Source organism: Quercus suber, unplaced genomic scaffold (assembly GCF_002906115.3).
Source record: "Quercus suber isolate HL8 unplaced genomic scaffold, Cork oak 2.0 scaffold_226, whole genome shotgun sequence".
Lineage (NCBI taxonomy): Eukaryota > Viridiplantae > Streptophyta > Magnoliopsida > Fagales > Fagaceae > Quercus > Quercus suber.
The window spans coordinates 482161-554249 of record NW_027069684.1 but is presented as its reverse complement, the minus strand read 5'-3'; the positions used below and the strand labels follow the sequence as shown (position 1 = coordinate 554249).

General features: G+C 37.0%; 3 protein-coding genes and 1 long non-coding RNA gene across 4 annotated transcripts; 2 read left to right on the top strand and 2 right to left on the bottom strand.

Annotated features, from left to right (window-relative positions):
• Positions 1-5861: 5861 nt before the first annotated feature.
• LOC111983086 (chaperone protein dnaJ 13) lies at positions 5862-26999 on the top strand. The gene is made up of 13 exons (XM_065780143.1): positions 5862-6252; positions 9219-9505; positions 9913-10110; positions 10196-10310; positions 10664-10750; positions 13339-13427; positions 15899-15983; positions 17767-17820; positions 17964-18044; positions 19940-20017; positions 25660-25899; positions 26502-26609; positions 26705-26999. Exons 1-13 carry the CDS (start codon positions 6109-6111, stop codon positions 26759-26761), a joined length of 1623 nt encoding a protein of 540 aa, XP_065636215.1. The 5' UTR covers positions 5862-6108; the 3' UTR covers positions 26762-26999.
• Positions 27000-27601: 602 nt separating this feature from the next.
• Positions 27602-28098, top strand: LOC136070333 (uncharacterized). The gene is made up of 2 exons (XR_010631608.1): positions 27602-27708; positions 27804-28098. It is a non-coding gene; the product is annotated as an uncharacterized LOC136070333 (long non-coding RNA).
• Positions 28099-31125: 3027 nt separating this feature from the next.
• Positions 31126-39436, bottom strand: LOC111983087 (protein arginine N-methyltransferase 1.6). Its single transcript, XM_065780142.1, has 14 exons — positions 39161-39436; positions 38820-39075; positions 38083-38208; positions 37336-37500; positions 37134-37252; positions 36545-36624; positions 35806-36065; positions 35445-35681; positions 35066-35139; positions 33576-33669; positions 33328-33477; positions 33125-33199; positions 31684-31780; positions 31126-31545 (listed from the first exon to the last, which is right to left on the bottom strand). Exons 1-14 carry the CDS (start codon positions 39397-39399, stop codon positions 31388-31390), a joined length of 2130 nt encoding a protein of 709 aa, XP_065636214.1. The 5' UTR covers positions 39400-39436; the 3' UTR covers positions 31126-31387.
• A 503-nt stretch (positions 39437-39939) lies between these two features.
• Positions 39940-44483, bottom strand: LOC112027804 (protein arginine N-methyltransferase 1.6-like). The gene is made up of 9 exons (XM_065780141.1): positions 44026-44483; positions 43685-43940; positions 42948-43073; positions 42201-42365; positions 41999-42117; positions 41824-41903; positions 41039-41298; positions 40678-40914; positions 39940-40372 (listed from the first exon to the last, which is right to left on the bottom strand). The coding sequence occupies exons 1-9, from the start codon at positions 44373-44375 to the stop codon at positions 40295-40297; spliced, it is 1671 nt and encodes a 556-aa protein (XP_065636213.1). The 5' UTR covers positions 44376-44483; the 3' UTR covers positions 39940-40294.
• Positions 44484-72089: the final 27606 nt, after the last annotated feature.

Sequence of the window (72089 nt, the reverse complement as noted above, 5' to 3'; positions counted from 1 at the left end):
AGTTTGAAATTGTGTTAGTAATTATCCTATTTTTTCTAAGTATATATGACATTTTTAAATTTCATGTTTATGATTGTTATGATTATTTCTATATATAGAGAATGGTAGAGAGCGAAGTAAAGAAGTGTATGCAGAAGAAAAAAAAAGGAAAATCAACAAATTGAGAAGACAAAATTTATTTCTGTTGGACACATGGGACTTTGGATATGGAACTTGCTTTACCTGATATTCTTAGAAATGAGTGCAACTTAGGCCACAACGATGATGGGGGTGGAAGATAATTGCATACAATAATATATCATATAAATTATCTTCACAATTTCACATTGATATCGATGTTGATTATGTCCAAAATTGAGTAAAGACATGGAAAAGACTATGGAATTGTTAGTGATATACTTTGCCAAAGTAGATTCATCAGTTGGGACGCAACAAGGAAGATGATTATAAATTATAATGCTTAGCAATAATATGTGAAGGTACGGTGAACAATGGTTTCATTCCTTTTTTAAATTTTTATTTTTTTATGGGACAATGGTTTCATTCTTGATAGTTATTATTTAAATGAACATAATTAATATTTATTTTGTTGTTGTTGTTGGGTGTTTTTTTTTTTTTTTTTTTTTTTTTTTTCCATTTTATATCACCTGTCTTTTGCTCCATGTTTAAATAGTCCAATAAAAAAGCTAGAAATTTTCGTTGAAAGTAATTGCAAACTGGGATGATATAGTATTTGTGTCGTAAAGATATATATGGCAATTGGTGAGGGTGCTGAAACATGTTTAGAAGTTGATAAGATCATCATGACTTTTGTTGAGAAACCAATGTTATTGATTTGGATGGTGGAACCCCAGAAGAATTGAACATATATAGGTGATCATGAAGCGTTAATCTTTCACCAACCTCGTTTAATATTCGAAAGAAAAGAGTTCAAGCATCAACTATACTTCTGTTATTGCTCCAGCAAATAAGTTAGTAGTGAGTAAGTATGTTCTTGCTACTTCTATGAAGTTAAACAACTTAACGCTTATGCTTGGTTTACAGAGAATAAAAAATATTTTCTCATGTTGAACAAAGTTCTGGCTGAGACTCCTAAGAGAAAGGAAAACATGGTGTTGATGTTTATTTCACAAGGGACATAGGATATGTTGGTGTTGCTCTTAAGATAATTAATTTTCCAATTTTAGTTTTATGTAGCCGATGTTTTTAAACCTTTCATAAGGACACGTTAATATCATATTTGGTATTATCAAGAAATAATGTCATCAGAATAAATTTTTTATATTTTCTTTTATTCATATTTGGTATTTTCTTTTTACTCTAACATTTTATTTATTTATTTATTTTCTTCAATCTTAAGCAAAAATAAGTTTCAATCAAATGTTAATTGTATTAATGAACAAAACATTATTCTTGTCACTAAAAGATTCTAATCAGTTTTTACACTATGGAAATTAACTACTTATTTTCTAGAACTATATTTTAATAGATTCAACAAACATATTGCATAGTGAAAGATTTTACAAATTCAAATTATGTCTAAAATTCAAAATTTATAATGAAAAATGCTAAAGTTACAAACAATTTTACAAATTACTAGTATGGTGAGTAATTATTATTATTAAGTAAAAAAGTAATATCAATGGTGGACCCAAATTAAAACCAGTAAAAATGGTCACATCAATAATTTGTAAAATAATATGTGGTTGTAACATTATTCATTTATAATTTAAAATTTTCTACAAGTATTATAAATGATGAGATTTTAAATGATAGAAATGTAAGTTATCATTTGTAAAATTCAATTAATTTAACAAATTTCTCATTCAAAGTTTCAAACACATGGTTAGAGAGGGTAGTGTTTACTCAAAAAAATTTTATTGAATGTGAATTTTGACAAATTCACTATTGGATCACTTTATTATTATTATTATTATTCTCCATGCTTGCAAAATTGAAGATAAGATCAATAGCTATGTTATTAATCAAATGTTTAAATTTATGTTTTTGTAGTATAAAATTATGCATAAAAAATGTGTTTATGGATTGAATGATAAATAACATCCAATTGACATGAAATTTGACACACATGTTAAAAAAAATAAATAATATGCAATCTAACATTTAGATTTTAAATAAAAATGTAATAATGTTAATTTTTTAGTAAAAGTTGTAGGCTTGTAGCTATTAGTTATAATCAAGTTTCTAGTGAAACTTTGTCCCAAATCTAATTACTTTTTTTTGGCATAAATGCACTTTTGGTCCCTATATTTTGACCATATTTGTCATTTTGGTCCCTATATTTTTATTTTACTACCTTTAGTAGTCCCTAAAATGAAAAATGCGTTCTATTTTGACCCTTACCGTTATCTCACTAGTTGAAAATATCCTATGTGGTTGGTGGAGTGCATAGTTAGTGTAGGGATAAAGGTCCTAAATATAGGTATTGGGCTGTGGGCCATGCCCAAGGATGTTAAGTAGCCCAAGGACATGTAGATATTAGCAAAGACGTGCAAATTAATGGGTCGTGGAAGAAGTCTGGTCACAATGAGTAGGAGACGTTGTCCGAGGAGAAATACCTCTTCAGCTAAGCAAAGTAAAGGTCAAAGGTCCGACCATCCATCAAGAACAGGGCAACAGACAATCTTGCTTGGAAGGATAAACATCAAAGAGGGACGAGACAAAAGAGACTTGGGAAATATCTGAGAAGAAAGTTGCTACCACAGCATTTAATGCGCTGTACTAACCCGCTGATTGCATTAATGTGGAAGTGATACCTGAATAGTAACTGTCAACCTTACAACTACCCTCCTTCCCCGACTTCAGGGAGGGGCTGATGGGAAAAGTATTAAGAAGATTAGCAACCTGATCTACACATGGAGGGCTGAGATGAAAGAAGGGGAAGGAATATAAAAGAGAAGAACCCCATTACAAAGGGGAGGATGAGAAAATCTGAGAGCAATCACTGTATACTCAAGAATTGTAATTTGGCATAAGTCTAAGAGAAATATATAAGAACAAACCTTTCTCGGACTTGGCCGAGGAGAACTTTTTTTATTCAAAACTGTTTGCTTTATTCTTTCTAGTAATAACTAATCTACTGTGATCATTGTCCATTTAACTCATTGAAAGTTCAGTTTGAAACCCACTCTGTAACAAATTCATTGTTTTGGACTTTTTGAGCCATTGACCATCAATTTGGGCTTTAGGATCAAATTGTGTCCTTACAGTTGGCATATAGAACACCTACTTGGCCATTAAAATAATAATACATTTTTTTATTTAGCATTTAAATAATGTCACATTAGCATTTTAAGTATTAAAAAAAACCACACTAGAAAAACAATTAAAACAAAATTCTAAACTTATGATTTTTTAAATAAAATAAAATTTCTTTTTCTTTTCATTAATTTTTTTGGAAGAACATGCACCAGAGCATAACTGCTCACGTTCTTCCCAAAATATCATGTTTAGTTGCCCAAAAAATTTAATTTTTCAGTTTTAAAGATTGAGAAAAAATTTTATAATAAATTTCTCAACTTTTCTTAAACATTTTTGGCAACCAAGCACAACATCAGTTGAAAATCGACCGTCATTGTTATTTTCCTATATCTCCCTCTATCTCTAAGCTTAAAACTCTCAATCTCTTAGCTGAAAACTCGAAATTCTTTCTCTCACTCAAATCGGTGTCTTTCTCATAGATTGGTGGGTCTTTCTTATATGGGTGTCTCTCTAATGTCGCAAAAGTTACAAGAAAACAATCGCGTTACTTTCTAAATGGAAAAAGAAGCTAAATACGTTAGCTTTTAAATAAAAACCTCGAATCCACGAAGAGTCCCTTAAATTGACAAGGTGATAGGATTCTAGAATCCACTAGAGAAAAATGGATAAAGTCTGTATTTTTTTTTTTATAAATATGAAAAATGAGTTGCCTTGTAGGTTACAATATGTTTAAATAGTAAAAAGAAAATAGCCCTAGGTGGGTCTCACTCTCTTTCATCTCTATCTCTCAACTTGGTGGTGGAGATAAGTGGTAGAATCGAGAGGCACCCATTTTCATATAAACCTGGATCAAGATTATTAAGGTCCTTCCTTTTCAAAAGGCTAGATTTCCTCCACTATATTTGTTTTGTACTAAGAAAGTGAAAGAATTGGCAAAGTAATTGTTGAAGGTGTTTGTGTTTTGTAATCCTAGATCTTTGGTTTTGGTTTTAGTTTCATCTGGGTTTGGCTTTTCAGTTTCATGTGGGTTTGTTTGTACTAGGAAATTGCAAGAATCAATTGGGTTTGAAGGGATTTGGATCTAATGGCCTTTGTTTGTTTTGAATTTTTCTAGGTTTAAAATAAAGGTTTGTTTTGTGGGTTTGATATTTGTGAAGGGGTTGATTTTTCTAGGTTCATGTGATGTTTTGGGTTTGCTGGAGATTGATTGTTGGGTTTAGGGTTGTGTTATTTGTGTTTTGAATCTTTGAAGGTCTTTGTATTTTGTAGATCTGTACGCTTTGATTTTACATGTTCCATGTTGGGTTTGTTCTTGATTTTTTTAATTTCCTAGGCAACCAAACATATTATTTGAGAAAGAACATGAAGAACATGTTCTTCATGATGACTAGGAAGAATATAATGTAAAGAAATTTTTTTCTTAATAATTTTTTAAAAAATCAGAAGTTTAGAATTTTATGTTTTTATTGCTTTATCTTATGTGGATTTTTTTTATAATGAAAATGTTGATATGGAATTATTTTTAATATTATTATAGAGGCCATGTCAGCCGTTATTGTGCCAGCAGTATAGTATGTTTGTCACATAAAATTTTTTCGTTAATATGATGACGATAGGGACCAAAATGAAACGCATTTTTATTTTGAAGTCTAAAAACCAAAAAATAAAAAAGTTGAGATTAAGGCTGCATTTGAATCGGGTGAAAAGCATTTCTAGAAATGCTTTTCAGTATTTACGGGTGTTTGGTTGCGCATGGAAAATGAATTTTTCGGAAATTAATTTCCGTTGACCAATGGTTAAGGCTGAAAATCAATTCCCCTTCCATTTTCACTTCAAATCCAATTTTCCGGAAAAGAGAAACAGAGCACGAAGAGAGAGAGAGAGAGAGAGAGAGAGAGAGAGAGAGAGGAAGGAAGAAATGGAGAGCCCAGATCGAAGAGAGAGAGCCCAGCTTGCCGGTGCGAGTTCGCCGGCGAACCCATCTTCACGATCACCACGACACACTGATCTTCGAACCAGAGCCGGCGACCCACGAACCCAAAGCCCAAACCGTTCGACCCAGACCCAGGCGTTTGACCCAGACGTTCGATCCATCGCCTTCGACCTTCGACCGACGACCTAGACCTTCGACCCAGACCTTCGACGACCCAGACCTTTGACCCAGATGTCGTCGTTGACCCATCGCCGAGACCCAGACCCAGACCCATCTCAGTTTTGTTTTTTAAAGTTTGATTGTTGTTGTTGTTGTTGTTGTTGCCGGAATCAATTTGTTGTTGTTGTTGTTGCCGGAATCAATTTATTGTTGTTATTGTTGTTGTTGTGTTGTTGTTGTCGCCGGAATCAATTTGTGGTTGTTGTTGTTGTTGTGTTGTTGTTGCCGGAAAATAGCATTTTCCTAATAGAACTAAATACATGAAAATATTTTCCACAATAATTTTCATAATACAACCAAACACTTGAAAATATTTTCATTTTTCAGAAAATAACATTTTCAAAAAATAAGTATTTTTTGAAAAATATTTTACGAAAACCAAACGGACCCTAAAATGAAAATACGGTGAAAATGCAGGACCAAAACTTCATATAAGGTTTTTTTTTATTTTTATTTTTATTTTTATTTTAACTGCATTAATAGATGAGTGCTGAGCGCAACGTACTAAGGGCAACCTGTGCCGCACGCAACAATGCGACAGTCAATGCCCGCACGCTCGGCCAAAACCTCAAACCCCAAACCCCTAAAACCTTAAAACTCTCGCTCTCTCAATCTCTTTTAGAGAACACTCTCTGCCCTCGAATCCAGGTACCGCGAAGTGAAACCAAGGCAAAGTAATCCAGCTTGGCATCCACCGGCAATTCGTACTCGATTTTTGGGACCACAGAGACAAGATGAAGGAAGAAGACGCGGGCCCACCCAATAGAGAACTGTACGCACTGCTCAACATATCACCGGAGGCCTCCGACGAAGAAATCCGGAAAGCCTATCGCCAATGGGCCCAAATATATCACCCCGACAAATACCAAGAACTCCATGTATGTTACAAACTTCAGTTTTGGTTTCTTTTAACTGAGTTGTGCTGAACTAATTTGGAGTGATATTAGTGATTGAAACATGGTACATAGGTGGAAGAAACCAACTGATGTGTTTTTGGTATGTTACGTTGATCATAACCTTAATAGCTTATTTGGAAAAAGGAAAAAGAGAGGTAGAAATCTGAAACAAATTCCATTTGGCCAATCAAATGTAAGAACTATAGACGGAGAGTATACAGTATACTTCATTGAAACATGAAGCTCATATGACAAAAAATAGATACCCCAGGTCCTTATTTTATTGTATGGAAGAAATATTGGTTTTAGCATACCTCCCATGTTATGCGTTTTCAATGAAATTATTACTTATAAAAAAGTATATTGGTTTTATAAAAGATGTCCTTGAGATGATCAAAATTATAGTGCATCTTTGAAATCATGCATATTGGATTGTCCACTATCATCCAAAGACATCCAAAAGAATAGGGACCCAACAAATTGGGATTTCAGTCTCTCCATAGATAGCATCTGCTCCTCAAAGGTCCTCCAATTTCTCTCTCTCCATAGTTGCCACATCAAATATGGAACTATATTCTATGATCTATTTAGAAAAGTGTTAGATCTTTGATGCCAACATTGAAGCAACCCACTCAATTTTAGGCATCACCCATTTTGCTCCAAATACCACACATGCAAAATCCCATAGCTCAATGGCTATTGGAAAATGCAATAGTAAATGATCTACTTTCTCTCTTCTTCTGTTGCACGTATGACAACAATTCAACATAGTCATACCCCCATCTTATGAGATTTTCTATCTTAAGGATTTTCACCCAAGTTGCAGTCAATACAAAGACACCCACGTTTCAGGGGTCCTTCACTCTCCAATTTGCTTTCCACAGGAATTTTGACACAGTCATTCCTCTTAACGTTTCATATTAAGAGTGAACACTGATACTTGAGTTCTCTCAACTAGTAAGCTGATGGCAGCTGTAATATTTTTTGTATGAACTAATTATCAACTTACATCATGTTATCTAATGGCCAAATGGCCTTGTGGCATCTGCTCCCTACCATGGGATTTAGATGGGGGGGGGGGGTGGGGGGGGTTGGATCCCCTTAGTTACACTTAGCCCAAAAAAAAAAATTGCATCATGTTCAAGATCAATTTAGGAGGACCCTGTTTTTAGAATATAAGGTGTATGATAGTTTCCACCAGTTATTTCTTTGCTGAGAACTAGAGAAGTTCATATTATCGCCATAGCCATTGCTGTTACTACTTTCTATTGCATTACATCCTATTGGAAGGCTGCTTTGATTAATAGGCCACCTTTGGTCTCGCTCATTGCAAAAGAAAAAACATTGGTATCTTTAATACTACTCCCTCTTAGTAGCAATTGATGCCTAAAAGGCTAAAACAATAATGGATCAGTTTTAGCCTATTGGTAATTATGTTAAATCCTATTCCCTTCATCCAACAATGAGTGTTTTTTTTAATGTTGTTTGTCCTATATCTAGTAAAGAGTCTTGTAACTCAATTGGCACATCCTGATGTTTCTAGTGGAAACATCCAAGGTTCAAATCCCTCTTCCCTTATTGTTGTAATTATTGAATTATCATTTAAAAAAAAAAAAATTTATTTGATCAATCTTATTTCTCTTGAAATTGCTTCAATGTTTTGTTTACTTTTACACACCTTTTCTTAGGGGGTCTACAGCCATTATGTGGCATAGGGGTTACATCCTGTATGCAAATATATATAATATCTAAAAGTTTAAAGTTTATTTTGTTAAAAAAAAAAAATTTAACATTTTTGAATTTCTACTTTCTGTTTTATCCTCTTTTTTGTTTTTGTTTTTATTTTTTTATTATTTTTTAAAATAAATAATAATAAATAAATATATATATATATATATATAAGTCACCCGAGTATAAAGATTTTATACTTGGAATATGGTCCCGGCATGTTTAATGTGGTTAGTCTAGCAGGAACGTAATGCCCGTATTTTTGAAGACAAGGAATATATATATATATATATAAGTCACCCGAGTATAAAAATTTTATACTTGGAATATGGTCCCGGCATGTTTAATGTGGTTAGTTTAGCAGGAACGTAATGCCCGTATTTTTGAAGACAAGGAGAGAACATTAGATCATCTAAAATCTCTCCTCTTTGGTACTCTGTTTCTTTGGGCTCGTGTGTGGGGGTGTACGAACTGTACTTCTTTATTTGACTTCTTAGTCTCTATTTCCTTTAGTTCTTGATTATATTGTATTTGTTTCTTGTTCAGAGTGTTCACCATCATGAACATGATGTTCAGTTTTTTCAATAAAAGTATTATTACCTATCAATTTTTTTTTATAATCCTTATCCTGAGAATTGCGTTCTTTATGAAATGTTTAAAGCACCAATAACATAAGGGTGAATTGAAATACATACAAAAGCTTGAGTTTGCAAGGCAGTACATGGCTACATGCTCCCCCTAAAATTCACATATTTAGGATAGAAATTCGTTATAGGATGGAGGGAGGATCTTTTGTTTGCCCATCACTTATAATTTCATGTCTTACCCCCCTCTACCTACCATAGACAGTTTTGAATATGTGTGGTCAATCCCCCTTTTCATGGTCTTTTCTGTATATTAGCTTGACATTTCTAATTTCTTAACGAATAACAAATGGACATTTATATGGTCCAAAAAATCAACTATAGAGTTACATGACACTCCCCCAATCAAAGTGCAATATTCAAAAAATAATCTCATAATTCATTTCTTAATATCCAGCTTCATACCTGTGGCTTTGGCATTGCAATGAAGTGTGAGTTTTTGCATGTGTTCAATACAATAATCTTTACCTCATCTATTACGATCGCTTGAATTTGTGGTCATGTTTGATTCTTGTTTTGCGGGATTTTCCCCTTTTTATTTTCATTAAAGATTTATTGACAAAATTTTCATTTCAGATGAAAGACATCGCTACAGAGAACTTTCAACGTATATGTGAAGCTTATGAAATTTTATCAGATGTAAATAAAAGGCAAATATATGACATTTATGGCATGGAAGGGTTGACTTCTGGTTTGGAGCTTGGTCCAAAGCTGAATAAAGTAGAAGAGCTAAAGGAAGAACTTGAAAGGTTACGGAAAAAGAAGGAACAAGAAAAGATCTCAGCACATTTCCGACCTTCTGGTACAATACTGGCAAATATGTCTTTGCCACACCTTCTAAAAGGTGATGGCATCATGCGAGGGTACAGTTCGATCTGAGAAGTTTTATGGCCCTTAGATTTTTTGCTAGTATTAAACTTACGCCCACACAGGCCATCTCTCTCTCTCTCTCTCTCTCTCTCTCTCTCTCACACACACACACACACACACAAACACACAAACTGGTTTTGTCTTCTTCTATTAGAAATTATTTTCTCGCTCACTAGTTATCTGTATATTTGTGAATCTTGATACATCTTGTTATTTATATTTCTTGGCGGTTGCCTGAGAAGCTTTTGATCTCATTCTAATTTTAAACCATTGGTTCTCGATATCCTGCTCATAGGCTTTTAATTTCAGGCATTTTAAGATTTTCATAAAGTTTGCTTATTTTAGTGCTTACCTTACTGTTTCAATTGTACACTCATGTCCTTACGCACCTAAATGTCAGAATGGCTATGACAAGTGAAGTTCAGTCTCAAATATCAAAAAACAATGCAATTGCAATTGGTGGAAATTTGGCAGTAAATGGGAATTCTGGGGGTGGAGCTGCTAGTGCGGTGTTCAGGCATCAAATATCTCCCGCTGCTTCTGTAGAATTTATGGCTGCAGCTGGTTTACGGGCACTAGTTGGGGTGCAAACATCTCGGTAGGGCATGTACTTATGCATGTCATTTGACCTTTTCTACTGGTTTTCTCGTTTCACTCCACCTTTATATTGTTTCTTTGTTCAGTCAGCTGTCGTCACACTCAACTGCAACAATGGCCCTTGCTATTTCTTTGAGAGATGGTTCCTTGAATCTTTCCAATTCCTGGACCCGCCAACTTACAGAAACAGCAAATGGAAATGTATGCTTCCTTTTGTTTCAACTTTGCTCATTTTTCCCTTTTTCACTTCATTCGCCATGATATCATGTTCATTAGGGTCTTTACATCTGTATACAATTTATTTATGAATTACGTGGGAATTTACTGATTTTCTTGTATCATATGGCATACTTTTACGGAGGAAATGGTACAAAGGAAAAGTAAATGATCCTGCAAAAGCTTGACAATTTTTACTATGTAATTAACACAGAGGCCATCTTTAGAGGCTGGAAAAAATAGATGTTTGTGTTTTACATTTATATTGTCTTGATTGTGGTTGTTATTATCTTTTGAAATTTTTTTTATTTTTTTTCGTGTCACTTTCTCTTTTACAGATACAGCTTTCAGTAGGTCCAGAATCATCTATTGCAGTTGGATGGCAAAAGAAAGAAGATAAAATGTCTGCAGCTGGAGAAGTGAAGGTGCATCTATGTTTGTTGTTGTTTGAGCATGTTAAAATTTTCTTCCCAGAAAGCTTATTATACTTTTAAAAAAGGGCCATACCATGGAGACACAAAAAATATTATAACACACCTGTAAATGTAGAAGTTCTTCACACCAGTTTAGAGGTGATGTATACCTTCATCATTCTTATCTTCCATTGACATTTTATGATTCATTGTTAAGCTGAGTCCGTCATAACCCATTTAACTGTCATTTAATTATGTATAGTTGGGTGTCAAGCATGCAAACCTTGTAACATAATACCTGCTCTGGTAGTTAGACTCGTCTCCATTTTGTTCAATTGCAAAGGCTCAACCTTCTATTTGGTTGTAAAAGGAGCCATGTGAAAACATGCTATTTGTTATTTATTTATCAATGATGGATTCTAGCACTGAAGTTCAATTGCATTTCTCTAGTGAGTTCCCAATTCAGAAGATTAATTACAATCTGTAAGCCCAATCCAAAACTATTCAGCTGGGCTCTAACTGGTTCTCCCTAGAGTACTTGTGGGTTCTTGAAAACCAAGAATTTTTCATGTTCTAAATTTAGAAGATAAGACAACTACATAGAGTGCTGATAAAGAACTCTAAAGGCCTTGGAATTTATGTGAAAGTCCGCTATCTGATCTGTTCTTGAAGATAAGGACTGTTTCTTGGTTTAGGTGACAGTGATAATTGTTTTTCTTCTTCCATGTGCAGTGGGGGAGAGGGTGAGACGCATATGGATATAAAATGCGATGCAACAATAACAAGAGAATTTCTGATAGAAGATATAGATAGTCATAGGTTTGTGACAAGCTATAATGGCCATGCATGTGACTGAAGGATCACAGCAGATTTGTGACTGAATTTAATAAAAAATGTGATCAGAATTACAAGAAAATGATAGCAGGTAGAGATGAGGGTGATGACAATAGTAGCTTTTGTTGAATGCCCCTTGAAGGAATTGTGGCCTATTATCTTTTTTTCAATATTTACTTATATAAAACTTAATACACACACACACACACACACACACACACACTTATATATAAAAAAATCTTATGTTCAATATATGACTTTATTTACACTTATCATAAAACATATGGATTTTTAGCAATTTTTAGCCAATTAATGTAAAAAAGAGGCTTAATTATTTTTCCTTTCGAGTACAATAACGTAGGAAAAAAAAAAAAAAAAAAAAAAGCATTAGGAAGAATTGTGGAACTAGGCTTTAGAATTGTTGCAGAAAAGGTTATGGGTTTGCTAGGAATTAAAAGGTGGTTTGATGAGTATTTAATGGCTATTTGGTAGAAGAAAGTATGTGGGTTTGATAGGTAAAGAAAGGGCTTCATTTAGGGTTGTGAGGAATAAGGAAAATAGTGGATTTTATGGTGTTCAAGTGCTGTATGTACAGTGCAACATTACCTCAAGAAGAAGAAGAAGAAGTAGAAGAAGAAGAAGATGAGAGAGAGAAACAAACTCAAAAAGGCCAATGTGCTTCTATGCTCAAAAAGCTAAATAACTTTATTAATCAACTCAAAAATTTGCAAAGTTGAAGTTTTTGTTTTTGAAGACTCTATACGAGTGGACTTCTCTTCTTGGATCTTTCTCAGATGAAGGACTGCTAGATTTTATGGATTCTTTGGACATTAGCTAGTTTTCTTGCCTCTAGCTGATTCTTTTATTTTCTTCTTTTGCACTCTTCCGTTTTCATTTCAGTACATACCCTGTGTATTGGAATTACATTTTTTATTTAATGAATTTTATTTTACCTAATATATATACATGTGTGTGTATGCGTGTGTGTGTGTATATATATATTTATATATATATAAAGAGAGAGAGAGAGAGAGAGACTCTTTCTTGTACTAGTAGCGTTAGATTTCCTAGTTTGGCTAGTAAACCAAAAACCTAATAAAACACTAACTTGGACTCAAAGAAAATAAACTAATTCGTATCTTCTAGAATTCTAGACTCAGCTAAAGTACCAAAATACCATTAATTCATAGGAATGGAAAAAATTATAGATTTGCCTTGACTACAAAATTGACCATAACTAATAAAATAAAAACCCAAATATTTTTTTTAAACCCTAAAAGATTCATAACTTGATCTTTAAAACCACCTGGGTTTTACTTCAGTTCGGCTTCACATGTGGACCCCATAAAATAATTCTTCATAGGCAAATTTGCAAAGTAATAGCAAATCAATCTTCCATGGCTGTGTCATTCAATCAGGAGGGATCCTTTATCCTTCTTATATCTTTATTACATGGACATGGACCAAAGAATCGACTTGAGAAAATATCTACTTGCGACTAGTAAATCTATGGTACAACTGGACCCTCATTCATGGCTAGGCTAGGGAGTGAATGATCTATTTCATACTATCAAACATAATATGATATGTAACCGTACACTGAATATAATATCCTGCTTCTCCTCCCTTATAAGCTCTTCTTCCTTCTCTTTTGTTCAAACCTTTGTTTAGTATTTATTTCCAAAACTGCACAAATTTTTGCAGAGTTTCATTAATTTAGATGCTTACTATCCTTCCTTCCCTTTATTCATTATCAATTCATGCAGTTTGGCACAAGTTCATTTGGGGCATCAGCTCATTTCACTCATCGGTTTTCCTCAAAATCTCATGGCCGTATTGTGGGCAAAGTTGGAAGGTATGTGCTTATGATCACGCAGATTATGCTATATTATTTTCTGTAATGTTGATAAAAGAATCTCTTGTCGATGTTTAGTTTTTCATTTTTGAATTTCTTCCACTTTTATATATCTTGACAGTTTATTCATTTCTGTATTATATAGATGTGGATGCTTTTTTTTTTGGGTTGCATACCTTGGGATTTTTAACTTTGTGTAAATTTCCTTGTATAATCATGATGGAAACTAAGATGCCCGGGTACGGATATGGGAATATGGATACAACATTTTTTTTGAAAAACTTTGGGTACGATACATTGGGGATGAACAGCGTGTTCACGATGATGAACACACCATACTTGAAACGAATACATACAAACCAAAAAGAAATGCTAATAGATTGAAGGAAATCACAAATAGAAATACAATGTGTTAAACCCCAAATACAAGACCAAACAAACGAGATCCCAACTAACAAAGACTTCACCAGATCTAAAGGTCTCTCAATATCTTCAAAAATACTTGTATTACGTTCCTGTCAAATTAACTACATAAGACATTCTAGTACCATATCCAAATGCTTGAAAATTGTTTCCCCAACCAATTCTTCCAAGCAAAGAGTAGAGAGGCTACAGTCTTTGCACCACCCACTAAATCCTAAACAACAAAAAAACTTCACTCCATAAAGCATGTGCAAACTTACAGTGGAGCAAAAGATTTTCCACAATTTCCCCATCACATCTATACAAGCAACACCAATTAACAAGGGGCAGCCCCCTCTTAACAAGATTATTAATAGAAAGAATCCATCCCCATGCCACTGTCCATAAAAAGAGAGACTTCCTTTTGGGTACCTTAATACAGCAGACGATTTTCTAAGGGAAAGAAACAGAAGGAGGCTCTAGTAAAATTTTTCAATAAGAACTCACTTCAAAAACTCTTGTCCGAGTCAAACTGCCTAATCAAGGTATCATCACCCTCAGCCCTAGGCAGCTTGGAATAATGAAGCTCAAAAATAGTATACACACCCTCCAACTCCCAATCATGAAAAGCTTGTTAAAATTGTATATTCCAACTCCTATTTCCCTCTTCTGATGCAGAAGAAATCAAATTGGAAATCCAAGCTTCTCTAGACACAGAACACGCAAACAGATTTGGATAGAGATCCTTATGGGGATAAGCCCACACTAAGGATCATGCCAGAACCAAATACGGTGGCCCTCTCTCACCGCATACACCACATTTCCAAAGAAGCCCCCTGCACCAGCCCTAATTTTCTTCCACATCTCACATCCATGATTTCCTCTAACATCTCTAGTACACCAGCCCCCTCTAGCCTCTCCGTATTTGGATGCTATAACCTGATGCCATAAACAGTTAGCCTCCTTTCTGAAGTGTTGTCCAGTGCTAGAGTTTTGAACCCCACCACCCCCTCCCCTACTATTTACCTAGCAAAAAAGAAAAAAAGAAAAAAAAAAGACTAGTGTCATGTCTTTCCTCTCATATTACATAAAATACTGAGAAATTTTCCCTTGTGATTATGCTATTTATTACGTTTTCATTGTAAGGCTATTGACTTCAATCAAATAGTATTTATATCAAAACACATGGGAAATATCATGCTAAGTAGAAAAATGACAAAGATACTTTTCTAGTGGTGGAAAACACGGCAGTGATGGTTTTTTTTTTTTTTTTTTTTGGTTCTGGATTGACTACGGGATGCTTCAGATAGATCGATGTTTGCTCTGATACTAAAATTGACGTAGGACAAACCAAAACAAAATTGAAACAACAATAAATAAAGAGTTATGACCTATCATGCTAAGTAGAAAAATGACAAAGATACTTTTCTAGTGGTGGAAAACACGGCAGTGATGGTTTTTTTTTTTTTTTTTTTTGGTTCTGGATTGACTACGGGGATGCTTCAGATAGATCGATGTTTGCTCTGATACTAAAATTGACGTAGGACAACCAAAACAAAATTGAAACAACAATAAAATAAAGAGTTATGACCTAGGAGTCAGTACCTAGGCCTTGCTTGGAGTCAGCACCTAGGGTGGACCTGGAGTCAGCACCTAGGGTGGACCTGGAGTCAGCACCTAGGGTGGACCTGGAGTCAGCACCAGACCAAAAGAAACCAAACGGCAATTTTTTCATTCATCAAAATATCAACTATCTCCTCAAAATATTAACTATCTCCTCAAGGAGTACAATAGGTTGCTTATAAAGGATTGCTAAACCCTAGTTCTAGTTGGCTAGAAAACCCTAATTGCCTTATTATAAAAATAACCTTCCAAATTAAAATACTAATAGCCTAATAAACTACTAGGACCTAAAACATAAAAATACAATTGACTTGCAAACATAAATAATACTAAATAATAATTTTCTTGCGTCTCCCGCATCAAACTAACAGTATATTATTAATTTAGATAGTGTCCCATGTGGATTTAATGTCATATGTTTGTGACTTGATACATTATTTTTGCAGCACCACTCTTGAACTTGAAGTTGGTGGTGGGAGGAAAATATCTAATTTCAGTACTGTCCGCATGTTATATTCAATTGGAATTCAGGTAATTGCAGCTATCTAGGCAGAAAATGAATTTATCATTTCTCCATTGATGCCTATCCATTTGTATCTGTTGCTTCTATTTGGTGAAATGGCTGTTATTCAGGAAGCCAGGATGAACTATGCATGTGGTTGCTTGGATGTATTGGGTAATTTCCAGATATATCATGCAACTGATGCTAGTTCATCATAAATTTTCTCAATTAGATGCTTATTTGGATTTTACTAGAAGAAAAAGAAAACGGTGAGGGGTTTTCTGCAAGTACCTAGCTATTTATCTAGAGACTTAATGGCAAACTTTTGTACGTGAATACAACAACATGAAAGCCTTTGTCTTAAAACTATGGGGTTGGCAATAAATAGTGAATAGACTAATCAAAGAAGTTCACTTGTATTCTTCTCCACCATTCTATCCTATTCAAAATTACTTATCAAATTTAAAAAAAAATTATATGAGGACAAGATGCTCTGGAGCATGTGCAAAGATGGTCCTGATGGCCATTTTAGTGTTAATTCTTTCTATGAGATGATGAGAAGTCTTGGTTGCTTGGATTTCCCTCAACAGGTTATTTGATGGGTAAAAATTCTAACTAAAAGTGGCATTTTTTTCATGGTTTGCGACTTGGTGGAAAGTCCTTACTATAGATAAATTTGATGAAAAGGGGTATAATGCTGGAAGAGCAAGACTTAGATATAGTACTTAAGTGCTGTTCTTTAGATTCTCCTCTTAAGATTCTGCCATGTGACTTTTTTCTCATGGGATGACAATGTATTTTTTAATTAAGCAGCTACATGGCAAAATCTTAGAAGGGGAACCTAAGGAACAACACCTAAGGTGTTGTATATAAGTGTTGTCCATGCTGGAAAATTGGAGTGTTTTGTGTAAAAAGTAACAAGAAAACTATGGAACACTTGCTGCTTCATTGTCCAGTGGCTATGGAATTATGGATTCATATTTCTAGCTTTTGGATTAAATTGGATGGTGCCTAAGACTGAAGCATATGTTGCAATGTTGGCAAAGAAGGCCAAATTCTTCCAGAAGTATAGTATGGAATACGGTTCCTGGATGTTTAATGTGGTATATTTGGAGAGAGAGAAATAGGAGAATTTTTGAAGGTCAAGAAGTGTCTTTTCTGGGGATTATTTTATAGGATCCTTATTCTTTTGGATGTCTTTGAATCCAAGTTTATGACTTTATTGAAGCTCTGGTTATGTAATTCTACGAAGAGTTTTAGGGAACACAACCTGTATACTTATTTGATTTGTAGTTGTACATATGTATCTTTGTTAATAATAATAATAATCATATATATATATATATATTCCTATAAAAAAAGTTTGGGTAAGGAGTTTGAACCTGTGGGGTGAAGCCATTCACTAGATATTTCAAAGACCACTGTGGTATGGTTCTTTTACATAATCTTTGTTGAGCAGTTGAGGTTGGGTAAGGAGTTTGATCCTGGAAGGTGACCCATCTGTCCATTGTGCAATTTACCTATTAAAATCTTATGTAATATTGGGGATGTTTTTCAATATTGGTGCTTGGGCCAATGGTCTTTGGACCAAAGGGCATCTTTTTTATTTTTATTTTTTATTCCTTTAATGTTTTTCCTATAGTCTAACAAAGATGAAATATCCTTTTAATTGCCTTTTTTTTTTTTGGAGTTTATAAAAGAACTCCTTTAATTTCATGCATTTATTCGCTCATTCAGTTTTTGGTTTCAGCTGTCAAATGTTTTCTTTGTAAAGCAGGTGTGTTATCTTATTCTCTTTTGTTATGTTTGCAGGGTATATTTTGGAAATTTGAATTGCATCGTGGTGGCCAAAAGTTAATTATTCCTGTAAGAATATTCTCACTCTTTCACTTCAAAATGCACCCATATTCTTCCATTCCTGTAAGAATAGGATGGATAGAGTGAAAAGCTATTAGAACCTTTTTGGCTTATGTCTTTCTAATCTGTTGTTGATGGACTACATCTTGCAGATTCTACTCTCCAGGCATTTGAATCCTGTGTTTGCAACTGGAGCATTCATACTTCCAACATCACTTTACTTTGTACTCAAGGTTATTGCATATTGCAAACCCTTTACTGTTTTCTTTTTTATTCATGCCAAAAGGATAAGTGAAAGGATGTGTTTATTGATTATTCTTGTTAAAATTGAATAAAATTCAGTCCTCGGAACAAATGTAAGAAATTAATATTTGGATTAACCATGCTTTTGTTCCTCCAAACTTGTTGATTTTTCTATCTGGTCCTTATAATTCCAGTTGCAACAATGTTGCCCATCATTTCGTTCTTCTATCCAAATTCAAGCTAAGTAACTTGGACTAAATTGCTGATATGGCAATTGATTACCATGTCACATGGAATGTCAACTAAGAATTCTCAAATTTCTTTCTTTTTGTTTGTGCTTAAGGATAATTTTTTAATAAACAGAAACTCCTCTCTCTCTTCCAAGACCTCTCTCAGCCCCCTCAGCTAAAGCCCCAAGATTGGAAGAACGAGAAGCCCAAAACAAACTCTCCAACTAGCTAAAAAATCAACAAACCTTCTAGGTATCACCCACTGAACCCCAAAAAGTGCAAAGACCATATCCATAATTCCTTGGCAATGGCATAATGTAGCAGCAAATTATCCTGAGTCTCTCCAGCCCCATTCCACATATGACACTAACTCACAAGAATAATATGGTGCTTTCTCAAGTTATCCACTGTCAGAATTTTCCCCAAAGAAGCAACCCAAGTAAAAAGGGCCATTTGAAGTTGGGATTTTACGCTTCAAAATAGTTTTCCAAGGACACGTCTCCACTCCTGTAGGAACTGGTGCTCTGCAATCATTCTCTTTCTTGATAGATTGGCTGTCAGCTTTGTGAAACCAATCATTCTCTTCCTTTCTTGAATTTCTTGATTTACGTAATTTTTGTACTTGATTTGTTTGACCCCTATACACTTCTTGTGTACTAGGGCATCCCTTTCTTGATATCAAAAAATCTTATTACTTATCCAAAAAACAAGTGCTCTGCAATAAGATCTAACCTCAAAACCCTTCTAAATAGACGACCTCTAGCACATCTTATCCTCTTCACCATCTCGGACTGCTATTGAATAAAATAAATCCAACAACAGCTAGAGTGACTCAAATTCCAAAAATGTTGTTATTTAAGTATCCTCCTTAAATAACATCTTATCCTCTTCATCATATCTCAAGACCCACTAAGTGCGTGTATAACTACAAATAAAAAAATGTCACAAAATCTGCTGGCAGAATTGTTTGTGGTGACTATCTGCTGTCTCTTTTTCGTATTCATATGGATCTCTTGGGATTGGTTTATTCTGACTCATTTGGGAGGGTGGGGAACAACATTGGTATACTGTTGAACAGCTGACTCTGTACAAAGTAATAATGGCTTGTAAAGCCTGGATTCATGTGGCATGGTCTCTGGAAGCTGTGCTAACCCTTTGGGTTATGTTTTATCAGTTGGATACTATTAGATGTAAATGTAAATGGGCTGGAATCATGAATGTTCAACTGACCAAAAACTCAATGTTATTTGTCCTAATAATATAGCTTCTAGTCCCAAGGCAGGTAGGCTACAGGTTGCTTTGTTTTTCAAAAAAATGACATTTTTCTTACAACTTCAATGTAGCTGAACTAATTTTTTGCCTTATCTTGCTACTCTCCACTATTTAGCTGCCATTTTAGTGCTGTTTTCAGATTAAAAAATTCTAGCATTTAGGTATCTATTAATGTGATTTACATGGCTTTCCCAATGGCTAGTGATGTTCTTTAGTTGCTCCTTATTCTAAATTCTATCCAGAGTTCCATATTCACCATTAATTGTATTATATGGTGTCACAATTCATAAGTGGGATATGTAAATGTGTGGAGAGATGGAAGTTTTGTATTAATTATTTATCTGCATATTTTTGCTTATTTTGTGTCCTTTGCTTGCATGCAGAAATTTGTTTTTAAACCTTATTACCTTAAAAGGGAAAAACAGAAGGCTTTAGAGAATGTGGAAAAAACTTCTGCCAAGGTATGAGTTACTTTACTATTGTTTGTCTAGATACAACTTCTGATTGATCAGTTTTTCTTGTATGGAAGCTATATATCTACATCCATTCACGTTCACAATATGTGACATGCATGACACCTATAAAAAAAAAACAATATGGGACATGCATGTAGATGCAAACCTTTATAATGCATGGTCTGCCATCTTGCATGTTTGTAGGAGTATATAGATCTCTCTCTGCATAGCATGTAAATAGAACAATGAAAAATGGTCATGGTATTTTATAGATAGCAAAATGTGCGGATGAGACATGCTTGCAGTTGCAAACTTTCATAATTCAAGTCAAGCTGAATCACTACCTGAACAGAACCCAAGTAACTTGCTGGGAGTATAGCTCATTTCCAGCCTTAAACAAAGACAAACTTCTTGACCCATTGCAAACTAGTAGATCGAAGCCTTCGAAACCTTCACCTTAGCTTGATTTCAAATTGACCCTAAATTTTTTTAGTTTGGGCACATTTACTAAGCAGTTAGGTAGGCATATAAGCCATTCAGATTTGGTGCCACAAACTTAGTAAACCTGGATCTGAAGTTATTCTGTACTAGGAGCCGGGTCATTGTGTTCAACCAGTGGGTTATTGACTTATTGGTCGAATCGCAAGGTTAATTACAAATAAAAAATATTTTATATAAAAAAATTGAAATAGATATAAAAATAAGCTTGAGAAGTCATAAAATATATGTGTTAGCTCTTTGGCTGTGAAGTAGTGTCAAACCAAAATACCTAACAATAAAGGAGCTAAATTCAAATGCTAGCGAATGCTTTCCATGCCAATTCCACCAACCAAAAAGAGTACCCGCAACTGATTTTGGCAAGACCCAAGAGATCCCAAAAGATCTAAACACCAAACTCCACAACCGATTAGCCTTACCACAGTGAAGTAACAAATGATCCACTGTCTCCCCATTAAATCGGCACATGATGCACTAGTCAACAAAATCCATCCTTCTACCCCTCAAATTGTCACCTATAAGAATCTTATTCCATACAAGCAGTCCACACAAAGAAGGAAACACGTTGAGGACTTTAACTTTCCAAACGCCTTTCCAAGGAAAAATAATGGGCAATGGGCTTCTCAACTTATTGTAAAATGAACGGATATCAAAATCTTCTCAACTTATTGTAAAATGAACGGATATCAAAATCCCCATTCTTTGTCAACTTCAATTGCATACGATCTCTATTCTCAGAGGGAGGTAGATTTGAGTCCAAGGTATGCAGAAATTCATCCACCCCACCCATTTCCCAATCATTAGGTCTTCGAATAAAATGAACATTCCAGCTTCTCCGATCCTCTATCCCCAACCGTTCAAGGGAAAAGGCCACCGATGCCTCTTTATTGGATGCAATCCCATACACACTCGGAAAAGTCAATTGAAGTGAAGAATCCCCACACCAATGATCTGTCCAAAGCTTAACTCTATCTCCCACCCCCACCTCAAAGCAAATATTTTCTGCTAAAGTCCCAACCCATGTAGATACTTCTCCACAAGCCACACCCATGTACCACTCTACCTAGCTTGGATGACCATCCCCACCCCACCCCCCCGCCGTTCTTCCCCAAACTTTAGAGCTACAACCCTTCTCCAAAACTTTGTCTCCTCAATCCCAAACTGCCATAGCCACTTCCCTAGTAAGGCTTTATTAAAAGTAGTTAATTTCTTTACTCCTAACCCATCATTTTTCAAAGGTGCACACACCTTGTCCCAACCCACCAAATGAGTCTTAGAGTCGCCCCACAAAAAATCCCTTTGCAACCTNAAGCGTTAGCTCTTCCTGAAAAAGATGTGATCCAGTCGCACCTTCCATATGCCTACCTTATTATGACTTCACTCCAGTCACTATACCTGCCTTCAACATCCCCCTCCTTAAGGTTAAAGACTTAGGGTAACAACTTCAGGCGTGGCCATTTCCCATAGAATGACCAAAGGTGTGTACAAGGCCTGGGAACAAATATACCGCTGTATGCTACTAGCGATTCCGGCTTCATGTAGGCGAGTTGTAGCCTACAATCCGAATTGAGAATAGGTTTTTTGGGGTTAGCTCACCCTCACAGGATCTCCTAGCAAATGTAATTCAGCTCATTTAGTAAACAAGTGAGCCCAATGAGCTATGTCCCTCTTTTGTATTTTGTTATTGATTTTTTTTTTAAGCTCAGCTTGTTTGATAGCCTACTCCATATAATTAACCAAGGAGGTTATGTGGATATTACAAGTATGTGCTTAGATTCCTATTTCAATATCTTCTCCCACGTTTTTGACCTTTCTCTATTGTTTCCTTCTGAAGGTCCACATGAACATAGAAAGTATATGTATTTATGTGTGTGTGTGTGTGAAACAAAAATGCTCTGAAAAATGTTTATTTTCTATATTTAAAAGTATAGAACATGTATTAAACGTTTTCCATAGTATACAATTTATACTTCAATTTGACCATACTAAAAATGCTTTAATAATTTAATGGGTAATATAATTGTTTATTGTGCCAATTAGTTCCATGTTTTATTATTTATCATTAAACATCAATATTTTCATCTTTTTATTGTAATTCTGTATTTTTTTCTTTGATCTACTAAGCTTTTCCTATAATTTGGATGATTAGAGCTTAATGTCATGTAATATATAAGTAGTTGAGTAAATATATATTGAAAATTTTAATTTAATGGTATGACTTAATCCGAGCAGTCCTTCCCTCTTTCATGATTCTTTTAACTTAGAAAAAAAATTAAATCATTTTAGTTATTTAAATTATATGAAACAATAGATAATTTACTTGTTATTGGGGTTCAAATGATAACCACTGGTAATGGTATTCTTTGTAGTGTCACATGTTTGTGGTTTGAACCTCACCTCCCTCCACTATCTACCTATCAAAAACAAATTTATTTGTTATTTTTCTCTTCTTTTTTCATTTTAGCTAAGTAAGTGAATGAAGGAATATAATAAACATCTCAAATGGTTGGGCATAAGCACAAGGATACTCGAGTGTGTAGGGTTGAGCCAGTAGTCCTTTTAACACCTATTTTTTCTTCTCATCAGAGTTATTTCTTTTCCTTCATTTACTTTTTGTTATTTTGATAGAAAACATAGCCAAAATTTTGGGAAAAAATATATTAAATATATGATATACCTAATGAGTTGGTTTTTAATAATATCTTATGAAATTATACTTAGGTCTTGACTTTTTCATTTTAATCGTAATATATAAATGATTTTTTTTTTTCTTTTTTACGTTAAAATTTCAAAACGTATTTCAAAACGTTTTTAAAACTTTGAACTGAATTAAACCCATATGTGCGCTTGTCGTATATATCCCAATCTGGCTGTTACTAACTCTATATATATATATATATATTAAACAGTGATATCTTGGTGAGTAGATGATGCAGGTTTCTATATCACGTACTGTATGGCACGATTTTAGGAAGTTGACTTCCAAGCATCTCCTCAATCCTATTTAGAACAGCTTTTTAACCATACACATTGGAGTGCCCAAAAAGAGAGCACAGGACTCCACAAGGAATTGGTAGCTGCATTACCTTCGCCCTCATACCATTCTACATGTATTTAGAAACCTGATTCATCTACTCAGCAAGTGATCGATATTTAGCTTCAGCAAAAAAAAAAAGTGATCAATATTTAATATATTATTCTTGTGATCTTAGAAACAAAGGGGAAAATCAATATTCATTCCCTATTTAAAGAAAGTTTTTTTTTGATAAGTAATAATGATATATATTCAAGAACATTGCCTTATGCAAAAAAACATAAGGCAGAGAGAAAAATACAAAGGGAAAGGAAAGAGAAGAAAGAAGAAAGAAAAGAAAAGATACTAATGACATAGGAGAGAGCCCCACAAAAAATCCCTTTGCAACCTCTCAATTTTATTGGCCATATGCATAGGGATGGTAAAAAGAGATAAATAATAAGTGGGAAGACTAGATAATGTGCTTTTAAGCAACGTTAGTTTTCCGCCTTTAGACAAATACATCTTCTTCCAACCGGCCATTTTACGCTCAAATTTCTCCAAGATAGGATTCCAAATAGTGGGAGACTTATGGGACGCTCCTAATGGCATACCAAGATAGGTCATAGGCAAAGACCCAATCCAGCATCCCAAAATCTCTGCCAAGACAAAGACATTAGGGACCTCTCCAATGGGAACCATCTTACTCTTCAACGCATTAACCTTTAAACCTGTCACTGCCTGGAAACAAAGAAGAAGCATCTGAACATGTAGAATTTGCTCCTCATCTGCATCGCAAAACAGAATAGTATCATCTGCAAACAAAAGATGCGAGTGATATAGTATTATGGATATGTGGGGAAGAACAAAAGTTATATAGACAAGGAAAACTGATTCCCTTTTAAAGTTTAAGAGACCAGCAATATAGTATTATGGATATGTGGGGAAGAACAATTCTGTTATCTAACCATGAAAATTTCCAATACACGAGGAATTTTCAGTACTTTTTTTTAATAAGTAATAAAAATATATTATAAAAAGAAGAAAGGTATCACTTGAGTATACAGGGAGTATACATTAGGAACAAAGTACAAATTGAGAGCGTAAAGTACAAAAGTCCATAAACCCATGAACTGAAAATAAATCGTGAATTGAAGAGAAAGAATGACAGCCTAACACTGCAACCTAGTCCAAAAGAGTCTTGAAAAAGAAAAGTTTGAGATCTGAAACTTTTTTCTCCAAGTCTTCAAAATGCCAGTTATTCCTGTTCCACTTAATGCACCACATCAAACAATGAGAGACAACCATCCAAATAGTACTATTCTAATGTCGCCCAAACTTTCCTTGCCAACAAGCCAATAGCTCCTCCACTGTCTTCGGCCTAACACAGTGATTGCCAAACAAGGTAAACACTAGACCACAAATCAGAAGCAAAAGAGCAATGGATAAGGAGGTGGTCTACTAATTCCCCATTCCTTTTACACACGCAACACCAATTCAAAATCAAAATCACCCATTTCCGAAGATTATCAATAGTCAAAATATTCCCCAAAGTTGCAGTCCAAACCAAAAAAGCAACTCTAGAAGTGACCTTTGGCTTCCAACAGTCTTCCAAGGGACGGACTGATCAATACTCTTTGTCAAAACCTGATGGTAGAAACAAACTGCAAAACCTCTTCCCATAGCAGGTTTCCAACAAATCTTATCGTCCCCAACACCTCTCAAAGACAACGCATAGATTCTATCCATGAAATTGTAGAAGGATTCCAATTCCCAATCTTGAGTGGCTCTTACAAAAATTAAATCCCAGAAAAGAACACCATTTGAGAACTTCATTACATCAGCCACATAGGCCTCCATATTTGATATTTCAACTAATAGCAAATAGTTCTGGATAGCTCAAACTCAAAGTATGTCAGGTAGGAGTTTCAAATGGAAGAAGTCTTTGTGTTTACTAATTAGGTTCTCAATATTTGCAAATGTTAAGACTTTTAAGTTTATATTGTGATTCTTTGGGTTTGAGTGTGTGTGTGTTTTCTGATTTTGGTCGCACAAGGTGAGTTTCACTTATTCTTTTCTTTAGCTGTGTTCTAAAATGTTGAATGATTATACTTATTTTAGCCCTTGTTATGCGTAGGTTCAAGAGGCAAGAGCAGCAGCGGAGAAAGCTCAGAAGTTACTACAAAATGTGGCCAATAGGAAAAGAAATAGGCAATTAGAAACAAACGGATTGATTATTACTAGAGCATTGTATGGAAATCGTACTGCTTTGAGTAGAAATGATGAATCAAGGGAAACACAACATGAATTGACTTCACAAGTCTTGGATGTTACACTTCCTCTAAATTTCCTTGTTAGTGAGTCCGGACAACTCAAGGTATTTCTCCTCCAAGTACTGTTTTTGCTTGTCTAAGTTGTTATGAATCCAATTTTGTATTAGTATATACTGATGTCAAAAGTTGAAATACTCTGATAAGTAAGCATATTTTTGTTGCATGTATCAAGGAGTGAACTTCTGAGCATCTACTTTATTAACAAGCCAAAGGGCATATTGTTATAACCTGTCCAGATCATCCTCTTCTAAGGTTCTTAATCCAAGTTGCATAATTTCAGACTGAACCTTTCCAACTCATTACCCAAATCATAATTTCCATTTGGTCTATGGTATTAACTCTATCATCTCATCCTACTTGTAGGTCCCTTTATGTAGTGAACAGAGAGAATCCTTGACCTCATTTTTAAACCTAAAGTTTAATCCAGTGATTAAAAGTAACTAAAAAATTATGATTTTGATAGCTTCTTAAAACACATTATAAGAAGCTTCTTTACCATATCTTCTTAGGAGTTCCCTAAAGCCAGACATAGACTAAAGTAAATTATGACTGTCTGCCAGTCCATTTTAATCCACTATGCATTTCACTTCATACTCAAAAATCCTTTGGTTTTTATATTTTTCATATCCCATTTCTGTTATTGCAGCTGCATGAGGGTGTGAAGAAGTCAGGCATCATGGGCTTTTGTGATCCATGTCCTGGAGAACCTAAGCAGCTGCATGTGGAGTACACCTACAGAGGCGGGAGATATCAGGTATGAATGACAGTTTCTCTTTTGTTGTAAGCAACTAAAAAAGGTGTTGATGAAGGTTAGGTCTTGTATTTACTAACTTGAAATTTGTGAATCAGGTGGGCGTTGATGATTATGAAGAGCTGCTAATACCCCAGGAATCACATATAATCTAATTTTTTCTTTTTTCTTTTTTCTTTTTCATGGTGAACTAAAAGCACCATTGGTCTATACTTGCAATGGCTCTTCCTATTTGTAATTTTTTGTCGAAGGCAGTTTTTGTTGCCTTTAGGCACGTCTCATGGACACGAGATTTAACTTCGAAGTGATTCCCACTTTTGAAGCAAGCAATGCAAGAATTGGAATTGGAGTTTAAATGTGTACAATTTTGAATCAAGTTTGTTTGTTTGTTTATTTATTTGTTTATTATTTCTCTCGTATTTTATTCACTAAAAGTTTGTATGTTTGTTTGGAGAGAAAAAAACAGAAAAAGAAAAAGAAAAGGCCTTATACACCGGCAAGGCCTAAACAATCTTAGTAGGGAGAACCTGAGACAAGCCTACCATTTAGGCCCCATTCGCAAAAAAGATGGGTTCCTCTGTTGTTATATATACTAGCCCACGTAGGGTCCGTTTGGTTCCCGTAAAATATTTTCCGGAAAATAAGTATTTTTCGGAAATGCTATTTTCCGGAAAAGGAAAATATTTTCAAGTGTTTGGTTATATTATGAAAATTGTTATGCAAAATATTTTTATGTGTTTGGTTCTATTAGGAAAATGCTATTTTCCTACGATTTTTTCCGACAGTAAATTCCGGCAACAACAATATCCGGCAACATCCGGCAACAACAACAACAACGCAAATTCCGGCAACAACAACACAAATTCCGGCGACAACAATAACAACAACAATTTTCATTCCTCAGCTCCCAAACAAATATTAACATCATTCCTCAGTCCACAGCCACAAAAATACAAAACCCAAAGACAAAAAATCATCAACAACAACGATCAAACTTAATGAGGGTGTGAAGAAGTCAGGCATCATGGGCTTTTGTGATCCATGTCCTGGAGAACCTAAGCAGCTGCATGTGGAGTACACCTACAGAGGCGGGAGATATCAGGTATGAATGACAGTTTCTCTTTTGTTGTAAGCAACTAAAAAAGGTGTTGATGAAGGTTAGGTCTTGTATTTACTAACTTGAAATTTGTGAATCAGGTGGGCGTTGATGATTATGAAGAGCTGCTAATACCCCAGGAATCACATATAATCTAATTTTTTCTTTTTTCTTTTTTCTTTTTCATGGTGAACTAAAAGCACCATTGGTCTATACTTGCAATGGCTCTTTCTATTTGTAATTTTTTGTCGAAGGCAGTTTTTGTTGCCTTTAGGCACGTCTCATGGACACGAGATTTAACTTCGAAGTGATTCCCACTTTTGAAGCAAGCAATGCAAGAATTGGAATTGGAGTTTAAATGTGTACAATTTTGAATCAAGTTTGTTTGTTTGTTTATTTATTTGTTTATTATTTCTCTCGTATTTTATTCACTAAAAGTTTGTATGTTTGTTTGGAGAGAAAAAAACAGAAAAAGAAAAAGAAAAGGCCTTATACACCGGCAAGGCCTAAACAATCTTAGTAGGGAGAACCTGAGACAAGCCTACCATTTAGGCCCCATTCGCAAAAAAGATGGGTTCCTCTGTTGTTATATATACTAGCCCACTTAAACACAAACATTACATTAGGATTTTCATTTTGGGTCCCCTTTTTGATTAGTTGTTGCCACGTGAGAGGGTGATCTGATTATCTTAATCCTAGTTCTCCTTCTAAAAGAAGGATGTCAATGCTTTGAGCTAGCTACAAGCCTCTTGGCATTACATTGGGAATTGAGAAAACTAAAGCTTGAAACATCTTCGAATTACTTCGATCACCTGCCAAATTTTCCAATTAACTTGCTTGGAACTATCTGTAATGCTTCTGATCACGTCTTTGCCATCACCTTCAATAATAAATTGGCTGCGTTCCTTGCAACTATGATCGCCACGGCCCACCAGACTGTAGGAGCTTCCGCTGCTGCTATGGAACGTGTATAAAGTGTTCCTTACCCAAGCTTGCAAGCCCTTTGCTACTAGGATCTCATGTTTAACTGCTAGGATCTCTTTAAAATGTTCATTGGGTATCTTGTTTTCATGCTCTTACAATGGTAGAATCTTTTAATAAAGGAATCTTCTTTGAAATAATATCAACTGATCCAGAGGTTTGTAGATAACAATAGCCACATGAAGATCATTGGGAAATGCCTAATCCTCTTATGGGATATGATGACTCTCACTATCATAACCATGATCTGGATGATGATGTTGATGAAGAATGGTTCCAAGGAAGAGATGGATGTGATTAGATATCTTAAGGGTCCTAGAAACGTCTTTAGACGTAACTCTTTATTCTCAACAATCCAATATCTATGTCTTTGTTAGAAGTATATCTAAGGCAATTTACTCATGCAAATAGGCTCCTACTTGCATTGACACTTGTTGACTAGGGCCTCAACTTTTCAGAATCTTATCTTGAGCATTAATACCTTGACAAATCCTTATCTGGTAGAAGACACTTCACAAGTCAGGCTTCTACCTTTTTCGACACTTGTAAATCCATGAATTAGGCCCCTACTTTTTTCAGAATGTATCATGTACGTTGCATGGTCTATAAATAGAGTCCTTGTAAGCTTGAGAAGGCAAGAGAGAGTGAAGGAAGCCTTCATAGCTAGACAAAAGTCCTTTGAGTCTCATATGTTTGATGTCAAGAAGTTGTTAAATCTAATAATATCTTTTGGTTTGTTGTATCTTGTTTTGTGTTCTATTTCTTATGTTCATACTATCTTTTATACTTTCTTAGTAGTCCATGTTATTTACTAGTTTCTATAATTTTCCTATTCGATAATCTTCTTACACTTCTTGTTTCTCTTGTGTGCAATCTTCATTCCACTCACACTAAGTCCTACTATTTTCAACTTATTTACAAAAATAAGAAAAAAAAAAAGAAAAAGAAAAATCATTGAACAATGTTACTTGCAGAAATGGAGCACTTGTCTATGACAATTACCTATTACTTGACAATTATATTAAAACTTCCTTTACACGACTTTTTCCCATTTGCCATGCATTCTGTCAATAAATTAATTATTTGACCCAACACAAGTCAAGCCTAAATTGTTCATAAATATCTCAATTCTTTTAAAACTCCAATACTAATGGCTACAAGACAATTAGCAAAGAATTTGCAAACCACCTAGATTAACAACCATCAAGCTGCAGCTAAAACGAGAAAGCACTACGTCCTGGATTAACCAAAACTAGCATTAACATATGCATCCTTGGTATAGATAGCGGTATAGATAGCAGTATAGATATTTGTTTACTATAAGCTTCTTTACTCCCTTACAAAACTCAATATATATTTACTTTGACATCCAATTTGATCAACTTCAAGATATTCTTCATATCTGATAAGGCCATTTATGAACTCAAAACTTTTCGTTGCAATTATAAATGGTATATAGAAGCAGAAAGAGCAAGCTTACGAAATTACTTTGAAACCCCCACCTTTGAGATCTCTGGCACTCCACTGCATTACATCAATCAGCAGTAAACAGGTTATTCAACCAAACAGCATATGAAAATCTGTAACCAAATTCTTTGAGAGAAAAAGAAATTAAAAAAAAAACAAAAACAAATGATTCCATGAAATTTCTGCAGAACAGACATAAGCCCAACACACAACTCTGTTATATGTAGATAATCTATTTTTGATGGCCAAAGCTATTAAAGAAGGCACTTTTCTTGGAATTGAATTAGGTAATCGGACCAAAATCCATCACCAGCAGGGAGCAAATTTCTTAAATCAAATAGGCTCCCAAGCAGGGGCACTAGAAAACTGCCCCGAATTAGAAAGAAGCCAAGAAACTGAATAATCAACCATCACCCACCATTTTCACCTGAAACATTTTGCTTTGAATGATTACAAGATCTTCTGACCTTGTTGGGTTCCATTTTTAACTGAAACAATTTGCTTTGAATGATTACAATATCTTCTGACATTGTTGGGTTCCATTTCCAACAATCCCTTTGTTCATTTGTTTGATACTAGCCACTTCAGCATGAAATGAACTGGCCACATCATAAATTATCCTATATCCGTACTTTGGATGTAAAGTTTCTTCTGGATGCCAATTATCGTGCCTAAGAAGCACAGAATTACCTTCCCCAATTTAGTGCTTGATAAAAGGCCTTATTTTATCTCTAAGTTCAGGAGTTTTCTCCAACACCAGGAGCAACTACACCCTTATCTTCAGTCCATTAGCTTCTAACTTTACATCGAACTTTCATATGGGGAGTGAAAATATTCAATGAATAAATTTGTGTTGCATTCTGGTTCTTTTTAAATCCTCTCACCAGGACAACAGGTGCTCTATCTAATATGATCCTGAATGATTTACATGAGGTATTGCTCTATAAAACATATGCTATTCTTATCTCACCCAAAGGCGATAAAAATGCTATCATATTTACAACAAAAATTCTGCACCTCCAAATCACAAATCTTAAATAGACCACGCATCAATGAGAAGTACAGAACTCTGAAGATGGGATGTTTTGCAGGCTGTCAGAGCATAATTTCTATAAAAACTTTTAAATACACGGCAACAAAGATTTAACAATTGACCATTTGGTCTATAATTTATTTGTCACTACATAATAACAGAAGAACCGCATATAACAGCTTGAATGCCAAAAAACAGTGGACATTATATGAAGTTGTTTCTGATGATGAGTTCACCATTGGACGGGTCAAAAGATGCTTCAATTACTGTAGAAATATGTTCCACCGTCTTTCTTGATTCATGGATTCCAACTGCAACAGGGTTTGCCAGAAGCTTTACTCCTTGCTTCCAATATCTCTTATCTGAATCAAACATGTAAAATGATAAATATAAGCAAGACCTACTAATTAAAGATTGTTTTGCAAAGAGAAAGTGGGATATGATTGAGTATCAAGTAACCAATTAATTATTAGCCACTTCTACACGGAGTTAAACCATACCTGGCCCTGTAGATAACACAATGGAATTATCTGAATCCATCACCCAATCAATCCATAGTGCAAAGCCATGACAAATTCCAGGCTCAGTGAATTCAACCTAAAATAAACACTTTCAATAATCAATTAAGCAGTATGATATGGTCCTTAGAATGTAATGAAATATTTATCGTGGTTAAGTTTACCATTACCAAGCAATGATTTTCAATAAGAATAACAAAATTGATAATCTGAGTATATTAAATATTTAACCGTTACTATTGTTGGAGCAATGAGGAAGAGTAAATTGATTTAAGTCGAGGAAATGAAACAAGGTAGAGGAAAACCTAAAATAATATTTAGTAAAAAATGACATGTCAATTAAAGGGATAACAAAGAATATGACTTCAAATAAGATAGAATGATGGAACAGAATACATATGCTGTTGGAAAAAACTTTGGGGCCTAAGGCTGGGTTGTTGTATTACTGTTGGACAAGACAAATCACATTTGTTTTGATTGCCACAAAGTGAATTTGTACGTAAAAGAATTTTGTAATGGGAAAAATAGCAAATTCAGTCATTTTTAGTCAATGGATGTTACATTATGAACAAAAGGTTTGTCCATTTGATGCCACACACAACTCAGTAACTGATTCAATCAGTAGGCTATGTCATAATTAGTACTGATAAGGCTGGGTTGTTGTATTACTGTTGGACAAGACAAATCACATTTGTTTTGATTGCCACAAAGTGAATTTGTACGTAAAAGAATTTTGTAATGGGAAAAATAGCAAATTCAGTCATTTTTAGTCAATGGATGTTACATTATGAACAAAAGGTTTGTCCATTTGATGCCACACACAACTCAGTAACTGATTCAATCAGTAGGCTATGTCATAATTAGTACTGAAAAAGTTGTACCCAGCGCACAAACCTTCCACTATGTCATGGTCACTACTTAAACCATTAAAATTCCATGATTAAATTTTTTCATCATTGTTGCTCAAGAGACATTGATGCAATGGTTCACCATGCCTGTTGCCTAATAAGGCTGAGGGTGCCATAATAGAAATTCATATAGATTAATCCATTATTGGTGCTCATATAACAATGAGGCAATGGTTCACCATGTCTGATGCCTTGATGCAGAACAATGAACATGCAATATGTTCCTTCACATGCGCTTTGAAACTTTTTATTTTTTATAATTCGATAGTTGGGGGAGGGGTGATTTGAACCCTAGACGTCTTAATTAAAAACGCCATGAAATGCTAGTTGAGCTACAAGGCTCTTGGCCTGCTTTGCAACTAAATTTAAGAATATAAACCACCATAAAAGATATTGGAAGATCAGGACTAATATTAGCCACCAGATGACCAAATTTTTACAAGAATGTCCAAGTCTAATACCACTTTGTTTTGGGATGAAAATGCCATCTTGTTTACAAGGCACAAGCGGAATACCTGGGCTTTTCCATAACATGGTTTTATTGGTTTTGAAAAATCAAACTCCATGACGGTAAATATCTCACTGAGTTCCTGGAATGTTTTTCAAAGAAGCCTCATTAGCGACAATGATATTATTTTCATCCAGAAAGGAATTTTATCTTCTTTTGTTACAGAGAAGATTTGCTTCATAAAAAATGAATTCTATGAAAATTGATTACCTTAATTTCCCCACACTGCCAGATATAAAAAGGCAAACAGGGACCCTCTTCTGGTGCAGGTAATTCACCGCATGCCCCTAAGGTAGTATTTACAACTGAATGGTCAAAACCTTCAATATTACTCAAGCAACGACGACTCTTCCATAAATCCTGAAAAAAAGTTTTCCAATCACATAATCTACTCAAAACAATCACTATATTGGTTCAAACAAATAAGACGCAATGACACAAGTACAACATTAACTTACAGGGAGAGACATTGCACAAGCCTTCAGTAGTCCTTTACAAGGCATAACCAGTACATCTTTGGAGAGGACAGAATCAAGCAAATACCGTTCCTTCCTTAAACCCAGACCAAAAACACAAGGAAATTAATACATAAAAAAAAAAAAAGAAAAAAGAAAAAGAAAACAAAAGGTGTATAACTCTGTGTGTGTGTGTTTGGACTATCAACAGACCACCTTCATTTAACACTTCCACAGAAAAGGATGGTGATAAACAAACTTTTGGAGAGGCAATGATTTAAACAAATCCGGACAAAACAAATATTAACAAAGGTTGACTAAATATCCTGAACGTCTTAGTGGTGAAATAAATTAGTGGATAGGTGACTTGTTCACATAAATGGATGGATAGATAGCATTAGGATGTGAGACCAACTAAGCAAGGAGCACACTTTTTTAGTAACAGATCAAATTAATGCATGACGTAATGAACCTTTAGAACTTTCATTGCCTCACTAGAAGTATACCTGGTAATATTTTATAAATCCACCTGTACAAAATTATAATATGAGAGAAGTTAACCCATAAAAACTCATGCATTTCAGTTGAATGAATGAATTCTTAATAAGGCAATTAAGCTATTCATGATTTAAGCACAAAACCATACACCAATCTTGCAAACCAAAATTATATTAGGATCTGAAGCTGCAAAGAAAAAGCATATTTTCATATTTACACTCTAACCTTTGAGAGGTACAGTTTATGCCTGAAATAAACTTATATTTTAGATGGCAATTTAAACTAAAATTGAAAGTTTCAACAGATATAACCACAATCATTAGGACCGCACAAGTGGAGGTCAGTATCATTAATACTTTTTGGAGAAAGCATATGTTCATGCTAGTAAATTTTTTTGGCAGCAAATTGTTGATAGCTGCAATCAGTTATTGAAGGGATGATATTACCCAAATAATGAGCATCAGCAGATGACAGATGTACCCCTAATCTTCATTCAAGTACACAACAGTAATGCAATTTCAAACCCACAGGTTTCAACTAGGCATACGTTTGGCACATCTTAAACATGTCAATTGGCTTATCTAATGCTATTATTTGTCAACAGACATGAACTGCCAATCTTAGCTGTGAGAATAGGTTCTTGAGCGTGTGACTTTTTTAATATCTAGCATAAAATGAGTTACATTAATAATGGCCAAGCGGCCAATTACATAAATCCTAGGTTCTTTATGACTAATGCATTGATTGTCAATAAATGAAGATACTAATTCCATTATAGAATATGCTATATAAAAGCAGATGCACACAACACCTTACAAAGTTCAGGGCCAAATAAAGTAGGCATGTTTTGAGATCCGAAGTGTAGTTTATATTCAGAGACTACAAGCTATCTTTACTAGAGTCCAAGTCAAACACTTAATGCCACCAGGATCCACATGCCATAGATATTCATTAAAGCATAAAATACAGCAGGATCAAATAATAATTCAATTTACCAAAATCGCAGATTCTGCCATGGAAGCATGCCCTCATTTCCATAATAGAATGGTTCTCCGATCAATAGATCAACCTACATAAGAGTATAATTACAAATTATTTATATCCAAATTATCATTGGTTAATAGTAATTTGGAGTAATATATTTAATCAAGCCAAAATTTTCAAAGAATAGTGGATAAATGTCACAATGCTCAACCAAAGATATGCTATTAAGTAATATGCAAACACATATAACCACATGGTGGGGGTCCTATAACTTTGGCATCTTAAACCACTCGTTTTATTCTGAACATTAGTTTTAAATAAAGAAAAAAAAAAGGAGTAATATTTCGAAGCATGTCAGAGAGGTATCCTGGCAAACTAGGATGGAATTACCTTTTTCTGATGTGTATCATGCATAGTCAAACATGTTTTCCTCTTTTCAAGAACTTCAACACGATCCATTGAAAAACCGTTTGCATCAGCAACAGCTTGCAAATATTGGGCACCCTTGTCCCTCAGCCCCGGAAACAATGATATTACATGTGATGTTTTTGAAAGATGTGCAACAAGAAGGGTTAAGAAAACACTATCATCCGCAACAATGCATAGTGAATTAACTCTTTCCTGCAACTGTAAAGAATACTCTGATTTAGAAAAGGTAAAAGATGTGGAAAAATAGAACAAGGATGAGAAAAAGTTTGTGTAAATATGTGCACAGGTGTATGCATGCATGTGGGAGAAAGAGAGAGATTACAGCATTTCTTAAGGCTTGAAACATGGATTGTCTCCATTCTCTGTCTCCATAAATTGCTATTCTTTCTGGTGATAGTATGAGCTGTGGATCGCCAGTGTCAAAGCCACTTTTTCTCGGGACATCGGTCTTGAGATTATAAAAGATGCTAGTTTCAGCATGAACAGCGTGTAAATAAACCTCTTCGTCCTTGGAGACAGACATACCTTTTCCTGGAACAAACCAAACACACTGTTTCCAATGGTCACACCAATGCCCAGCACCTGATGAAGCATCAAACCACCTTTATAAGTTACAAGAGCATGAAACTACAAAGTTCTACTGAGGAATTTATCTAGTAACTGAAGCCCTAGGTAAAATTCTTAAGGGTGAACCAGAAAGCAGCATCAGGCATTGAAACAGCACCATTCAACTAAACTTGTATGATTAGCTTTCATTTACCCACAAAAGTTTCTTGACTGTATATCAACAAAAAGGCTAGCTACGTAGCTCACGCCATCAACATATTTCCTCAAAGGCATGGATGATGGATGCAAACAAGGTTTAGGAAAACATTAATTCCAGAAAAGGTAAACACATACGTTCAGTAAGCATTCTTAAACATTCTCTCGGTGTCTCAGTCACTTGAAGATACACTTCTTTACCAAGTGGCCTAACTTCCTACGCACAGTAAGTGTATAATTACAGCAGAAACTAGAATGAAAATGCTTCCAATCACAAGAGAATTGTATATATAACTAACTTGTGTTCATTGCTGAACTTATCCATCCAGGAGCAGTAGAATAAAAGATAGTCCCTTCACAATCAAGCTGAAGTATCCACCTGAATACGCACAAACAGACACACAGAGGCATCAGAACCATCGTAGGAAAGAATACTGCCGCAGCGAACAACTGTTGGAGAACAGATGTGATTACCATGAAACTACAGCATTAACTCTACCGTCATTAGTCGCCTTTATGTGCAGCTCAATTTCTCGATGACTGTCTGGCCGTTTCCAAAAATCAAATTCAAAAATTTTGAAGGGTTCTGACAGCTGGATGAATCTTAATTTAAGTAGAAAATTAAAACACTAGTAATTTCCAAGGAAGTTTGCTGATAAGTAATAAATGACATTACCAGCTTTATTTCTTCTTTTATTGCATCACAATGCATGGCATATTGTTGGGATTTGACATGTAAAATACTATCCAACCCACTTGGAACAAGACATCACAATCAAGCTGAAGTATCCACCTGAATACGCACAAACAGACACACAGAGGCATCAGAACCATCGTAGGAAAGAATACTGCCGCAGCGAACAACTGTTGGAGAACAGATGTGATTACCATGAAACTACAGCATTAACTCTACCGTCATTAGTCGCCTTTATGTGCAGCTCAATTTCTCGATGACTGTCTGGCCGTTTCCAAAAATCAAATTCAAAAATTTTGAAGGGTTCTGACAGCTGGATGAATCTTAATTTAAGTAGAAAATTAAAACACTAGTAATTTCCAAGGAAGTTTGCTGATAAGTAATAAATGACATTACCAGCTTTATTTCTTCTTTTATTGCATCACAATGCATGGCATATTGTTGGGATTTGACATGTAAAATACTATCCAACCCACTTGGAACAAGACAAATGCCATCACCTGCGTCTGCTTCATTATTATGTAAATCATGTAGCTTCCACAAAAATTTGCTTTCAACCAACTGAGTAAGGGTGAGAAGAAGAAAAGAAGAGAGGTGTTTTGGGGTGGGGAGACTGTGTTAGCCTTGAAATGATCAAATGAAATCCATCTCAACCTAGAGAAGTAAAATTAAAAATAAACTTAACAGATACCATAATAATGTACTACTAATTACTGTAACATAATTACAATCTATCCAAAAAAAAAAAAGTGCAACATATTTACAAATGTCTGTGAGGCACCATAAGATCAATAAACACAATTACATACAATGATAAAACCAAAAATAGAATCTTAGAAGAAAGACACAGAAACTTCGGTACGGACAATTTTCAGAGTAAAAGCAAATTGCTTTTACATGTCATAAATTTCGTAGTGGCAGGAAAGCATTTCAGAAAAATTGCCTTCTAATACTATCCTTCAGTATAATATATCCAAAAAACTAGGATCACTCTTAAGAGGACAAATTCAAGACCAGAACATGCATATAATAAGCTGTACATAGCATGTCAACTTTTATTTTAATAGAAAGACAGAAATAACAAAAAGGAGAATAATGTGTCAAAAAAATTTCACAAACGATAAAGTTAGTATTTTTGAACACCTGGCCATAGGTAGTTGCTCGGTATGGCACTGTTTGTGGATTTTCCACCAACAGCATGTCATGTGCATGTTGTAGAGATGGTATTAGCCCTTCGCCCAGTAATTCCGAGTCCAGTATCTCACTAACCTGCAATTACAGATGGCAAGACCCAATAAAACAGGGAACCAACCAAAGAAATTTGTGCTCAAAAGGACAACATTTAGTGAAACCCAATTATTCATCTTATACAATCAACCGTGGCTCCCATATTCACTAACAACCCCCATCTTAAACAAGGGAATTGAAGCTCAGAATGATACATAAAACATAGAGGCTGAAATGGTAAAATACACTTCATGTCTCTAAAGTTTGGTCCATGTTTGAATTTCGTTCCTCAAATACTAGAAGTTTTAAAAGATATCATCTTTGTCCCCGTCTATATGCCCTTAAAAAAATCTGCTTGATATAGCACATTAGAAAGCTGATGTTGCCTAACAACAAATTGCCAGACGATTAAATTGATCAACAATGCTACTAACACGACAAATTTCACAACTTGTCCAGGTGGCAGGCTGTAATTAATGCAACGTAACATGAGATCGCCTGACAATACTTTTATTATGCACTTATCACACTCTACCACCTCAGCAGTTGTGAAATTTGTTGCATAATTAGACTTATTGCGAAACTGATACATTTTAAAATTTTTAAAGCTGCAACTACTGAAAGAAATATATAATCAATGTAATGTCACCCACAAGAATATCTGCACGTGAAGGAATATCAACGCCAACTTGGAGCTCATCAGAGCGCTTGTTGAAAACTTTAATCTTTCTTTCCATGCCATTGAGCCTCGCTACTTTGCGCATCAACTTCACCATTGGCAAGTAAGACTCACACGCCGTTACCATTCCCTCAGTACTACTACTACCACTACTACGACGACATGTCGTTGATGAGTCCCCATTGCACATTGCCCTTGCAGCCATCATTGACAGCAACCCAGTCCCAGCACTGCACACACAGTACACACATTCATATAATTTTTGCGCAGTGAGAGAACGACACGTACTTGATGTGATTTTAAGGTTTTTTTTACCCGATGTCGATGACGTGGCAGGGTTGGGTAACGGTTTTATCGATGGCTTGGCGGAAGGCTTTGTTACGAGGAGAGTCGTTGAGCATGTCTAGATACGACGTCGTAGCCAAAAGGGGTTTCTGGGAATTGTTTGAAATTTGTTCTTCTTGTTCTTGTTCTTCGATGACGATCCATTCTGAGTTGCCGGTGAGAGGGTCGAGTCTGAGCTGGAAGGCGCGTTGAGTTGACTCGGAGCTCATGGCTCGGGTGGCCTTGAAGCGAAGTAGTGGTCGGGGAAGCACAAAACCATACACCAATCTTGCAAACCAAAATTATATTAGGATCTGAAGCTGCAAAGAAAAAGCATATTTTCATATTTACACTCTAACCTTTGAGAGGTACAGTTTATGCCTGAAATAAACTTATATTTTAGATGGCAATTTAAACTAAAATTGAAAGTTTCAACAGATATAACCACAATCATTAGGACCGCACAAGTGGAGGTCAGTATCACTAATACTTTTTGGAGAAAGCATATGTTCATGCTAGTAAATTTTTTTGGCAGCAAATTGTTGATAGCTGCAATCAGTTATTGAAGGGATGATATTACCCAAATAATGAGCATCAGCAGATGACAGATGTACACCTAATCTTCATTCAAGTACACAACAGTAATGCAATTTCAAACCCACAGGTTTCAATTGGGCATACATTTGGCACATCTTAAATATGTCAATTGGCTTATCTAATGCTATTATTTGTCAACAGACATGAACTGCCAATCTTAGCTGTGAGAATAGGTTCTCGAGCGTGTGACTTTTTTAATATCTAGCATAAAATGAGTTACATTAATAATGGCCAAGCGGCCAATTACATAAATCCTAGGTTCTTTATGACTAATGCATCGATTGTCAATAAATGAAGATACTAATTCCATTATAGAATATGCTATATAAAAGCAGATGCACACAACACCTTACAAAGTTCAGGGCCAAATAAAGTAGGCATGTTTTGAGATCCGAAGTGTAGTTTATATTCAGAGACTACAAGCTATCTTTACTAGAGTCCAAGTCAAACACTTAATGCCACCAGGATCCACATGCCATAGATATTCATTAAAGCATAAAATACAGCAGGATCAAATAATAATTCAATTTACCAAAATCGCAGATTCTGCCATGGAAGCATGCCCTCATTTCCATAATAGAATGGTTCTCCGATCAATAGATCAACCTACATAAGAGTATAATTACAAATTGTTTATATCCAAATTATAATTGGTTAATAGTAATTTGGAGTAATATAGTTAATCAAGCCAAAATTTTCAAAGAATAGTGGATAAATGTCACAATGCTCAACCAAAGATATGCTATTAAGTAATATGCAAACACATATAACCACATGGTTGGGGTCCTATAACTTTGGCATCTTAAACCACTCGTTTTGTTCTGAACATAAGTTTTAAATAAAGAAAAAAAAAAGGAGTAATATTTCGAAGCATGTCAGAGAGGTATCCTGGCAAACTAGGATGGAATTACCTTTTTCTGATGTGTATCATGCATAGTCAAACATGTTTTCCTCTTTTCAAGAACTTCAACACGATCCATTGAAAAACCGTTTGCATCAGCAACAGCTTGCAAATATTGGGCACCCTTGTCCCTCAGCCCCGGAAACAATGATATTACATGTGATGTTTTTGAAAGATGTGCAACAAGAAGGGTTAAGAAAACACTATCATCCGCAACAATGCATAGTGAATTAACTCTTTCCTGCAACTGTAAAGAATACTCTGATTTAGAAAAGGTAAAAGATGTGGAAAAATAGAACAAGGATGAGAAAAAGTTTGTGTAAATATGTGCACAGGTGTATGCATGCATGTGGGAGAAAGAGAGAGATTACAGCATTTCTTAAGGCTTGAAACATGGATTGTCTCCATTCTCTGTCTCCATAAATTGCTATTCTTTCTGGTGATAGTATGAGCTGTGGATCGCCAGTGTCAAAGCCACTTTTTCTCGGGACATCGGTCTTGAGATTATAAAAGATGCTAGTTTCAGCATGAACAGCGTGTAAATAAACCTCTTCGTCCTTGGAGACAGACATACCTTTTCCTGGAACAAACCAAACACACTGTTTCCAATGGTCACACCAATGCCCAGCACCTGATGAAGCATCAAACCACCTTTATAAGTTACAAGAGCATGAAACTACAAAGTTCTACTGAGGAATTTATCTAGTAACTGAAGCCCTAGGTAAAATTCTTAAGGGTGAACCAGAAAGCAGCATCAGGCATTGAAACAGCACCATTCAACTAAACTTGTATGATTAGCTTTCATTTACCCACAAAAGTTTCTTGACTGTATATCAACAAAAAGGCTAGCTACGTAGCTCACGCCATCAACATATTTCCTCAAAGGCATGGATGATGGATGCAAACAAGGTTTAGGAAAACATTAATTCCAGAAAAGGTAAACACATACGTTCAGTATTTTGTCCCAAGTATTATATTTCATATTAACCACATTCATAGGGCAAGCATTCTTAAACATTCTCTCGGTCTCTCAGTCACTTGAAGATACACTTCTTTACTAAGTGGCCTAACTTCCAACGCACAGTAAGTGTATAATTACAGCAGAAACTAGAATGAAAATGATTCCAATCACAAGAGAATTGTATATATAACTAACTTGTGTTCATTGCTGAACTTATCCATCTAGGAGCAGTAGAATAAAAGATAGTCCCTTCACAATCAAGCTGAAGTATCCACCTGAATACGCACAAACAGACACACAGAGGCATCAGAACCATCGTAGGAAAGAATACTGCCGCAGCGAACAACTGTTGGAGAACAGATGTGATTACCATGAAACTACAGCATTAACTCTACCGTCATTAGTCGCCTTTATGTGCAGCTCAATTTCTCGATGACTGTCTGGCCGTTTCCAAAAATCAAATTCAAAAATTTTGAAGGGTTCTGACAGCTGGATGAATCTTAATTTAAGTAGAAAATTAAAACACTAGTAATTTCCAAGGAAGTTTGCTGATAAGTAATAAATGACATTACCAGCTTTATTTCTTCTTTTATTGCATCACAATGCATGGCATATTGTTGGGATTTGACATGTAAAATACTATCCAACCCACTTGGAACAAGACAAATGCCATCACCTGCGTCTGCTTCATTATTATGTAAATCATGTAGCTTCCACAAAAATTTGCTTTCAACCAACTGAGTAAGGGTGAGAAGAAGAAAAGAAGAGAGGTGTTTTGGGGTGGGGAGACTGTGTTAGCCTTGAAATGATCAAATGAAATCCATCTCAACCTAGAGAAGTAAAATTAAAAATAAACTTAACAGATACCATAATAATGTACTACTAATTACTGTAACATAATTACAATCTATCCAAAAAAAAAAAAGTGCAACATATTTACAAATGTCTGTGAGGCACCATAAGATCAATAAACACAATTACATACAATGATAAAACCAAAAATAGAATCTTAGAAGAAAGACACAGAAACTTCGGTACGGACAATTTTCAGAGTAAAAGCAAATTGCTTTTACATGTCATAAATTTCGTAGTGGCAGGAAAGCATTTCAGAAAAATTGCCTTCTAATACTATCCTTCAGTATAATATATCCAAAAAACTAGGATCACTCTTAAGAGGACAAATTCAAGACCAGAACATGCATATAATAAGCTGTACATAGCATGTCAACTTTTATTTTAATAGAAAGACAGAAATAACAAAAAGGAGAATAATGTGTCAAAAAAATTTCACAAACGATAAAGTTAGTATTTTTGAACACCTGGCCATAGGTAGTTGCTCGGTATGGCACTGTTTGTGGATTTTCCACCAACAGCATGTCATGTGCATGTTGTAGAGATGGTATTAGCCCTTCGCCCAGTAATTCCGAGTCCAGTATCTCACTAACCTGCAATTACAGATGGCAAGACCCAATAAAACAGGGAACCAACCAAAGAAATTTGTGCTCAAAAGGACAACATTTAGTGAAACCCAATTATTCATCTTATACAATCAACCGTGGCTCCCATATTCACTAACAACCCCCATCTTAAACAAGGGAATTGAAGCTCAGAATGATACATAAAACATAGAGGCTGAAATGGTAAAATACACTTCATGTCTCTAAAGTTTGGTCCATGTTTGAATTTCGTTCCTCAAATACTAGAAGTTTTAAAAGATATCATCTTTGTCCCCGTCTATATGCCCTTAAAAAAATCTGCTTGATATAGCACATTAGAAAGCTGATGTTGCCTAACAACAAATTGCCAGACGATTAAATTGATCAACAATGCTACTAACACGACAAATTTCACAACTTGTCCAGGTGGCAGGCTGTAATTAATGCAACGTAACATGAGATCGCCTGACAATACTTTTATTATGCACTTATCACACTCTACCACCTCAGCAGTTGTGAAATTTGTTGCATAATTAGACTTATTGCGAAACTGATACATTTTAAAATTTTTAAAGCTGCAACTACTGAAAGAAATATATAATCAATGTAATGTCACCCACAAGAATATCTGCACGTGAAGGAATATCAACGCCAACTTGGAGCTCATCAGAGCGCTTGTTGAAAACTTTAATCTTTCTTTCCATGCCATTGAGCCTCGCTACTTTGCGCATCAACTTCACCATTGGCAAGTAAGACTCACACGCCGTTACCATTCCCTCAGTACTACTACTACCACTACTACGACGACATGTCGTTGATGAGTCCCCATTGCACATTGCCCTTGCAGCCATCATTGACAGCAACCCAGTCCCAGCACTGCACACACAGTACACACATTCATATAATTTTTGCGCAGTGAGAGAACGACACGTACTTGATGTGATTTTAAGGTTTTTTTTACCCGATGTCGATGACGTGGCAGGGTTGGGTAACGGTTTTATCGATGGCTTGGCGGAAGGCTTTGTTACGAGGAGAGTCGTTGAGCATGTCTAGATACGACGTCGTAGCCAAAAGGGGTTTCTGGGAATTGTTTGAAATTTGTTCTTCTTGTTCTTGTTCTTCGATGACGATCCATTCTGAGTTGCCGGTGAGAGGGTCGAGTCTGAGCTGGAAGGCGCGTTGAGTTGACTCGGAGCTCATGGCTCGGGTGGCCTTGAAGCGAAGTAGTGGTCGGGGTGTTTGCGTTAGAGTCAGGGTCAAACGGGTTAGCCGGGAGTGAAGAGAGAGTGTTGCTGGGATTAGAGAAGCCATGGAATTGGGTTTAGAGACATGTTGAGCGATTTCGAACGACGGCGTTTCTACTTGAGAGAGTGAAGGGTTTTACAAACTTGTTTTGACCTTGAATATGGCTTATTATTACATATTCACCATATATATATATTTTTTTTAAATACACTATTTGGTCTGAAAGTTTTTCTCTTGAATGCTTTGGGTTAAAATTTCAAATGGAAGTTTTTGATATCATAAGTATATATCCATCTATTTCGTTAGTTTTTATTTATTTATGAATATCTCACAATTCTAAACTTTATAAAGAAAATCAGAATTTATAAAAAAAGAAAGTGATAAATTCGATTTTATACTTTATAGGAAATGTTGAACAAATAAAAAATAAACTTCTTACAAATGTGTAAGTGCAAAATTTCAAGCCTGCAAATTAAAACAATTGAAAAATGATAGATGAGTATTAATAAACCAATGAGAAAAAGTGAGCAAATTCAAGATAATAAGACAACAAAAATGTAGAAAAGAAAAAAAAAAGTTAATAAAAGGATTAAACATGATATATCAATTAAACAAGTAACAAAGAGTATGAATTTTGTTGAATAGTTATATGCTTTACTAGAGGTCATATAGACATACCTTTGGTGGAATAGATCACCAAATTGCCGGATCCTGTTCTTTACTTGCTTTACGAACTCCTTACGAGCTCCTTTGTGGAACACCTCCAAGTTGCAAGAGAGGCTACTAAAGTCTCTCCTCATTTCCACGCTCCAAATTTTAGGGAACAGTAGATGGTGTCCCAAAGAAATAGCTTATTTTGAAAGAGCACTAACAAACTATATGTATGCTCACTCACTATATCTCTTATTTATCTGACTGATGTAGGAGTATTTTTTAAATACTTGTAGAGATTCATCTACTATTAGATATATGTGATCCCTAAAAGATCTCATCTGTTAAGTTTAAATTACTCCATTACTGATATTGATAACTCATACAAATATCAGTTAGTTTAAATTTAAACTTACTTATCAGATAACCTATGTGGACGATCCATGGCCCATGGTTTATGGGTTGGGTTAAAACCAGCCAATTTCTAACATCTCCCACTCGTCCACACTGGGTACTATAGTTAGAACTGGCTCCTTTCAATCACTTGTCCAATCCTCTCTTTATACAGATAAATGGAGTGTGCGACCTGACGAGAAGGTGTAGGGTAGGAGTACTATATTAAGTCACCATCTAAACTAACATATTACATCACTCATAATATCTCGTTTATGCCCCAGATTATTTGATCACACCCAATCAAGTTTCTTTAATCCATCATGAGTTCAAAACTTAGAGCAACACTTAATCCTATACCATATAATATGCTCATGATTATGTTGAAAAACAAATTCCTCATAATTGCCCGGGCTATGAGCCATAAAATAAATGGTGTGTTCTAAATAATCTTCCCCAAACGCTCATGTCAATTCATTCACACTTGACCGCGTTTTCTAGACATGCTCCGTGAGACCGTATATATCATGGCCCTGAGATGACATGCTAATGTAGCGACATCAAACATTCACTTCATGACATAGTTCTAGTTCGAAAAAATGGGCACAGAATGGACCATATATGGTCGACTAGGGCTTACATAGTGATGAAGTAGGGATCTATCCAATCACTCCCTTAATTGGTCGGCTATAGCACATACAGTATAATTTGATGCTACGGTGGAGCTCCCACTCAACTAGGCTTGTCACACTCAAACACCGTACAAATCTTAATTCAATTGCCATAATGGCAACCAACCTGAGTTTCTCAGCACAGTTACACATCAAGTTCTTGTCCAAGATCTCACATTTGGCTTTATTCAAGCTTCATGAAGTTGTGGATACACTACAAGTGCGACTCCTATAAGTCTCATCTTAGCCTAGCTAAGGCGACATTCATTATATTATCTTGCATGCTTCCTTAAACGTCAAGATGATCACTTACTTGATTTACAGAAAAACAAAGTGATCACTATGTCTCATCCTACACGCTACTCAAGTGCTAGGGTTATCGTCTATGTGAGTAGATTAATCTAAGCTTGGTGACATATTCTCAAATAATGTGTGCTCGGTATGCAATATCAATCAAATCACAAGATGAATCAAAATGAATAACATCATTATTGCATAAAGTATGAATAAACATAAATGTCCGTAAGGTATTCAAAAACATATCAAATCCTACAAAGTCCCAAAAACCTAACATGAGCCTGAAAGGCATCTTTAGCAATGGCTTTAGTAAGTGGATTAGCCACCATCCTACTAGAGGAGATATGTTGGAGGATCACCTCTCCTTGTGTAATAGCAAGATGAATGTAGTTATAATGAGTCTGTATGTTTTTGCTTTTGCTAGGATACTTAGAATCTTTAGCATGAGCCAAGGTTGCCATACTATTATATTACATCTTTACAGCTTCATCTGCAAGAGATGTCACCCTTAGGCTTTGGAAAAATCTTTTTAACCAAATAGCTTCTTGTGCTGTTGCTGAACAAGCAACATACTCAAACTCCATTGTGGATAAAGCAATGCAAGACTGTTTCTTACTGCACCAAGAGATAGCTGCACCACTAAGTAGAAATGATTAACCTGTAGTGGACTTGCGCTCATCTCTATCACTGGCCCAGTCAGTATTAGAATAACCTCTCAATCTCAAATCTCCACCTTGATAGCAAAGAATGAGATCTGATGTCCTACGAAGGTATCGAAAAATCCTCTTAACTACTTGCCAATGAACAGGTCCTGGATTACTTTGATAATGACTAACCATACTAACTGCAAAACAGATGTCCGGTCGAGTACACAACATAGCATACATCAGACTTCCAACTGCACTTGCATAGGGAACTCTTGCCATTTCTCTCTTTTCCTTTTCTAATTTAAGGCAATCTTTAAGGCTTAATGTATGTCCCTTCTCAATTGGAGTGTCTATGGGTTTGGAATTATGCATACAAAATCGCTCTAAGATCATCTTTATGTAAGTTTCTTGAGACAAACCAAGATGCTTCTTTGAGTGATCCCTGAAAATCTAAACTCCAATCACATAATTAGCCTCTTTGATGTCCTTCATTTCAAAAATAGAGGACAACCACCTTTTAGTGGTGACAATCATCTCCATATCATTTCCAGCCAACAAAATGTTGTCCATATACAAAGACAGGATAATTGAACTCTTTCCTGATCGTTTGACATACACACAATGGTCTTCTTCCATCATTTCGAAACCAATCGAAATAACAATCTTATGAAATTTGAAATACCATTGTCTAGACGCTTGCTTTAGGCCATAAATGAACGCTTAAAGTGGCACACTTTACGCCCTTATTCCTATACACATTTCCACCAGTGTCTTTTCTTCACAGTGGTCATAGCAGTCGAGGGCTATGTCCCTAAACCTTTTAATGTATTCCATCAGGTCGTCACCGCTCTTTTGCTTGGTTGCTTGCAAAGTTGCAAGTGCTACTATTTCTTCTCCATGAAAATACTTGGTGCAAAATATATCCACCATATTGTCCCACGTCGGGATTGATCCTAGTTTCAAACCGGTGTACTAGGTGTACGCTCGGTCACATAGGGATTTGGAAAACTCTTGAAGACATAAATCCTCGTCTACTGCATAGGGACCAAGGGTGTCAATAAATTTACTCATGTGTTCGACAACACTTCCCCTTCTGCCATTGTATTGTGCGAAAGTTCGTGGCTCATCTCTTTCAGGATATGGCTCGCTGAGTATTCTCAGCGAATAAGGAGGCACTCGTGCATAGAATCTCTCCTTGCGCACTTTGGCCTTTTCCTACTCTAAAAGTGCTACTACTTCGGCCATGGTAATGAAACGTTGTTCTGTGTTCTGTGGGCCACCCCCTATGGGGGTTTCTTCCTTGTTTGCTGCATGCTCTAGGTCATGCTGGCTTCCTTTCTCTTTCGTCTTCTCCGCCTTTAACTAGCGAATCTCTTCCATCAGCTGTTGCTGGGAATGCTACATAGATTACAACACTTCAATAAAAAAGTTGGTATTGTTTGCAGGAGTTCTTTGTTGCAACTGTGGCTCAGCCCCCGCTCTATTAACACCTTCAACTTGATTGGGTTTGTGCTGGTGGGGCGTGGTTGGCCTTGATTCTACTTGTGAGGGCACGACACTCATGTTCGTTTTTGACCTTGGGGGCATAACTCGCGAGGGTTTTATCTGCCTTTCTTGTCTTTTTCCCAACTCCCTAGTGAAGTCACCAATTTAAACGTGGTGGGCCTATTTTACGTCTTGGGCTTGATCCCTTCTGCTGTACTACGGCCCTATGATTCTAAGGTAGGAGAGGTGGGACTGGCCTAATTGAAACTCACCTTAGGCCAGCTTGTGCGTAAAGTTAGAGCCCTAGCAGGAACCTTAGGGGTGTCAAGTGCCCATGGTAGGAAAAGCTATCACAAAAAATGTTATAGCAGGAAACACATAATACAACTGGATAACTAAAATATTTCAACTAAAATATTCGAGAATGCTTAAACAGTTCCATAAAGGAGAAATACGATAATGTGATTATGAAAAGAATAGATAAATAACAAGAAAACAGCATTAGTCCTTAGTTAACTATAACAAAAGAAAAGAGGATTAGTCTGCTAAAGGAACAAACTTGGCTTCTTAGCAGATTCAAGTTTAAGAAGGGAACCAATCTCCAATGTGGGTAACCTCATAGGAGAATCCTACTATAGAAGTTACTCACTTTGGAAAATAGACCTAAGTGGCTTAATCTTAGATTCTTAACTTGCTAGATTTACTATTTTTACCCCTTAACTACTTTTGGCCTATTGTGGGTATCCTTCCTGGATTGCCCACTGGTCTGTCGGTTGCCTAGCCACCACCACTACGCTGTGTTGGTCATGTCATGCCTCATTCCCAGACAAAAGTAGTTTTTATTTTTTGTTTTCTACTTCCTTTTGAACTCTCATCCAAATAAGGGCTAGGTTTTTCTCTTACTAACCCCTATAGCATACACTTAGTGATTTCAGCTCATGTTTGCCTCTTTTGGGTGGTATGTCATCCCAGCAGGACATTTCCTTCAAAAGAGCTTAAACGGGAACCTCAAAATAGGCTTCCCCTTCTCCCTACTGCTAGACCACACCCTTTCTTACCTTAGACCCGGGGCCCATCTCCCCTGTATTAGTTGGGTACAGGTAGGTGGTGCCTGAGCCTTATTCGTGCTCCACTTTCATATGAGTCCATTACTTTTTTGGCGTTTATGCATTTACCATTCCCTACAAATTTTTCTAACTCTGCTGCACATTTTAGTGCTTGTTTAACTCTTGTGACGTGGATGATTTCTTAAGTCTTTATTCTTTGCATCTCATTTCTCCTTTAGGCTGAGCATTGCTTGGGTGTGGGCTTTCTCTTCTTTAATTGGACCTATGTCTCCTTTCACTTTTGGTCCGTGGGCTAGCTGGTGCTCTTGCCATGCCACTGCATTATTCCTGCCATGATGTTGTTTACCCTTGTTTACTGTACCACTTCTGGGCTTACGATATGAAGTGCTTGCCATGCTAGTTTCATATGTTATTCCTTCCTTTAGTTTACACTGCCCAGTATTATTGCTGGGTCAGTCCATATAATATCTTGGGCTTTCCCGACTCATGTTATTCCTTCGGCATCCTCAGCCCGTTTCATTCTTTGGGACATCCTTGCCCCATTTCATTCTTTCCTACTTCTTACATTCTCATGGGTTTTTGCTAAATCTTTTGGACTTCCCTGGCCCAATTACCACATCCTTTATCTTTGGGTTTATTGGCCTTTGAACCAATCCCATTTACTAATTCCTTTCTTTGGGCTCATCCAGCTCATTTTTGCTTTCTTTTTGTTTTTTATGATTTCCATGGGTTACTACTTCATTCTTTGGGGCTCCCTTGGGCCTATTTGCTTTCTTTGGGGGGCCTTTTTACTATTTCGTAGGCCTGTGGACCATTATTCATGTCATTCTGGCCCAATGGTCTTTACTTTGCTCTTTTCTTTCTCTACCTCTTTCATATTGTTAGGCTTCTTCTACAATTAGGCTCTTTTGCCAAAAATGGGCATCAACAATCATTTTTGGAAAACGCATGAGGCATTAAAAGTGCATCATATTTCTTATTGCATATGGGGAAACGCATGAATTATTAGCGAGGAAAAGACTAGCATCTTTGACTAAATTCTTGAGAATGAAATTCATGGATTTTATGGTATATTGGAAAATTTAAAGATGCTTTGATAATTGGGAAAGTTGATGCAAAACATTTTTGACAAGAAAAGGTTTTGACGTCTTTGAGAATATTGTGGATAATTTGGTTATTGAAATATCTTATGAAACTACTTGGAAGTAAACTATGTATTTGAATACATTTAACTTGTGAGCTTTTGATGTGGGTTTGCCCTTGTGTTATGATGTTGGTGATTANGTGGGAGTTAAAGATGTATCTACTTATCAAAAAAAAAAAAAAGTGTATATATCTATTTAGTTTAGTTTTTTTATAACTATTATTTTTTATTTTTTATTTCTGATATTTAGTTTTGTTTTCGGCCTAACATGGTTTTTTTCTTTTAAAGGAAAAAAACAGCAGCAACGTGAGTTGTTTAACTTATTTTTCTATTTAAAAATAAATAAATAAATGTATAGTTACTTTGAAGAAGTGGGTTAGTGGAAGAGTATTCCTATTTTGTTGGCAATGTTTTAGTGCAAGTTGGACAATTATTTTTACCAAACTATCTTTTAATTTTGTTTCTACTTAAACCTAGGGGTATTTTAGAAAAAAAAAATCTGGTCCAAACAGAGAAAGCCTATAGTATAGATAAAAATATTCACCACAAAAACTTTTCAACCAACCACAACGACCTCCACCACCACTCCACTAGCAACAACCTCAACCACAAGCCAAGGCAAGGAAAAAAAAAATACAAACCACCACCCAACACAGCCATAACCACCAAAACCACGGTAACCACAACCACAACTACCAAACTACCACTACAACCACCATCACCACTACCACAGCCACCAAACCCACAAAAAGACCTAAATACAGATTGGGAAACACACATACCCAAATGCAAATTAACCCAGCCAACCACCGATCCCAGTCAACAACCCACACTACCATTAAACCCACCGATCCAAACCACCCAACCACACAAACCCGACCCACACCGGCCCACCACCATGAACCCACCTAGCCGACCCACACCACAAACCCACACCGACCCACCACCACGAACCCATCACGAACCTACACCGGACCACCACCACGAGCCCACATTGATGATGGCGATCTCAACGAACCTAGGTGACACCACAAAAAAGGGCTTGGTTCAGTTGAGAGGGAGATAGGGGCAGCGCTAGAGAGAAAGAGAAGTTGCAAAGAATTGAGAAAAGCTGGATAGAGAAAGAGAGAAAAAAATAAATCAAAAAGAGAGAGACCGAATATAATATTATTATTTTTTTTACCTTGAGCTACAGTGTGCAGCCAAAAGCAGCTATGCACTGTAGCTGTGGAGCCAAAATATTTGGCTTTGGCTCCACCAATGTAGTCTTATTTTTGTATTTGGTGGTGCTAAAAATAGCAATATAGCTTTTTAGCACCACCAATACTAATGCTCTTATACAGTTTACATTTTTTGTTTGTTTCGGTGGAAAATATTCTGTAAAAATAGTTTTATGTATTTTTTAGTGTTTGGTAGCATTAGAAAAAATTAGTAAAAAAAAAAAACTATCTTTAATCTACATAAAAAGTATAGCTTATTTTTAAAATTGTTTTCCACTAATTTCTTTTGGAAAACAATTTTATCTCCCAGTAAGCTAAATAAGAGAAGTTAGAAGATTATTTTTCAACTCATTTAGAGCCCATTTGGTTGGGAGGTTTGGTTGGGTAAACGTGTGTTTGTTAATGAAAACGCTAATTATAGTTGTTTGGCTAGGCGATTTATAAGGAAATGCGTTTTTACAAAACGCCAAAATAGAGCGTTATCAATTCACAATATCAGGCAACTTTTTTCAAAACGCAAATTAAAACTGATATCATGTTCTCCTGTTTCACTTGTTATGGGTTCAAAATACCGAATATACCCTCAAATACATACCCTTCATTCCCATTAATCTCCTCTATTCTCTATCAACTCTGCCCCTGCTATTGTGTCGTTGCCTTGTTCAGCCGTGCACCGTTTGAACTGCTGTTGAACCTCATAGTTCTCAGAACCGTGAACGGTTCTCACAATTTCTCCCACGCAAAAAAAAAAAATTCACTAAAAAGGCTAGTAACTGGGCTCGTTTGTCACCACTAAAAGCTCAAGCCTTCACAGTCACACACCTGTTTCTCATCACATTACTTTCACTTGTTTTTTTAGATTAATACCTGCCACATGTTCAAACTTTAATGTATCTTTGTTTTTATGAAATAAACTTTTTTTTTGAAGGCCTTTGAATGAATATAATACATGTAGTTTTGGCTAATTATATTAGTATATTACAAATTTAATAGAATATTTTAAATAATTAGAGGATATTTATTTAATTTTTGTAGTAAATTATGAGAAATATCATCGAATCTTTAATAAAAATATACTTTTAACTTCTTTAAATACTATTTTTGTTTGAATTTGTTAAAATTTTCACTTTTATTTTATTTATTTTCATATTAATTAATTATGACATCATCACAGTCCGACTTCAATTGGATCTCGGTCGAACCTCAAAAACCTTAAACCTCTTTCTTTTACGGTTCTTTGAACAATCCTGATTTGAAAACCCTGTGAAGAACAATGGGGCTAGAGTTATAACAATAGTGAAGGGTAAAAAGTAAAAGGCAAAAGAGTTATGAAAAATGATCTTTATGATAAAACATTCAGACATAATTAAGAACACTTGCATTAGTGTTTGCATAATAAATAAATAAAAAAGTATCACATTTTAGCCAACCAAATTTAAAATTTACCTACATCAGGCTATGCAAAATTGTGTAAAAATATATAATTGTTATAGTAATCGTGTAAATTTATATTGGTACTATTTATTTTGCATTTAATTTTTTTTTCTTTCTTTACATATCCCAATGATGAAAAAAGAGAATTGATGATGGTTGTTGTGAGTAAAGAAAGAGAAACAATTAAAAAAAAATCAAGAAAATTGGATATTTTAATGAAATATAATGTAAAATAGATAATTTGATGTGAGGTGTTTTGAAAAATAAGTGAATAAAATAGTAAAAATAAATTGGGTAAATTGCAAAGTACACCCCCTAAAGTTTGAGATTGTTTAAATTTTATACTCTAAAGTTTGGTTCCATTAGGCATTAGCAAAACTCCACCCTCTGTTAATTTTAGCTATTAAGTGACACGTTAGCAAACTGATGTGTATTTGTTTTTTCAAATCAACATCTCAAAATGACGTTATTTAATTTAAAACAAAGAAATGAGTTTAAATGTGAACTAAAGTACAATTTTTAGTAGTTTTGGGAGGCTGATTTGACAACAAAAAAAACACATCAGTACGCCAATATATCAACTTAACAACCAAAACTAACGTATGACGGAATTTTTCAAACAAAATCAAACTTTAGAGTATAAATCTAATATCTCAAATTTCAAAGTATAAAATTAAAATAATCTTAAACTTTAAGGGTTTATTTTACAATTTACCTAAATAAATTTCTAGATCAAAATTTTTGCATAACATTCAATAGAGCCATGTGAAGCGTTGAACTTTTTATTTTTTGGTAAACCGGATATTTCATTAAAAAAGCTAAAATAGTACAAAGTCTAGAAAAAATAACACCTTAAGCGTAAGCTAAAACCTGGTACAAAATATAAAAAAGAGAACTAGAATGCAAAACAGGGGAATTTGGATTATGTATCCTTCCGTAGCCAAAATATTCGCACAATGATTGAGGAGAGACCATCTCTAAGGCCCCATAGCGCTACCACCATGGAATGAGTGAAGCCAATAGCCTTGTTGAAACTTCCCAGCCAAGCACCCCTGGAAACTAGACTTTAATGCTTAGTACTTTCAATTTCTCCTCTCTCTCTTCTTCACGCTTACCCCTGTTCAAAAATTTCAGAAACTGTCTTTGACTCTCTCTCTCTTCGAGCCGAACATGCCTCAGAATCTCTCTCTCATGCCTAAAAAAAAAGGCCACCAGTGATGCTCCGGTTACCTCTCCACCGAAGATTGAATGTGAACCAATAGTGTTTCAGCTACCCACCCAAATGTGATTAGATCTGGTAATCAAATTTATGATTTTTTTTTTCTCTGTGTGATTTCTTTGCCAAAGATCATCCCTTTGTTTCATTTATAGCACTAAAAATTATCTATTTCTTTCATTGCCTTTTTTTTTTTTTGTTTTTTTTAATTTGTTTTTTTTTTTTTTTTTTTTTTTCTGTTTTTTTTTTCACATAAAAAAAAAACAAAAATTATAAAAATACAAAAATAGTGTGCGTTTTGAGTACATTGGTACTTGTGTACCTTGGATGGCCATTAAAACAAGGTTTTCTAAATTCTGTATCTCTTGTAGCTTAGATGAGCATCTTTCTGCATAACTAAGCAAGTGAGCTTTGTGGCTCATGTTTGTGATGAGTAAGATTAAGTAATCTCTTATACTTAACACTCATATCACTCTTTTTAAAGGGAATGACTAAAAAATCTAAAGAGAAAGGCATAAATAACCATCTCACCACTAAAGCCTGCCAATCATGAATAACATCTGTATGCTTTGGCATAGCAAAATTATGATATTTAAGCTTACATAATTGGGTATTTCTTCTCTCTCTCTTATATGCCCATGCATGATATGCACAAAAGAAAAAATATGCAAAGAAAAATCAAAAGCTAAAAGAATCAAAATGCTTTTAAATATGGTTGCAAGCGTGTTTCTAGGAGATGTGAGAGTTATAGGATGTACCTTGAAAGTGATAATCTCCACCAAGCAGTTATGATTGTGTGTGAGTTAAATTGATTTTCTCATATCTCAAATTGTCATAACATGTAAACACTTATGTAATCTTGCGATGTTTTTCACACACACACACAAAATTCTTTGCTACTTTTGATACATATACAATGTGATTTGGCCATCACAAGGAATACATGTGTTAATGTATGCTCACTAAACTGTCTTGACTTGTTTTTGAAATATAAAATTGGTTAGACTTGTTTAGTGTGTGTGTGTGTGTGTGTTTGGATCCTAAATGCTTTACATTTTTCTTGTTGAGAGATGTTTTTAAGAGCTTAAAATGTTGTTTAGATCTTTGGTTGAGTATCTTGCTTGATTGCATTTTCTGTGTTTTTCCTCTCTTTGAAATACTTGTTTTTATCAAGCTCGAAAGCTTCTTAACAGATCTCTACAAATAGCTATCTATTGAAAAAAAAAAAAAAAAAAAAAAAAAAAAAAAAAAAAAAAAACATGTTAAACAAAGCATAGCATAAAACTAGACTGACTCAAAACAAGAAAGCAAAACATACAAGTAATGTATAACCAAAAAGAGAGAGAAGGAGTGACTAAATCACTTAAAGCCTTTTTCCTTCCATACCTTAGAAGAACCTTTTCCTTTGAGCGAACCTGTGATCCGATGGTGAGGGGGAAGAATTGAAACCGTTCAAGTTTGAAAGGAGCATAAGAGCTTTGAGAAGATCTCCAAAAGGAGCAAAGAGGATGGAAACTAATTCTGGTTTCCAGATGAGATCATACTGTTGCTTTGTTGAGTGGCTAACCACTTGTAGCAATTAGGTTGAGTATGTCCTAAAACTCCATAGTGATGATAGAGATGCTGCTTCATTTGTTTAGACTTTTGGTTATTACCCTTTGTTGAGGTTCAAAATTGCCCACAATCTAAGGCCCAAAAGAAATAGCATGTTGGACCAATTTCATGGAAATGAAGTTAGAGAAAATAAGGGGCTAGATTCACGTGATGAAGAAAAGAGAAAAAGAAAGAAGAAAAGGGTGGGAGGCCCAAAGGACTAGGATCCAACGATCCATGGAAGAAATATAATTTAAAATAAAGCAAAAGAAAGGCCCAACCAGCCAGGATCAACAGACCAAAAGGAGTCCAATAAGAAAAGCTGGGCCAGGATCCCAGAAGTCACCAGAGTCCTGGGATCTCTGGAACGAACAACACAGTATAAGAAAAATTGAAGCAGGATAAAAGACAAGGATCATGTGGGTCTTATGCGCCCAGGCAGACAGTGGAATCAAAAAAGTACAGAAGCAGAAAATGCATGAACGAAGGAGCTGTGCCCCAAGGTCCACAGAATGAGAAAAGCATAAAAAGTGGTAACTGAAAGGGAGCTTTCAATCCAGCAGTAAAAAGACTCTAACTATTCAAGAAAATGACAAAAATAGAGTGCAGCCAAAAGTTGGGAGGGTGAAAGAAAGGACTAAAGATCAGCGGCCTGAAGAGGGCTTGAAATGGAAAAACAGCTATGGGGCTTTCAACTTGGTCGCACCAAAAGGAAGAAGCTATGAGAAAAAAAGGAAACAACCAACCCCTGAGCAAACTAACACAGCGCAAACTCTTAGGGGCAAAAGGGAGAAATCACTGGTACCCCCGGAACCCTAGAGCTGCACTATAAAAGAAGGAGGAAGTTCTAGCTAATGGGCATTTAGAGATTAAGGGACTCATTGATTTTTCATCTAGACACACATTGCCATTTTGGATTTCTAGAAAAGACACAAGAGCCATAAAAAGACTCTGTAAAGTTCAAAGAAAATAGAGGAACCGCTCCTGGTATCCCCTAGACAGCCACTATAGCACGTACTCGAATTCAAAAAATTCAAACTTTGCAAGTCTTTAAAGCTCGAATAGCTATCAAAGTCTGTAATTTTTGAACTTAGTTGAACCTTGTATCACATCTTAGTGAGCATGGTAATCATAACTAAATAAAATTTATAAAACGTCTCTCATTGATTCAAGGATCCCTAACCCCTTTTTCCTTTTGCCATATTTTATCTGTTAAATATTTCCTTACTTTTTGAACTGTCATTCAATACGAATATTTTCATTTGTTAGTTTATTGTGTTGTAGGAAGCTTGCTTTATGCACCACTTAGCTCTTAAACAGCCTGTTAGTTGCGGTGAACTAAGCCCAATCCACCAAGAACAATTATTTGGCCCACGATCTTTGGGCCACTATGCTGAGAAAAAAAAGGCACTCTCACACCCTTCTTAGTCCTAGGGTTTCTAGTCTCTTTCTTTTCAAGTTTAAGGGGTGCTTCTAAGATAGATTTTCCCTTGTCTATGTTCTCATTAGCTAAAACAGTTTTAACATCATTGTTCTCAGAATTAACATTATTAGCATGTGAGACAAACATAGTAGTACTAGAAGAAGTAATATTAGGAAAAGAGAAATCATACCCTAATCCAGTTCTATCGAAAGCATATTTTTGAAAACTAAGCATCTCATCAAGCTTTGCACTGGAAGTCCTCTCCAATTGAGCTTTGACTTAAAACAGCTCTGCTTCTAGCTTCTTAGTCTTTTCAGCCAAGAAATTGTTCTCAAACCGAAGTGCTCCAATAGTTTGATTAGCTTCGTCAAACTTTGTGGAGAGCTCCTCTCGATCTAGCTCAACATTGCTCAGCTTCTTAGTGGCCAGCCTATATAGTTTCTTACGCTTCTCAAAAACCTTGTACAATTTTTTATAGGCTGTATGGATATCATCTTGATCGTCCATTTTCTCAAACTTAAAGTCCACCAAGTCCTTTTCATCATCTACTATTTCTGAAACCCCATCAGTAGGATCAACTGTAGCAGTGAAGACATTCAAGATTCCCCTGTCATCATTGTCATCTAAATCATCCTCAGGCTTGGTGTCACTTAAGGTACCAATAAGAGCCTTACTTTTCTCAATAGTCTTGAGATAAGTTGGACATTCTTGTTTCTTATGTCCAAAACCATGACATCTGAAGCATTTTGGTCCGAAGGGAACAGTGTACTGACTACCATCCTTAGCATCATTCTTCCCTTTTATCTTGACTCTTGAATTTTGAAGAACTGGACTGCTTATGGTTTTTATCAAATCCCTTTGCATTGGCATTCTTTATGAACTTTTTGAACTGCCTTGTGATATAGGATTTCAGCTTAGAAACTTCATCATCAGAAGACTCATCAGTATTACTGCTTTTGGCCTTCAATGCCATGCTTTTGCTTTTGCTCTTGCTCAATTTCCCGATCCTAGACAAACCCAATTCATAGGTTTGCAAGTTGCCAACCAGCTCTATTAAAGGAATTTGGTCAATGTTTTTTTATTCCTTAATGACAAAGATCTTGGCATGGAATCTCTCTGGAAGAGATTTAAGCACTTTTCTAACAATCTTGGGTTTTGGAATGGTTTTCCCAAGATTAAATGTAAAGTTCACTATGTCCTTTAGCTTGGCATAGAATTCATTAAACGACTCATCCTCCTTCATCTTAATCTCTTCAAAGCTTATGCTAAGCCTTTGAAGTTTTAAATCCTTGACAGCCTTAGTTCCTTCATAGGTTGTCTAGAGGATGGTCCATGCTTCCTTAGCAGTTTTAGTGGAGAATATCTTCTTGAACTCCTCATTTGTGACCGCACTAAATAAAGCATTCAATGCTCTGTTGTTGAAGTTTGCCGCTTTGATCTTAGCATTATGTCAATCAGCCGGCACTTCCTTTGGCTTGGTTCAGCCTATCTCCACAACTTGCCACACTTTCTTATCTAAAGACTGCAAGAAAGCTCTCACGCGTACTTTTCAGTATGCATAGTTAGTGCCATCAAATAAAGAAGGTATAATAAGAGACCGTTCTTTATCCATGACAAACAGAGGTCAATGGATCACATAGCAAAGACTAACCCTAATCAGAGTGTGCCCACTCTGATACTATTTGATAAGCCAAGAATGTGTTGACCCGTTTGGTAAATTAACTAATTAATTAGCCAAATTAATTAATTAGATTCAATTACATGCAATAAGTGTGGTAGTACAAACAAATCACCAATTAAACTAAATGTAGCAGAAAATAAATTTGACACGGGTGATTTGTTTACGAATAGGGAAAACCACCAAGGCAAAACCCCACTGGTGAATTTAAAGTCACAATTCTCGAGAATCCACTATTATCAAAACAAGCGGTTACAAGTAAGGAATCCCAGTACCTTATAGCAACCTACAGTTGAACCCTTATCCTAATACACAATTGGACTTGATGGAAATTTAGACCCCTTAAACACACAGATTGCGTAGCCTAGATTAATTAGCCAAGTTGTTACTTAGTCAAATTAAGCAATTCTAGGTTAAAACAATCCAAACAATCATATCAAGAATATAAAGCAGCGGAAAATAAATAACACAAGATATGATCACCCAGGAAACCACACGGTAAAAACCTGGGGAGGATTTGACCCACCGATCCTCAAGGCTAACCTGAATTCACTATGAAAGAATTGAAGTTCGTACAAAAGGACTACAAGCTCCCCGCTCGACTTCCTAATGCTACCCACCAGTAGAACTTCCTGACACGACCACGCGCAGGCTCCGAATCCACGGACTACTTCTTTCTTGAATTCCTCAATCAGCTACAAGCTCCCCGCTTGCTTTTCTTTTAATTTCCAATGGTAGCAACCTTGTTGATCATCAAGATGTAGAAAATATCTCTACCTTGAAAACCCTAAGTTTATGTGAAGGAAAGCTCCTCTAAGATCTCACAAGAGATTCACATAAACAGCAAATATGAGCAACAAAGACTTAGAGAGGTTTGGGTACAAAACCCTAAAAATAAAAGGAGGCACAAGAGGCACTCTAATCTCTCTCTCCCAAGTCCCAAAAACGTTCTAGGGTTTTCCTTATATATAGCAGTGTTTTACTTGAACCCCAAGACGTTTAAATAGAGTTTGGGCTGAACTGGAACTCTGCAGAAAAATAAATCTGTACGTGGTTCGATCGATCGAGTCTAATTTTCGATCGATCGAGCCTTACAGATTTAGTCCAATAAATCTGCACTTACTCGATTCCAGTTTTACAAATAACCATACTTTGAGCAAGCCTAAACAAGACTAAACAACCTGTTTTGATCATGGTTTGCCAACAATACAAATTAGAGTTCTAAATACATAAATTCCTAAATCTTTAGAACCTAACACCTTATGTTATTCATAATATATTTATGAAATCCAATTCCATAAATATATACTTTAGTAACTTCTTACTAAAGTGGTTGGGCCCAACACTCTGAATAACCAAACCCATTAAACTTATCTCAAGAGAATATTTTATATCTCTGTTAAGAGATTATGAATTCCATCTTGAGAATATATGTTCCATCAACACTAAATGCGGCTGCCCAACATACTGAGGTTTTGACCATTACTTATAGATCTTACTCCTGATATATTAAGGCAACCTACATCTCATGACCAGGTCCATTATTCTCTCAGGATTTAGAGTTGATATAAATAGAAGTCGTGAGATTTATTATTCATTTGACAGTCACTAGGAGAATAATAAATCTCATAACGGTCCAGTTCAATATGTCTTAACTCTTAAAACATATCAACTAGAAGTCTCCACTTCCATGATCAAAACAAATCATCTTAGTTGATATATTATAATCTTCACAGATGAAATGCCCAATTTCATCACCAACTACGAACTAAAATTCTGAGTTTACAAAGAACTTGTGATTTATATCTTTCTATGACTTTTCACATAAATCACATACACATAAATCACATACTATGCATCTCATGGACTAAGATAATGTCTCATTAGTTCATAAATAGTCTCATATAATTAAACAACTTAATTATTCATGACATGCCAATAAATTGGATTTTAGGAGACCAACCCTAACACGTTCCTCATTCTCTTCTCCTATTTATAGGATAAGATAAGTGGAGGTATTATGATTACTCTTTCTTACTAGTGCGAATAGGGGTCCAATTTCATCATCTCTAAATGGATGTGCCGTCGGGAAAGGTGTTAATAGCATTGGAACTGATTCCCACCTCCAAAAGCCCGCTCGGCAACGATATTCCCGAAGGCACTACCGGGCAGCTGAGTACAGGGTGTCTTCGAGTAATAACACCTCCGACCAGGTTAGAGACGATCGGGAGGGGCTTGCTTTGGGTATCCAGGACAGCGTAGTCTTATTTCAGCTCTTGGGCCTAGATTGGACCCTAAGGTGTCTGGATCGAGGCTAAAGGTCTGGAATGGGGACATGGTCATATCATGTATCGGAGGCTTGGGCCCTAGGCTCGTGGGGCCTGGGACCCAGCCCCATACAAGGCCCACAGGGACTAGGGCCCAGCCCCGTACAATAGTCCTCTCTTGATTCGTGTCTAGATCCAGGGCACGAATCAAGGAAGGCATGAGCTAGAAGCTCCTCGGGAAGCTCATGCGTCAGTGACTGAATGAATAGGACATTCATTTATGTGCTCTTGAAAGGTGCGTCATGCCAGACTATTAGGTGTAATTGTCATCATAGTCTGATGGTTTGTGAACCGAGGCGGCACGCGAGGCAGTTACAAAAAGAATTCGGAAAGTTTTTCCCACCTCCCCTTTTCATTAAATGCTCTTAACCCCATTTGGACCCTATAAATAGTTCCCTATGATTTCCCACATCACTCTTTACATCATTTCTCCTTCAACTTCCTCTCTGCTGAGCATTCTCCTCCTGTGCGTAAACACTCCACTCCAGATCATCATTCTCTAGAGCCTAAAGTAAGTTTTATTTACTCTTTTTTCCTTTCAATATTTCTTCACTTCATAGTTTAGGAATGGGATATTCTCATCTTCTTGCACCTGGGGCTGCCTTGGCCAACTTTAGAGAAGCCTACGGCATCCCTAGGAATGTCGATATTGCCTATTATCACGAGGGTGATATTGCTCTCGAGAGGGGCTTTGGCCCAAACATAGTATTTTTTTCCCTTGATGACTATACCAGAGGGTGGGGTTAGGTTTCCTGTGGACCCTCTTATTGTAGGTACCCTTAGGTTCTATGGCCTATGCCTCAACCAACTTCCCCCCCCCCCCCAATTTTTACCGAGTTATGAGTTGTGTCAGTAGGCTAAACCAAATATACGGGTTGCAACTAAACCATCACGGCATCAACTTTATGTATAGTTTATGCGGCAATATTAGGTTCGATTATTATTTAAAGATTAGGGACATGCAGGTATGGCTTATATCATGCCTTCCCAACTCCAATAGAAACTCGGAGGGAGAATTTGTTCAGGTGAGCGACAATTGGCTTGTCGATGAGCTCTCCTGCCCACTTTCGCCACGTGATGTTGGTCGGTACCGAGCATCTTTTACTTGTTAATTTCTTTTTACCCATGATTATTTTGCTCAAATAGGCACTAACCAACTTTTTTATTGTTTTGATGTAGAAAGTAAAAGGTTTAAGCCAGACCTTAGAGTGGTGCATGTAAGAGACTTGAATTTCATACTCCGGTCTAAAATATTCGTGCACTCCGATGGGTAGCTCCAGGCATCGCACCTTATTCTCAGTTGCAATCTCGTTTATACCACTTGGCAGTCTTTCGGACCAACTTTGTTGGTGGATAGCTCGTTTTTGTCGTACATTGACGTTTAGCATGCCAATTTTCTTCCGCCCTTGTTGACAGTTGTTGAAGCTCGGGACCTTGGCCCCAGATATACTATAGCAGAGAATCTTGCACCGGTGAGAGACTAATCGGTTGAATATGTGTCTCAAAGCCTTAAAGTCCATGTGCCTATTAAAGAGCCTGAAGCCCAACTTTTTTATTGTTTTGATGTAGAAAGTAAAAGGTTTAAGCTAAACCTTAGAGTGGTGCATGTGAGAGACTTGAATTTCATACTCCAGTCTAAAATATTTGTGCACTCCGATGGGTAGCTCTAGGCATCGCACCTTATTCTCGGTTGCAATCTCGTTTATACCACTTGGCAGTCTTTCGGACCAACTTTGTTGGTGGATAGCTCGTTTTTGTCGTACATCGACATTTAGCATGCCAATTTTCTTCCGCCCTTGTTGACAGTTGGTGAAGCTCGGGACCTTGGCCCCAGATATACTATAGCAGAGAATCTTGCACCGGTGAGAGACTAATCGGTTGAATGTGTGTCTCAAAGCCTTAAAGTCCATGTGCCTGTTAAAGAGCCTGAAGCCCTAGTCCGAATAGCCGAGCCAGAAGCAGTCGAGGCCGACCAAGGTGTAGAAATGGTGACCAGGCAAACGATGATTGTTGACCGGTTCTTTCTTGGCACAAGTCCTTCAGCTCAGCCTTAATAGCCTCAACGCAAAGATCAGACTCCCTCTCCTCCCCCTGCTAGCTGTGCAAAAAAGAAACAACGTATCGCCGATCAATCTCCCAGGGCTCTGAGTGACGCTCCTGCCAAGACCCCTCCCAGGGTGTCAGGCGGGATCATGATCCGAGAACCGGCTGACACTTCTCGACCAACTACCTAGGTTGGGACAAACGTCATATCCTCTTCCCGGCCTGAGATGGGCTGGCAGACCGCTTTTAGACTCAGCAACAAGCCTCTGCCGGTGTTTGCCAGCGTGAGGATGTGGGCTCAAGGCAAAGGAGGGCGGGTCGCCCAAAGCCTGATGCATGGTCTTTTATTGCCCGAGGACATCCAATTCTTCTCGGATGGCACCAAGGAGTCGATAGCAAGGTGGCTACAGTGGCATACTATATCTCCCTTTTTCGTTTGTTTTGATGCATGAGTAATCTCTTCACTTTTATATTTGTTAATGTTGCATTACCAGGGCGTGCAGCTGACTTATATCCTTGGCGAGAGGCTGAAGAAGCTCAGTGAGGATGTTGAATAGAAGAAGAAGGGCAAAGCTACTGAGTTTGTCTAAAAGAAGGCTCAGTCTTCAGAGAAAGCTCGGTTGGTGGCGGAGAAGAAACTGGCCGAGACGGGAGCCAAGCTGGGGGGCATAGGGCTTAAATTGGCAGAGGTAGAAAGCCTAAACCTGGCCCAAGTTGATGAGATAGTTGACTTGAAGGCATCCCTTGAAGCCTGCGAGAATAAGTGGTACAATGAGGGTTTCACGGATGTTGAGAACTCCATGGAGACTATCATCCACCAAGCCCGATTTCATGGGTTCGGGGAGGGGTGGTTGGCAGCCCTTCGAGTAATAGGAGTGCCCGAAGATTCCCCATTGAGGAACCCAGAGCAAATCCCATACCCAGCTCCTCCTCTTCCCGTTTAGAGTCAAGCTGGTGCTACTAATGAAGAAGATATCCCCAGCATGAGGGAGTTGGTGTAAGCGATTGACACCCATGTGGAGACTGTTGATCTCAAGGTCACCAGCAACCTTAATGTTGCTGAAGACGCTCAAGTCTAGCAACCACTAACTGAGTATGTCCTATACCGGCAAGTCGATGATGCAATCCATCTCCCGCCCATCGATCCTTCAGTTTGATACTTATGTTTTTAGCTTACCTTTATTTTCCGCTCGTGTTTAGTTTTCACTTTTATTTGTTTGGTTTGCCTACAGTCACCGGGTTGTGGTGACAAAACAACGATTTATTTCTATTTTCTTTCCTTTAGTGAACAAACATCTGGTTTATCCATATTTATGAATGTTTATCTAACTGCTACTAAGTTATTCTTTCTGTCATGCTCTGCTTGCTTGTTTATTTATTTAATTCCCATGACCAGGCAGTCTAATCATGGTTGCCTCCGAACAGTGATTGAGACTATTTTCTCATTAGTCTTCAAAAGGATAGATTATATTTGTGCATGTATAGTGACCGGGACCGGTCTAGAAGAGATTGGCTATATCTAGAAAGAATTGGCTCTTTGGCAATAAGAACTAAATTCGACATATGTTGAATTATCTAGGAAAATTTTGTGTAAGGTAATCACCTTCCCCGTGATTTAGATTGAATCCGAGAGATTAGTTCTAGTCCCTTGAACAATTTGACGTAAGCTCCATGTGCCTAGTGATTAGAATAGAGCTGGGATGTGTGTTTCTATTCTTGGAATAACTCAACATAAGGTTTCCTATCGTTCGATGATTAAGATTGAACCAGGAACAGGTTTCTATCCTTGGACAAAATTTGAGACCAGGTTTCCACTTATCCGGTGATGAGGATTGAACCGGGGATGGGTTTCTGGCCTTAGTAAAAAATTTGAAATTAGGTTTTCACCTGTCTGGTGATGAAGATCGAACCGAGAACAGGTTTTTGTCCTTATGTAAATTTTGAAATTAAGTTTCCACCTGTCTGGTGATGAAGATCAAACTGAGAACAGGTTTCTGTCCTGTAAAATTTGAGATTAGGTTTCCACCTGTCCAGTGATGAAGATCGAACAGGAAACAGGTTTCTGTCCTTATGTAAATTTTGAAATTAAGTTTCCACCTGTTCGGTGATAAAGATTGAACCGGGAACAGGTTTCTGTCCTGTAAATTTTGAGATTAGGTTTCCACCTATCCGGTGATGAAAATCGAACTAGGAACAGGTTTCTATCCTTAAAATAATTTTCCTTAGTTCTTCTCACATTTGTTGACCGGGGCTAATGAGTTAACAACGATGGAATTATAAGTACAAATACACCTGCATGGGTAAACAATATCTTCGTATCAATTAATATTATGCACATATAACATTACATTCAATCCATACCCCCGCGTATTGACAATAAATGGTAAAATTTCTTCAAATTGTGGGCATTCCATGGCCAAGGAAGTGGCATTTCGTCCAAATCCTCCAAATAGTACGCCCCTGTGCTCGCAATGGCAATAACTCTATAAAGTCCTTCCCAGGTTAGGGTTAGCTTCCTTGCATTGGTGTCTCACATATTTCCAACAGCCTTCCATAACACTAAGTCCCCAGCGCCAAACCCCTTTGTCTTTACATCTTGGTTGTACCTTCGCGTAAGCTTCTGCTGATACTCAGCCAGACGTATAGTTGCTAATTCTTGACACTCCTCTAGTAAATCCAAATGCTTCATTATTAATTCGTCATTCTGGGCAGGGGTAAATCTCGCAACCAGTGCACTACATAGGTTTACCTCGGCTGGTATAACTGCCTTCGCCCCTTACATTAAGGAAAATGGAGTTTCCCCCGTGGATCTTCTAGGGGTTGTTTGGTACGCCCACAAAACATTGAGCAGCTCCTCGGCCCACCTACCCTTTGTGCCCTCCAATCTTTTCTTCAATCCATTCACAATTGCTTTGATAGTGGCTTCAGCCTGGCCGTTGCTCTGAGAATAAGCCGGGGTGGAATATTTGTTTTTGATGCCGAGATTATTGTAAAACTTGCGAAAGGCTCTGCTATCGAACTGCAGCTCGTTGTCGGATACGAGGGACTCTGGCACCCCAAATCTTGTAACTATGTTTCTTTATACAAACTTTTTAAGATCTATGTCCCGGATATTAGCCAATGCCTCAGCCTCCGCCTATTTAGTGAAGTAATCTACAGCTACCAAAACAAATCTCTGATTGCCTGTGGCCCAAGGAAATGAACTGATAATCTCCAACCCTCATTAGGCAAAAGGCCAGGGGCTGCTAACGGGATTTAGACTACCTACTGGCTGATGGATCAACAAGGCGTGCTTCTGGCACTACTCGCACTTCCGTATGTATTCAGCAGCATCCTTCTACATTTGCAATCACCAAAAATCCTAGGTCATCGCTTGGTGTGCCAATGAACGTCCTCCTACATGACTGCCACACACCCCATCGTGTAGTTTAGCAATGAGCTCATTAACCTTCTCGGGGCGCAAGCATAAGAGATATAGCCCCTCAAAAGACCTCCGGTACAATTTGCAGTCTGCCGATAACCAGTACCAAGCAGCTACCTGGCGTATCCTACTAGCTTCCTTTTCATCATCTGGTAACCTATCCTTGGCCAGAAAGTCAATGATTAGATCCATCCAACATGGCTCGTACACTGTTAACACCAAGACACCTACTGTTGCATTGATACTTGGTTCCGCTACGAGCTCCACCTTGATTATCTGAGGTACCTCCTCGGTCATTGATGACGCCAATGTGGCCAAAGAGTTTGCATGTCGATTCTATCCCTAGGCCATTTAGACCTCCTTTGCCTTGAGAAACCGACTCATAACCTGCCTCACCACTCGCAAGTACTCCTTCATTCGGGGATCTTGGGCTTCAAAACTACCTTGTACCTGACTAACCACCAATTAGGAATCTGAGTAAGCCTCAACTTCCTATAATCCCATATCCAGAACGGTTCTCAATCCAGCTAGCAAGGCTTCATACTCGGCTTCGTTGTTGGAAGCCCTAAAACCCAACTTGAAGGAATGTTCCAACCTGATACCTTATGGAGTGATGATGAAAATTCTAGGGCCAGCTCCTACTGCGCTGGAAGCGTCGTCCATGAATACCTTTCCACGGGTGATAGTCCACATGACAGATTAATTGCATTTCCTTCCTTGGGGAAAATTCTGCAACAAAATCGGCGAGAACTTGGCCTTTCACCGAACTTCTTAGCCTGTACTGAATATCAAAGGAGCCAAGCCGAGTCCCCCATTTAGCTATTCGGCCCGTGAAGTCAGATCTCCTCAACAACGACTGTAAAGGATATTTGGTCAACACATAAACGATGTGAGCTTGAAAATAGAGGGGCAGCTTCCTCGTGGTGTGCACTAATGCTAACACCAACTTCCCTAAGGGCAAGTACCTTGTCTCGACGTCAACTAGGGTCTTCTTGACATAATACATGGGTTGTTGCACTCCTTGATCTCTCAGAAGCATGGCACTTATGACATGTTCTGATATTGAGAAATACATGAATAAATCCTCTCCAGGCTCAGGGGTCGTCAACATAGGTGCCTACACCAAATATTCCTTCAAGTCCTGAAAAGCTCTTTCACACTCATCATTCCACTGGAATCCTTTCCATTTCTTCAAAAGCTGGTAAAACGAACGGCATCAGTCAGCAAACTTGGAAATAAACCGTTAGAGGCAGCTAACATGCCGGTTAGTACTTGGACTTCCTTTGGATTACTCAGCGGCTTGAGACACTTCACAGCTTCAATCTGATCGGGGTTGACTTCTATTCCTCGGTTGGTGATCAAATACCCCAGGAACTTGCCAACCCCCACTCCGAAAGCACAATTGTCTGCATTAAGACGCAACTTGTTTTGTCAAAGTACTTCAAACACTTAAGATATTCAATATGCTGCGCCTCTCGTTTGCTCTTCACCACCATATCATCAATGTACACCACCTTCACCATCCACCCAATCTTATCTCAAAACATTCTCATCATCATCTGTTGATAAGTGGCTCTAGCATTCTTTAGCCAAAATGGCATCACGGTATAGTGGTAATTGGCATCAGGGGATATGAATGCCGTTTTCTCCTAATCTTCGACAACTAGGGCAATCTGGTGATAACTTTGAAAAGTGTCCAGAAAGCTCATCATCGGGTGCCCATAGATGGCATCTACCATCTTATCAATCTTTGGTATGGGAAATGGATCCTTCAGATATGCTCGGTCCAAGTCAGTAAAATCAACACAAACCCTCCATTTGCCATTCTTCTTTTTGACCACCATGGTGTTCGCAAGCCACTCAGGAAAGAATATCTCCTTTATTGCCCTGGCTTCCTTTAACCTCTTAACCTTTTGCCTGACAGCTTCGATGTGTTCTTTAGCTGATCTCCACGGCTTCTGCTTCTTAGGAGGGCACAGCGGGTCCACGTTGAGCTTGTGAACTATGAACTCGGGATCCACCCCAGGCACTTCATACGGGCTCCAAGCAAATACATCTATGTTCTGAACAAGAAGTAACAGTGTCTCTACCTTATCCCTATCTTTCATACTTGCCTCTACCTGGAAATAACTGTCATCATCCAGCAATATATTCATTCTAATCAATTCCTCAGCACAGCTAGTCCCCATCCCTTCTCAAGGCTCCTATGATTGCTATAAAGGGACCTTCTCAGACAGTTCCTTCTGCTTGATTCCCTGGTCAACTGCGGTTACCAAGTATTGCCTGGCCACTTGTTAATTACCCCTCACTATAGTAATACCTTTCTTGGTGCAGAATTTGACCTTCACATAAAGGGTAAACGGTACTGCCCCCATTGTATGAATCCACGGCTTTCCAAGGATTACCGTGTACGGAGAAAACGAAACGACCACTATAAATGTTACCTTCATCTCCTTACCTTCCATATTCACGGGAAGCAAAATCTGTCCTTCTAGGATCACCATCTGGCTACAAACCCCATCAGGGGCGTATCATACTTGGAGAGATCCTCATTCTTTAGGCCAAGCCCCCTGAACAGGTTGGGATACATCACCTTGGCACCACTCCCCTAATCTATCAATACCCTCTTTACTATGAAACTATTTATCCGGGTTGTAACCACCAAAGCATCGTCGTGTGGTTGAATCGTGCCTTGTAGATCATCATCGTTGAAGGCAATGGGTTCCTGAGTGTACTTTAACTTCTTCTTGAAGGGCTGCTAGCCCGTGCAACCTTCCACCACTACCACAACCAGTACCCCCTTCTCCTGGACACCTAAGCGTCTCTTGAAGCTGCGTGGATGACTTCTATCACTCCTAATAGGGCTGGGAAAGGATTTCTTAAGGTTGGGCGCCCTGCCCGGCTTCCTGATTCCTAGGGTCCACCATGAATTCTTTCAAGTATCTCGCCTTCACCAACACTGCTCTAGATGATCTTTTAACACCCTACATTGTTCAGTGGTATGCCCCTTATCTTTATGGTAAGTACAATACAGGTTCTGATTTCTCTTGGACAAGTCTCCCCCCATCTTGTTTGGCCACCGAAAATATGGCTCATTTTTAATCCGATCCATGATCCTATGCACCGGCTCCTTGAATGTCACATTCACCTCCCCCATTTGTGCTCTCGACCCCTAGATCCTCAAATCTTTCCTGGGTTTTGCATGAAAACTGCTCTACCGAGGATGATTTATGATCAAGGCCTTACCTTTGCTCTGCAATTAGTCATCCTCTAACCGTTTATATTCTTCAATACACGTCATCAACTGCCTCATATTCTCGGGAGGCCTCTTTGTCAACGAGTCTCGCAATTTGGAATCCTCGGGTAATCCCAACTGAAAAGTACTCGCTACGATTTTTTCGTTACCTCTGCCAATCTCATTGTACAGCTTCCAGTACCGGTTAGCGTAGCTGCGAAGGGTTTCCCCAGCCCTCATTTGCATTGATAGTAGTGCATTCACAGGTTGCAAAACTTGGCTACAGGTCATGAACCGAACACTAAACTCTTGAATCAACTTGGAAAAACTGTGGATCGAGCCTTTCCTTAACCCATTGAACCACCTCAAAGCAATAGGACCAAGACTTGAAGAAAATACCTTACACATCAATGCATCGTTATGAGTGTGCAAAGACATCATTTGAATATAATGACTTACATGTTCTATCGGGTCCGTCTTTCCATCGTAAGAATTAAACGGTGGCCGCATAAATCTGCTCGGCATAAGGGCCCTTTCAATGTCCCTCGAGAATGGTGATTGAGTAGCTCGGCTTAATGCACGACTCATAGCGTCCATGGCAGCATTCCAGGGTCGTCACTCCTCCGGGGAAATCGAGTCCCGGTCTGCATATTCCCGCAAGCAATCTTGGTGTTAATGAGATCCGAATTAGTGGGACCTTGCTCCATAGTGACCTCCCACACTAGCCGACCCTTCTCTTTGCTCCTCAAGGTCCCTTCTCCGACTCCTACCTCTCGCCTCTAACTCCAAATCCCTCACCAACCTACATAGACGTTCAAGTTCCTCATCCCTTCGCTCAAGCTCTTCATCCCTTCTATAGAAACGATTACGCCCTGAAGCACCGGACATTGTCCAGTATGTTTGAAACGACTCTTCTCCAAGGCTAGACCGCCCTTCCTCCTTATACTCCCTATCTTCCTATCCTTTCTGCCTTCTTTCTTGCCAGGTGGATCCTCGAGAAGACCTCCCAAAGCCACTTTCAGCATAACTCCCTAATTGACCTCTGCTGAGGTCTAAAAAGTTACAATGCTGCACTAAGGCCCAAAATGGCACAGTAAGTTGAACTCTATAGAAAAAAAATAAAAGACTTGAGCTCACAATAAGGAAAAAAGGATTTAAAGCCCAAGACCCACGAATGGATAGGCCTTAGGGCCTATGGAATGAAGGGAAGAAAGAAGAAAGCTCAGCCCGCCAAGATCATAAAATCAATGGGAATCTAGTGATAAGAACTGGGCCGGGATACCCAGGGACTGCTAGGAGCTTGACGTCCTTGGACGTGTAGCAAAGATAGGATGAGATTAAGACAGCTCAAAGGAGTGCCAAGAAACATAAGAAACGAAGGGCAAATACGTCCTTATCAGCCATCCAATGATGCAGAAAAGAATCAGAAAGCTTGAAGACTAACAATACATGAACAAAGGGTTGGTACCTCAAGGAACTCAGAAAGAAGAACCATGAAGGGAAGTAGCTGGGAGAACTTTCAACCTGGCATGGATGGAATCGGCTTACTCTGGAAAAATGACAAAAGAAAAGGCAGCCAAAAAGCTGAGTCTGAAAAGGTAAGAAAACCTTGAAGGAAGAGAGATTAGAGGTCAGCTCTCTAGGGACGTCCTAGAACGGAAAGTCAGTAAGAGGCTTTTTGGGGAGAAAGTACCAAAAGAAGAAAATTATGAGGAACAAGGAAGGGGCCAGCCACCAAAGTTGCTGGCACAACATTGGCTTTGGTACCTAGGGGAGCAAAGGAAGGGAATCAGTGGTACTCCGGAACCCTAGGATGACACTACAAAAGGGGAAGC

Bases quoted from the DNA above. Each gene is read 5' to 3' on its own strand.
- LOC111983086 (XM_065780143.1), top strand. From the start codon at position 6,109: ATGAAGGAAGAAGACGCGGGCCCACCCAATAGAGAACTGTACGCACTG. The intron at 13,428-15,898 runs GTATGTGCTTAT...TTATTTTTGCAG, and splicing joins ATTGTGGGCAAAGTTGGAAG to CACCACTCTTGAACTTGAAG. The intron at 20,018-25,659 runs GTATGAGTTACT...TGTTATGCGTAG, and splicing joins TGGAAAAAACTTCTGCCAAG to GTTCAAGAGGCAAGAGCAGC.
- LOC112027804 (XM_065780141.1), bottom strand. From the start codon at position 44,375: ATGGCTTCTCTAATCCCAGCAACACTCTCTCTTCACTCCCGGCTAACC. The intron at 43,074-43,684 runs GTGGGTGACATT...CTGTAATTGCAG, and splicing joins CTTCACGTGCAGATATTCTT to GTTAGTGAGATACTGGACTC. The intron at 41,904-41,998 runs GTAATCACATCT...GTGCGTATTCAG, and splicing joins GTTAATGCTGTAGTTTCATG to GTGGATACTTCAGCTTGATT.
- LOC111983087 (XM_065780142.1), bottom strand. From the start codon at position 39,399: ATGAGCTCCGAGTCAACTCAACGCGCCTTCCAGCTCAGACTCGACCCT. The intron at 37,253-37,335 runs GTAATGTCATTT...AGATTCATCCAG, and splicing joins TAAAAGAAGAAATAAAGCTG to CTGTCAGAACCCTTCAAAAT. The intron at 33,670-35,065 runs GTAAATTGAATT...TCTGGGTTTAAG, and splicing joins TGGCAGAATCTGCGATTTTG to GAAGGAACGGTATTTGCTTG.